The sequence below is a fragment of the Epinephelus lanceolatus genome, chromosome 21 (assembly GCF_041903045.1).
Source record: "Epinephelus lanceolatus isolate andai-2023 chromosome 21, ASM4190304v1, whole genome shotgun sequence".
In the NCBI taxonomy this organism is placed as follows: domain Eukaryota; kingdom Metazoa; phylum Chordata; class Actinopteri; order Perciformes; family Serranidae; genus Epinephelus; species Epinephelus lanceolatus.
The window spans coordinates 4,499,065-4,571,153 of NC_135754.1; the positions used below are offsets into that span (position 1 = coordinate 4,499,065).

A 72,089-nucleotide genomic window follows, 5' to 3' on the forward strand; every position below is an offset into this window, starting at 1 on the left:
TCAATCCACCCTTGTGTTTAACAGTTGGACAGGTTCTTTTTATGAAATTCTGCACCCTTTTTTCCTACCTTTGCTCATTGTGTCCAAAAACTTCTACTTATACTTAGACTATTTCCAAAAAGCATCAGGCTTATTTAAATGTTCCTGGTGAATTTTGTAGTGAGGACACAGGAAAGCTTTTCTTCTGATGACTCTTCCATGAAGGTCATATTTGTACAGGTGTCAATGCACAGTAGAACAGTGCACCACCACTCCAGAATCTTCCTGCAGGTCTTTTGCAGTCAAACAGGAGTTTTGATTTGCCTTTTTATCAATCCTATGAGCAGCTCTCTCAGAAAGTTTTCTTGGTCTTCCTGACTTCAGGTTGACCTCCACAGTTCCTGTTAACTGCCAGTTCCTGTTAACTGCCATTTCTTAATTACATTACAAACTGTGGAAACAGCTACCTGAAAACACTTTGGTATGTTCATATAACCTTCTCCTGCTTTGTGGGCATCAGTTATTTTAGTTTTCAGAGTGCTAGGCAGCTGTTTAGAGGAGCCCATGGCTGCTGATTGTTGAGACAAAGTTTCAGGAGTCAGAGTATTCATAAAGCTTTGAAATTTGCATAACCTGGCCTTACCTAACAATGAGAGTGAATAAGCCAGGGCCCTAACAAGCTAATTAAGGTCAGAGACCCTGTAAAGGTTCTCTGAGAGCTCAAACATCTCGGGGTGCCCAAATTTCACAGTGCTCCTTTCATTTTTTTCACTCAAAAATTGTACATTGTACTTCATGTCTTTTGAAAAAATCAGTTCATCTTCTACGTTCTTAAAGGAACTCTCACCTTTCTTGCATTTCACATAGCACTTAGAAAAAATTTGAACATCCACAACTCCCACCTCTCTCCAAAGTCCCATCCCTCTCCTCCTGCAACTCCACCTCCTTCCAACGGCCTACTTCCCCCTCCACCATTACGTCCTCATTACGTCTATGATAGACGTAGGCATTGGCAAGGTAACGTTAGATACATGGAAGAACAGGGCGAGTGTAACGTTACAAATGCAACCCTGGAATTTTAAAACTCAACCGGAGTCAGTGATGACTGATGAGTTTTAGAATGAGGTACAGTGCTAAGGTTAGTAGTGTTTCCGTTACTAGTAAGTGGAAATGCACAAGGAAGATAACACTAATGTTTCAGAGGTTACGCTACAGTAGGCTAACGTTAGCCATTAGCAACTGGATGCTGTGTTTTCATATATAAAGTTATGAACTGAACTAAACTTCTTTATCATTTTTATGTGCAGCACAAAAACTAAATGACATTTCACATACCCCAAGCAAAAAGAAACAAAACATTTAAAAACAATTTGTGCAACATATAAGAAAGAACATATAGTGCAATAGTAAGATGAAAAGGGTCGACATTTCACAGTGAAAAACTCCACATCCTGAGAGCAGAACTGGGAGATCCTCTTCACATTACAGCACCATGAATTGTTTGCGTATATTGCCGGAGCTTACCAGATGATGCAGCCTCCCTGTCTGCTCTATGTAGTGTTCGCCCTGTTAGCTCAACACCGGAGTCTGATATGTTACCATTCATCCATGTCTCAAGTGAACACAAGGATGCAGCAGTCCCATACTCCTCGGTGAGTGGATCACCACAGTCGGATGAAATCCAATTTCGTGTCCAGCGAGCGGATGTTCGCCAGAAGGACACTGAGAACAGCTGGTTTGATGGGCTTAGCCTAGAGCTAACCCCTCAGGGTTTTCCCCGCTCCCGCTTCCTGTCACAGCGCTGCCAGCGTCTCCCCGTCGGGACAGCTCCAGGCGAAACCACGGTCATCTCAGGGCTAGCTCAGCGTAGCAGGCCAAGCTTGCTAGACATCCTGAGCTCTCTCAGTTGTGGCATTAGATCTCTGCAGCGGTTTCTAATGTCTGTTAGAAACTCGCGACTGTATTGCACTGAAGAATTTACTTGTTGTTGCACCGTGTTTATAGTTTATATCCACAAGCTTCCCTGTTACTAGTTTATATCCACAAGCGTCCCTGTTACTAGCGTATTTGTTGTCTCACAAGCCCTTTTTAGATAGGAATTGTGCAAATTTGCAGGAAAGCCCAATCAGTCTTTTTTCAGCATTGACAGTATAAAAACAAAATCGGGGAGTGTGGCAAATTGCCGCCTACCTACTTTTGTTTATACAGAATGTGTCTTTTTTTAAACAGTGACATGGGGGGGCAGCTGCGGCTAGTCAGTCCTTCGGTGATTCTCTCATAAATCGGCCCGTTCTTCACCGTCCCCGTCATCTGCTGGTTAATGGCCTCTTCGTTTGCAAGGGCAAGGAGGGCACGCAATTCCTTGTCTCCCCAGTTGCTCATCTTTTGGTGGGGAGATGCTAAACAAGTGGTAACGTCAGTCGGAGGCTTCCACGTGGGGAAGACAGATCATTCAGACAGAATGCAATGATTGATCATTGCAATCAATCATTGCATTCTGTCCAAATGCAATGATTGGTCGGAGTTTTCTTAAAACCATATGAGAATGGTATAATTATGAGTTTTTTATTTCTGGTGGAATTCACTTACATTTTAGTGTGTCATCAGCTTATTAATAGCATTTTAACCTAAACAAAGAAAAGTGTAAAATTTCCAGAAAGGTAAGTGTCCCTTCAACTATTCACAGTAAACAAAATTTTGGCCAAACTTTTGCATGCCACTGTATCTATGCTATCTACAAAGTCAGACTCGATTAACAAAAACAGTAATTTTACCTCAGTGGACATGGCACCTGCTGTGTATCTCTGCCTTGACCAGTTAGCTCGTTTGTGCTATTTTGTGACTTTGGTGAATCCAAATCAACTCTTTCAAACATCAAAGATACTGTAAGAAATGAGAAGTGAAATATGTTACCAGTAAACATTTATCTTAACATTTATCTCACAATAGTTTATTATCAACAATTTAAAATGTAACAGATATGTTTGAGAATGTTGCAATGCATGTTGCACATTGGTAGAATATACACATCATTTCCAAGAGACAGGGTGGTCTTTTACTGATGTTTGCCTGTCTGCCATGGACATGTTTGTGTGTACTAGATAACTGCTTTTAGTTGTAAGCCTGCCTTGCCAGTGAGTACTGCACCTTTCAACTAGACCTGATTTGTCAGAATAACATTTATGACAGTGACATTCAAAATATTTCTAATGGAATCACAGGGGTCAGTGGGTTTACTGAATACTGAGTGTATCTCCATTCAGCAGTCATGGGAAGACAAGACAACTACATGATTGAGACAGCTGCACAAGTCTAAAAAAGAGAATGGGTTTTTAAATTTGTGCATGAAGACACAGAACCATCTTCTGGACTTGTTAAAGCATTTGGGGAACAGTACAGAGACTTTGGTGTTTGTTGAATAAAAGCATGAGTGTGTTTTAGGGTGTAATGTCTCTTTAATGTGTGTGTGTGTGTGTGTGTGTGTGTGTGTAGCAGCATGTCTACAGGAGCCCATTGAGATTATGTAACATTTGAACTTAAGTCCCTCCTCCACGGTCAAATAGAGTTCACCTCGCATCGCTGCCTAGGCCATAGCGACAAAACATCACTATTAGCCAGCACAACCCCCCCCCCCCCCCCCCCCCCCCCCCCCCCCCCTTTACTGTAGTCAGCAACATAAAAAAAGAGACTACTTGGAGTTATGCTCTCACAATGAGATAGTGTACAGTTATGAGAGGATTTTAAATCACATCCTTCGCATTTGATTACTCTGCTAAATAGTGGGTGGGCTCCACATACATCTCCCCCACTGTTAGATCGGGAGGACGACATTAGGGTTGCCACAAATTTTGGTTTTCCCGGAATTTTTACCCTCTTTTGAGCAGCTGCCCTGGAAAATGACCATTCTTTCCTGACACATAAATTGTCCCTGTTTTTTGTGAAAACATACTTCTAATTTAGAATGTCAGAGTACCAAATAAAGCTGTGTCTGTCTTAGATAGGTGATCTAGTCATTTCACATTATTTTGTACAGTTAGTAGGCTACTGTGTTCCACGCTGTGCTGTGCTGGCTTTACACTTCATAACTGACACATTGGAGTGCAGAGATTATTTTATTTTGAAAGACTCTGACTGGATGTTGCAGTTTGGCTACTCTTGTGTCTTGTTGTTGGGATGATTAAGATGTCTAAAGTCAATTCTGACAAATCACAGCATGCATCAAAAGCTTGGATCGCACTAAAATGACTTGACAGAACAGCTCATAGGTTTCTGTAAGTTTTTCATCTTAGGATCAGTGATCAGTTATTTTTCAGCCACTGATGTACTCTGTCTGTGTGTCTGTGTCCATGGCAACCAGTCTCTTTAACCCATTAGAAACTGAATGGAGATTATGCTCTTCTGTTTTTGTCATGGACATGGTATAAACCCAGCATATTCATGTTACCTGTACATTAACGAATTTGCTTATGACTACAGTAAATGGTCAGGTGTATTTAGTGAAGCGTATATCCATAAATGGTCAAAGAGGAGAGCAACAGGTGTATTTAGTGAAGCTTATTTCCATAAATGGTCAAAGAGGAGAGCAACAGCTGTATCTGACTGCTAAGCATTATCAGCTTGGCTGCATGAAAGGAACCCTTTGGAGGTTTTGAGCCTTATCTAACCTGGAAATCCAGACTCAAATCTAGAAAGATTTTAAGTCTGGCCCTCACCAATACACCCTTCCTACCCAAGGGGTGGCACTAACTGAGGCATTTCAAATGCCGCCACACGCAATTGGATAGCACAATGGCCAATAAGAGCAAAAAAAAGAATGACGTATTCAGAGTGTCACAGCTTTTCCCCTGGTAGACATGTCAGAGAACATTGAAAAGTTATAACATAACCATTGTGACAACATATTGATCCTCACAAAACAACTAGGCCCTATCAAACTATCCATCGACTTCATAATCAGAACTTGGGAACAACATGGGAGAGGACACTCCATTAATCATAGTCAATTGTGTGGGCTTCAGAAAACAAGGCAGGCTACAGCTAGATACAGTTGTCCTGTTACTTGTAGCTACATGTCAAATAGCTTACTATTTCATTAGAGTAAGTTGACTAGATGGCTGTTACCATTTATAAACGAGATGGACTTCATCTACAATCCCCAAGAGGTTGTCTTGGAGGGTCCAGCATTTCACGGTAAATCTTCTGGAGTAGCCAGGATTCAGGACTGCCGAAGACGAGTTGGCATTCACCTCTTCTTATTTTTCCTTCATCATGCACACCTATTTGTCCAGCAGAAATGCCTAATTTGGCAGCCTCTTTAATTTGGTCGTCCATGAGGGCAATTAGTGGTGATCAGAGGTGGGTAGAGTAGCCAAATATTGTACTCAAGTAAGAGTACTGATACTTTAGAACAATATTACTCAAGTAAAAGTAAAAAGTAGTCATCCAAATAATTACTTGAGTAAGAGTAAAAGAGTATTTGGTGAAAAAACTACTCAAGTACTGAGTAACTGTTGAGTAAGTCTGATTTATTTGTAAAATAAGAACATGAACGTAATCAATCAATCAAAAATAATAATCTGCAAATTCATGTATTTTAAACGATACCCCTTTAACTAAAACAAAAATAAATTTTACAAACATAACATAAATCAAGGCACAAGAAACAAATATATTCTTATATATACTGTATGTATATATATATATATATATATATATATATGTATGTAATTATGTACTCAGAGGTGGCTTAGCATTTCTTCCAAAGCTAAACTGAATGGATGGGGTCCTTCGGCAGCTGACATCTTGGCTGTTTCCTTTTCTACTCCTACGGCGCAGCGCTGTTGTCATCATGTTACGCCCTCCCAGAGCCCGCCTCTGTCAGACAGACTGATCTGATTGGTCCAATTTGCAATTCAAAGTGTTCTGCTCGTTGGGGCCAGATTCCCATGCAGTGCAAATTCGAATTTGCTAGGGGCAGGGCATCTGGATTTCCAGGTTAAGCCTTATCATCAAAGGCGCTTTTGTCATTAGACACAGTCATGTGCCAACAAAGGCAGTGAAGGAAAAGAATGTACGCTAGCAAACAGTGGATGTAAACAACGTAAGATTTGAAATATGTGTTTTTGTCAGCGTTGCAAATGCTGTATAAAGCCCAGTTCAGACCAGAGTTTGAAACAGGCCACTACTTGCAATGTGTCATATTGCAACGTTCTAAAAACCTGCCACTTCACACCAATGCAACTAGATAAGACAGTGTATCACAGAGATCTGCACAGGACAAAGTTTCATTGCTGGAGTCCTCCACGTTGGTGATGATAGGATAGTGATAGCGAATAGGGATGGGTACCAAAACACGGTATTAATTGAGCCCCGGGACTATATTTTCAAAGACCGTAGTATTGATAAGCTCCAATATTATCAGTTCTTTTATCTGTATGTTTTAATATTTTGGTTTAATTCATCATCATCCTACAACCTCTTACCTGCGGTCTGTGCTGGGGCTAAACTCCTCCACATACGGAGCAAAGAGGCTGTGGTTGAAGGAAAGTGAAGATAACTTGAAAATTTACTTGAGTTGACAGCAGCTATGCCTGTGACTGTAAGTGTAATTGACCGTGAGTAAAAAGCCAATATTTTATCAATGCAGATGTTTAGCAAGCATGAACATGCAAACGGCGATATTTAATTCTGCTCTGTCCACAGTCCCTCATCCACTGCTGCTAACATTGATTTACACAAGGAAAGCATGCTAGATCGGCTAATAGCAAACTGTTACAAATAGGCTGAAATGACAACTCTCTGTACACAGTTTAAGCGTTAAGCTTAGTTTGCCACATATCTTAAAATTAGGCAGATTCCTTAAATTAAGCTGCTGGCTGACACAAACAGCCCCTCCTCTCGCTACCAGTGCCAATGGGGGGGGGGGGGGGGGGGGGGGGGCATAAGCACATACACTAGTGAGCAGCAGCAGCAACCCCCCCATCCAACACCAGCACACCATGAGGATGGAAACAGAGGGCTCGGTGGGGTCAGAGCACCTGCTGCAGAAAGCCAACACGCCGCCTGCGGCCATTTTGACTTGACCAGCTGACTTCCCTACAAGCTGATTGGCTGTTGAAGCAGGTGGCGAGCTTTATGTTCTAAAACCAGCCGCCAGCGTTTTGTTCAGCTGAGCTGCAGGTAACACCATCAGCCAGTTTGAGTCAAGCTCAGATCAGCCAGTTCACACAGCTGCAACTTTTCTCTGCAACGTTCTAAAATGGTTTCATGTCATCATGAATCTTTGGTCTGTATTGGGCTTACAAGAGGAAGTGCATTCAACACATTCATCAGAGCTCAAGGATATATACAATTAGTTCTGGTGAGAAATACTGAATGTAAAGAAAACCTTGTTTGAGTCCACGAAAAAAGGTCACATCTGAGCTTCAGATGTTAAAGCTGACAAAACTTGGCCTTTAAGTATGAAACTCAGTTTTCAAGCTCACCTTAATTATTATTTAATATTCCATTATGATACCCAGTGTTTTACACTGGTAAATCTGATATATTGCAGACTCCCTGATCAACAAGCCTGAAATGATCTGAAAAGTTTTTTCTACTTTACCTTTGAAGTAACCTTGTACTCTTGGATTGAAATCTCATCCCACTGAGATATCATCTACACTGACACTCTTCCTCATTCTCTGTCTGACTGTCATACACATTTAAAACAAACTCATACCAAACCTTACAACACATGCACATGTTCTCAATTACAGATCCTCTGCCTCCCTGTCTCACACACACACGCAGCCACCCACACACACTCTGCCACACCTGTCCTTTCTGGCCTCACTGCCAGCTGGAGTCAGATCCCTGCAGAATGTTCCGGTAAAATGTTGTGAAGCGTGAAACCGGCAGTCTGCTCCATGGCTGCCAGCCCAGCACTGCAGGTGTTGAAGGGACTGTGGAAGATTATTTTTTAACCATGGATATGTTTAATACACACATGGGTGGGCCTGCAGTTTAATATTATTGTAGAATTCCTGTATGTAGTTCTGTCATCATATTGCATTTCATTTTGCAGCCAAATTTCTCACTACAGTTTATACAGAACTGAATGGGGCGGTTGGTTGGCACTTCCTTTACTTAAAGGCTCACTGAGCCAAATGCTTAAGTCTGTTCAATTCCATTGTAACATGTCTGTGATCGGCACAAATTTTCCTGCATTGTTCCCTCAAAATGATGCATGTAGAGTAAAAATTGTGGCAGTGGGAGCAAGTTTTAGAGAATTTTTAAAGATGATTTTACAGCTCCTTCCCACTCTAGCTGTGATGTCACTCACTATAGCTACTACATTCCATCCAATACACTCAGAAATGTCTGAAAATAATAAAACTTACACTGCGATTTTGTTAAAAACCATGTTAGCTATCAAAATGTCCATTTGGTCCAAGACAGCTCCAAGTCTTGCAAATCGTTAACTTTGAATAATTTTTCTACAGAAAATTTTGCAAGTTCAAATGGCAACAAAGAGTTTTAAGCTCTGTTCACATTGAAATCTTAATGATTTTCCATGAGTTTTTGCAAAACTTTTTTTGTGAGGAGAATTGCTAAGAAAAGTCACTGCATACCATTCCAGATCATAATGATGTATAGAGAGGCTCAAGAAAGCTTCTACCCTCAGGTCACTGCCTACAGGCCTAGAGACACCGAACCGACATCAAAGAACTAGAACCAACAAAGGCTGACTGTATGTAGCTTGTGTCTCGGTGAAAAAGTTGAACATGAACACACCGCAAAGACTACAGCCAATGGCCATCTAGCCCATATGTTCATTGCCTGCATGAGAGGAAATAACTCTTCATACCAACAGGCAGCGGTAGTCTGTATTTGTCAATCGAGAGACCAACAAGGTTTCAAGACACTAGTGAGCCATTTAGCACATTAACAACGCAACCCAATAGTGAAAGATATTTATTGTGTGCTAGTGAACAATAACACAACAATTACAAACCTTTTCTGCTAAAGAGGTCAATGGCTATAATCTTTCCGAATATAACAAGTTTGTTTTGGTCTCACTCCCTCTTGACTTTAGCTCTTTGTTTACTTTCCTCACTTTCTCTTCTGTTCCAACCACTCAAAGCACTTTAACACTACACCTTAGATTCACCCATTCACACACTGGTGACCGAGGCTACCGTACAAGGTGTCACCTACTACTCAGCTAAAACATTAACATGCAGTAACACCAATGACACAGCCGTTTGGGGTTCAGTATCTTATCCAAGAATACTTCAACATGCAAACAGAAGGAGCTGTGGATCAGACAGTTGATCCTTGCCGTCCTGCTCTGCCTCCTGAGCCACAGCCACCCCAAAAAGTTAATTTATGTCAAAACATCACACAAGGTCCATTCAGTAGCTGTCCTGGATCAATCACATCATGTCAATTTTTTTTGTAAGATTATTTTTTGAGCCTTTTTGCCTTTTTTGGACAGGACAGTGTGAAATGGGGGAGAGAGAGAGAGTGGGAGGATGACACACAGCAAAGGGCCTCAGGCTGGAGTCAAGCCTCTCGGCTGCCGCAGTGAGGCGGTGCCTCTGTACATTGTGTTAATTGTTCAGCCAGACTCTATTTTGTTTTCTGGGCAAATTTAAGATCAGTTCATTTCCATTGGCTGAGATCAATAATTTGATGCCAAAAATGGACACTGGGTCTGAAGAGCCCCAGTTCATAGTTATTCAACCTTTTTAAAAGTTATTCAACTATTTGGTGTGAGATTCACTGAACCATGTTAGTAACCTGAGCAAGCATTTCAAATGTTTACTGTCTACTACTACTAACATTCATAATGTTCTCTTTCTGAGGAACAGAAAGCTAATAATTTGATTGCATACATACAAAAATAAAAATAATAGATGAGTAAATAACTTCATCACTACAGCACATTAGGTATGAAATGTATAAAATATTGGGATGTGTTGCAAAAGTGTACATTCCACTGTGACAGGATGGATCACAGCTTTGTTAGTAGTCTGTGGTTCAGCTACACATACATATATCACACACATGCTCTCACCTGTACCACCCCCCCCACCCCTCTTCCCTCTCTCTCTCTCTCCCTCTCTCTCTCACACACACACACACACACACACGTACACATGCTAAGATGGGGGCCTTGTAGAAGTAGAGGGGGTCGTTCAGAGGACAGAAACACACAGGCAGTCTCTCGTCTGCCCTTCACTTAAACTCTCTCTCTCTCTCTCTCTCTCTCTCACACACACACACACACACACACACAAATACACACACACACACACCTCCTCTCCTCTTTTTCCCCTCTGCCCTCAACTTAAACCTTCACCCCAATTTTACCCCAGCCCTCTCCACATAGCCTTAACCCCCACCCAACATCCAACGCCCACTGCCTCATTACCCTGTTACCTCTCCTGCCCCCTCCTCTGCCAAATCACCCACCCACCACCACCACCACCACGTACACACACACACACACACTCAGAGCAAACCATTCCAAATGACTTCAGATCCTTGATTGGTAATATCTGCAGTAATCAGATGAAGATAACACATTCCCTTTCTCTGATTTTCCACAGTATGTTGCTATAGTATGACAAAGTGCAGAGATTAATATTGGTCTTTTATAGCATTAAACTCAATTTAATTTCATCTAGACATTCTAAAATAAACTTTATACATTTAGGGTTTGTTGGGGGAACTCCATGGTGGACTTCTGGAGAGTTCTCACAGTTAATCCCACCTAAATTACAGAAGCATGATCCACTAGCATCTCACATGCAGTCTCCTCAGACTCAGTGTCTAAAGCCCTTTTTAGATAGGAATTGTGCAAATTTGCAGGAAAGCCCAATCAGTGTTTTTTCACCATTGGCATATATATAAAATATACCATAAATATAAAAACAAAATCGGGGAGTGCTGCAAAATGCCGCCTACCTACTTTTGTTAATACACAATGCGTCTTTTTCAGGGCAACGGGGGGCGTGAGCAAGTAAGAAAACGTGTAGCTCAGCGTGTGATGCAAACAGTGACGTGGGTGGGAAGCCGCGGCTAGTCAGTCCTTCAGTGATTCTCTCTTGAGTCAGCCCGTTCTTCATCATCCCTGTCATCTGATGGTTAATGGCTTCTTTGTTTGCGAGGGCAAGGAGGGAGCGCAATTCCTTGTCTCCCCAGTTGGTCATCTTTACAGTGTCTGTCAGGTTTGCGTTTCCCTCTTGCTAATAGCTGCTTGCTAATTCCTGCTATTAGCTGTTTCCTGTTTATCCACTGCCAGTGGCTCACACGTGCTGCATCATCAACAGCTCCTCCCACAAGTCTTCAACAGTCCCTCCCGTTGTGGAAGGCCGCCTCAGTCTTTTTAAACTAAAAGGGTTCCGCCAATATGACTACCCTACGAGGCAGAAAATTGGGCACCTCGGATCAAGTCTCCATTCCGACTCTGTGTGTCTAAACGCTCACAGCTTGCCAGCAAAACGGCCCAACATTCGCGGAAAATCTGGCAGTGTAAAAGGGGCTTAAGTCTAAGCTGGATCCCAGTCCACCTAACCTGGTTACAGTTTTTCTCGATTGTTTACACACATTTTCTGAACGCATGCCTCATACTCTCAGAACTCTACACACAAATCAAAAAACACACACACAATGAGCAAAACCCCTCAATTCTCCTACAAAGTGAAACTTTACATTCAAAACAATGTTATTTCTTCTCAAAATGGTATTTTGTTTTCAAATGACACACACAAACCATCATATGAATAGACATTTATAAGAACCAGTTGAACCCTGATGTGCTCAATGTAAAACACTATGATGAATGGAAAACACTTCTTCTCCATTCATCATAATGACTTAGGCCTTTTTTTTGTTCAGTGTTACACTTACTACAGACAGTACATACATAAGTGTGTTGTAAAATATTTTAGAATATTGTTTTTATACTCAGAACACACAAATACACGGTAACAAATATATTTTATTTTTCCCACAAAAACAATGTACACAGTGTACATTCCAACCAACACAAAGTTGCACATACAGTAGTCTACATACAAAACAACAGAAGAATTTACTGTATACAGTTACAGTAAAAAAACAAAACAAAACTATGCTGCCACATGGTCAACCAAAGTGGCTTGGATCTCGTCAGAGAGTACGGTCCTTGGCCTTCCTCGTCCTCGTCCTCCCCGTCCTCCTCCTCTTACTCTCACTCCTCTGGCTCTGGCTCTGCCTCTGTTTCCAATGTTGGCATCCATTGCTCCAAAACAGAAAAGCTCACCTGTTGCCCTTTTATGCTAAAGCTCTGATTGCTAATTGTAAAACTGTGTGACAGGTGTTTGCCCATGTGATGAGTCAGTGTGCATAGTAGGGCAATTAACTTTAGAATTTTGAATGACAGTGTGTTCCTTGTGAAAACAAGAGATTTTCTTTATGAAAATTGTGCCAAATGCAGAGAATTGTGTGTAGTGTTTTGAAAAAAATGTGTTTTAGAACTGCAATTTGAGTGTAAAGCAGGAATTGTGCTTGTAGTTTAGCAGAATTGGTTCAGGGGGTTGGTGCATGAGTTACATGTTGTGGTCATTGTGTCTCAAGTACCAGTATTTGTGTGTAAACAACTGAGAAAAACTGTAACAAGCTGGGATCAGGAGCCAAAGGCTTTTACTTTGAGAGGCAGCAGAGAAGGACACCAACTGACTGACACAAACTTGGGGCCCTGCCTAATATTGGGTTACTTTAGCCTAAATCAAGATGGATAAATGTTTCTTTTCAGCTCACACTGTCAACTTGAACAAACTGAACAAAGCCTTTAAAGCAAAATTTACATGTTCTCACAAGATACAAGTATACACAAACAGGACATTAACTAAAAAAAATGAAACAGAAAATGTAAAAAATGAAACAGGTTTAAGTGAGGTTTGCCTGCATTCTTTGTTGGAAAATTACTGACACAAAATGCCACCAGTGGTTGTGATTCTGTAACTTCAGCAGTGAAATGTTATCTGCAGACTTCACCAGACCATCCACGGCATCAGTCAGACATTTTGCAATCACAATCAACCTAAAAGTCTCAGTATCCCATAGTGGCTATATACTGTATAAAATAATAGCTGTAGCCACCGTGATGTCATCCATTGGTCTTGAGTTTGACATTTTGGCTGTCACCATCTTGAATTTTTGGAGCCAGAAGTGCCTATGTTTGGAAAAGCTAGCTTTCCCTAGATGGTTAGCACAGTGTATATACAGCTATGATTAACTGTTAGAAAACTAATGCTAAATTTCGCTGGGGAAAAACAGGCTTCAATCCATTAAAACAAAATGTACTTTCTGGAAAACCTGAACATCCGACTCATAAGTGTCTTTTAGTACAACCAAACACTGAACAAGACAACCAAAACTTTAACTTTCATGAACTGAAAACACACTGAAATAGCTTTAGCTACACTTATACTCAGTGAATCTGGGGTTATGCCACAGTTAAACTACCTAACCAATGTTGTCGCCATGGTAGCAACTTGTAAGTAAGATAATAAATAAAATAAGGACTTAGAAATTAACAAGGTAAAAGCATGGAATAAGACAACCAACACGATGAGAAGAGGATGGTGGTTGGCTATAGACGGGCGAAAGCCTACCTGCACAGGTGAGTCTTCAGCTGCTGTTTTAAAAGCCCTCTGCGTTCAGTAGGGCTAGGGGGAGGGCATTCCAGAGCCTCGGGGCCACTACCCCAAAGGCTCGGTCCCCTTTGGTGGTCTGTGGGTAAATAGCATGACCTTGAAATGAATTATGAATTGGACTGGGAGCCAGTGCAGAGCAGCAAGGATGGGGGTGATGTGGCATGATTTCCTGGACCTGGTGAGCAATCTAACAGCGGTGTTCTGACAGATGATTGGTTGAGGCAGGTGAACAGAGAAATACAGTAATCAAGCCTTGATGAGACATTTCTAATTCGGAGTGGGATATGATGGACCGGAGTTTTGCAATATTTCTGAGGTGAAAGAAACAGGTGCGGTTGAGGGATTTGAAATGCTTGTCGAGATGCATAGATTGAAAAATATCAATGGAGGCCAGCACTCATAAATGTCCTTTTAAAGCTCTTTTAATCTAGGCAGCAGCCATAAGCCTTCATCAGTGTTGTGACCACAGGCGGCAATGACACATATATGTAATGGGGAAGGCTTTAGGACCCGGAAGAAGACTTTCAAGTTAACGTTGTAATGGGGAAGGCTTTAGGACCCGGGGGAAGATTTTAAAGGTAACACGGAAGTGGCACTCTCTCTCGTTCCCTTCCTAAGTCCAGTGAGCAGCTAACAGGTGTGCAGTGGGTGCAGACTCGAGGGACGCCAAACATTTGTACATGGTAGGCGATGTATTAACTTTTAAAACATTGTTTAGACCAGGTAACATAAGTGTATGAAATACGTGGTTAATGTAGTCAATGCATTTATTCTCTCAGAGCTCAGAAAGCAGCGGTTGAAAGACGGTTGGTTGCTGTATAGGCTGAGTACGCTGTTATGACAGTAACCACACTTCTACCTCTTGTAATATTATACAAAGTTAATCTCCACCTTTTGTGTTGTCAAATGCACAAATAATTTATTTGGTTTTTATTGGCATCTGCTAGCATTGTAGAAGCAAGGTGCGAACCTTGAGTGGCAATTGTTATTGTAAGTTGTGTATTTTGATATTGAACAAACTGTATGACTACAATGGCCAAACAGGGATTATTTAACTGTGTAATTTATTTTATTTCCTTTTTTAGTATTGTGCAGCACAACAGTAAGCACGCTGTTGGTCTGGGTGCAGTGGGAATTACTTAAAGGTAAGACCTGCTGAGTTAATATTTTGATGAAAAATGTTGTCTACAACCTGCCTGAATGAGGGGGGAGTCAGGCAGTGTTTTTTAGGAAGATGCTGATACTATACCAGAGCAGCGGTAAGAGGAGACCCACACGGAGAGGGGGGGTAGACGGCATCGCGCGCACCACCAAAGGACCGAGGAACCGTAGGACTCAAATGTAATTAACTTGTCCGAGAGACCTTTGACCCAACATGAAGTATCTCTTCTATCTAAAGGCTTATCATTTGTCCCTTCTAGGAAAGCTGAGTCATTTGTTTACATGACGTGACAGAGTTCCAAATTTAATTGATCCAGTGTGGACAGAGTGTGTCTGATGTGAGGCGATGTGGCACGATAGTCCGATGCTTGCATCCAGTTCAGATGTCCAATCAGATTACTTGGTTGGAAATATAAGTTGTAAAAGGGGCCATACACACGCCGCAGCTTTAACAACCTGGAAAGTGCAAAGTCCAGCGCTTGGTGCTACTCTTGTGCCTTTTTTGTGCCAGCTTTCAAGAGTGCGGCAGCAGGTTGCGTTGCTAAGCAACCTCAACAAGCACAAAACATTACACATCATTACACATACACCCTTATTGCAGAGCTGATCATCTTCCAGGTGTTGTTTACAAGTGTGAAGGCCTATAGACCTTTTTAGGGCTGACTTCACAATGCTGTCATTTTATTAGCTGGAGGCAAAACATGACTCGCCACCACAGACCCATAGGCTACATAGGAGTAAGTAAAATGTGGTCTAATTGTGTCACTGGGAGCCAGAACAGAAGGTGTCATGGCTCAAAACATAAAATTTATCGCATACCAGTCGCCACTGCTCATCAACAAAAGCAAAGACAATTATGGTTGAATGCAATAAGATAAAAGGACTGGACAGACGGAGGCGATCATCAAAAATGCTCGCATGTGCAGCGCACACTTCACATCAGGTCAAGGAAAAGTATTTACTGTTGTGAGGATAAATAAAGTTATGTGTCTTAAGGGTTATCATATCCACCTAATCAGAAATTGGGGAGGTATTATGAGGAATAGTGGATTTCTTCTAGCTAACGTTAGCTACGATAGCAGAACAAACTAGGAAACCATCCAAGTGACGTCCTCCTTTGTAAGGTTGGCATAGTAACCAGCCATAGAGCCGACCATCCCATCTTCAGCAATCCTGTAAAATCATCCATCCACTGAGTGAGAGCATATGGGTCAGCCAGTCTGGCCCTGTTGGTCAGTGTTTACTTTTTCAAGAACATTCGCAGTGCTGAAGAGTGAGTGACCTGACATGGTGCATTCGTGAATTCAGTCAGATGCTCTACACTAAAATGAGAGTCCTGTTGGTCAAAGAAACACAGCTTTATATTTCTATATAAATTAACAAACGATTAAGTTAACCACACAGTCAATCCGCTCAGTGCTCTGCTGCTTCGTCTCCCCAGACAGAGTGCTGAGAGTGTGCTCTGCCACTCCTAGAGTGCGGTGCTCCGGGTAATAAAACAATAGGCTACATTCCGACAGTCCTCTGAATTTACAAATGGTACAGTTTGTGCCAGAGTGCATAAAATGCATCACTTGCATCATCTTCCTCCATTGTTTAAAGCAAGCCACCAGAACTTGCTAGCAAGCTCTAGCTAATGTCTGTGGAGAATTGTTTTGCTTCTAGCTAAGCCCCACCTACCAAAAAATGTCATAGTGTTTACTAACCGTGAAAGGCTTTATTGTCTATGGGACAGATGTAAAGCTCTGGCAGCCCTGCATTAAAATGATGAACTTCTCCATATTTATCACTGACTGATATTTACAGATGAAGGGAAAGATGTCTGTCAGCTGTGATTGGTTGGTCCTTGTCACATAACATGCGGTGTGCACTGCTGCTGCGTTAAACTGTTGTGCCCTGAAAAATAGGTATTTGGGAACACATTCACCCACCAGCATACCTGCTGCGCATCTACAGTAGAAACTATCAATTTGAAGGGCCCACAAAAATGCAGCATGTGTACTGTACCTAAGCAGTCGTAAAATGTGAACAACTAAGTTATATAAAAAAATCACCCCTGTACAGTTGTCATGAATAGAGAAATATAGAAAGAAGCTATACAAACCCAAACTATTTATATCAGGCTTTAAACATATTTATTTCTGCTGTAAAGTTGGGCATTTTAACATGGGGGTCTATGGGGATTGAATTGCTCTTTGAGCAAGCCTCAAGTGGCCATTAGAGGAACTGCAGTTTTTGGCACTTGGTGTTGGCTTCATTTTTGAGCCGATGGAAAATACAACATTGGCAAGGTGCTGAGTTGGGTAATCATACTTGTACAAGTACACATTCTGTAACTCTACCCATTTACCTGGCGACTGTTGAGACAGGTGATAAAATGACACATTCTGTCTGTGAGTATTTTAAAGCTCAGGGCTGTGTTTTGGCACTGATAAGCTGTCATTCTCATGGATCTGTTACTTAAACCATAGTCCTTGTGTCATCTCACCGGAACCTGAAACAAGGCAAAACAGCTTCATTTATACAAATGTGTATGTGCACAGTGAATGAGACAGTTCAATTCAGTTGGCATCTTTGAGAAAAGGTTGCTGTTGATCAGATGACTCTCGGGCACATAAATACACCTTTGTGTGCTAGCTGTTGTACACAATCACGCAACAGCTTGCTGCAAATATTACAGTTTTTTAATGTATTTATTTTTTTGCTCCTCAGGTTTGAATTCCTGGCACCATGCTCATGAAAATAGCAGCACTGCTCACTAGCTGATGAGGTTCACATTTTAGAACCATGGTGCAGTTTGAGGTCATGTCCTCTGTTGAAATGTGAATTAATATGCTCTTCCTCACAGCTACAGGTGTACAGTTACTTTTCCACTGTGTTTCAGCCTCTCACTAATCCAGGTTTGCAGTTTCTTGCATGTTGTGTGTTGAAATGTTAAAATATGTGGAACAGACTGACAGGCAGCGGGAGTGTGAGGCCGGGGTCAGAGCTGGTGTGTCTGTTGGAGTGTGAGAAAGACAAGCACCTGTGCTTCACTTTTACTGGGAGCAAACCTCAGTCAGCCAAATGGAGATATGCAGCACACACACACAAACACACACACACAGAGGCAGCTGTTGTTAGTGAGCCATGAGCGAGTTCACGTTGGTGAAGACACAGCAAGAGCCTGTGACTTCCACACACAGTGATCTGATGGTGGCAGTAGGGAGGGAGGGCTTTGCACGTGTCTGATGTTGAACTCTACTGACTGCTTAAGATATTGCTTTCAAATAAACACAAGAAGTTTGTGCTCTAGAACAAACTTCTTCATTAAAGGGGCAGTCCGCCAATTTTACATGTCAAAGTTAATGTACTAGTAATGAGCAGTATTACTCATCCTGTGGCTTTAGAGGAGTGATGTGGTGATGGGTTATCTTAGCTTGGCTTGAAATAGATATAACCAAAAATGTGTGAAGTTTGAAAGATGTGGGCATTCATCAGATGAGGAGGCTCTGATTAAAAACACTATAAAGCTGTATTATGGAAGGTGATTCAGCATTTTGAGGAACCCCAGGCATCATGGTGTGGGAAATAAGGAAACTACCATAGTCTCAAACCTGGGATTAAATGATTTGATTTGCAATTAAATAAACACATAAGTTATTTCAGTCAGGACTACCTCAGTCAAAGAACTTTTTTCTTTTTAATCTATACATGCTTCCCCTTGGGGATGTCATCACGAGGCATGCCATCAACTTCCACAGTTACACAGATGATACACAGCTGTACATTGCCATGTCTCCTGATGACACAGGGCCAATTGATACTCTTTGATTGATGTATAAATTGATGTATAAATTATCTATTTTATACAGTCTATGATTGATACCCTTTTTAACTGTATTTTATATATCAAGTCATGGATGGCAGTGAATTTCCTACAGAGTCCACCCGTTTCTCTCTCAGGCTAACACAGAGGTGCTGATGCATGCTTTTATCTCTTGTCATTTAGATTATTGTAATGCCCTGCTCTCTGTTCTTCCCAAAAAGACAATCTCCAATCTCCAATTACTTCAAAACTCAGCTACACAAGTGCTGACGAAGACCAGAGGGCGGGGGCACATTACACCAATTTTACAATCGCTGCATTGGCTCCCCGTGTGTTTCAGGATTGATTTTAAGGTTCTTTTATTAGTTTTTAAATGTCTTAATGGTCTTGGGCCATCTTATTTATCTGACCTGTTTTTATCATATCAACTGTCGCAGATCCTGAGGTCCCCCTGCACCGGCCTTTTAATCATTCCAAGAGTTAGAACAAAAACCCACGGGGAGGCTGTATTCAGCCATTATGGCCCTCACTTATGGAACAGCCTACCAGAGAGCATCGAGATTGTTGATGTTTTTAAAAGGAGTCTCAAGACTCACCTTTTTAATGTGGCTTTTAACTGTTTTCTTTTACTCTTTTAATGATTCTATTATATGTTATTTTAATCTCTAATGCCTTTAAATGATTTATTTTTTAATCTTTATGCATTTTATTATTATAACATTTCTAAATCTCCATTTTTTAATCTTTAAATCTTTAATTTTTCTAAATCCTTAAATTTTTATGCAATTTTATTTGATCTGATACCTGTTTTATCCTATCCTATTGCTTTTTATTATTTTAGTTTTTAGCTCCAGTGTTTCCTCATGTGGGGCCTGGTCTGCCCGCGGGGATGTCGTCCTGGAGATCCCTCAGGCCCGGAGGACTGCGAGGCTCTGCACCATGTGTGGAGTCTACCCCAGTCTGTCTGGGCCGGGGTGGTCTCTGTGGCGGCACTCCCTGTGGCCATAGGCTGTGATGCCTCTCAGTGGGGCTGGGAGGGGCAGGTTTTCAATAGTTGTAGTATTTTTGTTGTATGTTTTTATTTTGTGGAGCACCGCGTGTTGCATTTTTAATGTATGAAAAGAGCTATATAAATAAAGTTTGATTTCATTTGATTTCCATAGGCAGTATTATATTTGGTGGTATGGGTAAGGGAAGGGAGCACACCTCTCTTCCTTTTGAGGCACCTGGAAAGCCTTAAGGCAGAGAGAGAGCACACCTCTCCGCCCTTCCACACACCTACATGGAAAGCCTTAAAGGGATAGTGCACCCAAAAATGAAAATTCAGCCATTATCTACTCACCCTCATACTGATGGAGGCTCTGGTGAAGTTTCAGAGTCCTCACATCCCTTGCGGAGATCGGCGGGGGGAGCGGCTAGCACACCTAATGGCTGACGGCGCCCCAGACTAACGTCCAAGAACACAAAATTGAAACCACAAAATATCTCCAACATGCCCATCCGTAGTGATGCAAGTGTCCTGAAACCCGGACATAAAAAGTTGTTCCGAAAAATGTAATTTGAACTCTGTTTTTAGCCTCACTGTAGCCTGTAGCTCTGACTGCTTCTCTGTGCTCCGTGCTCATGTGTGCGTGCTCAGGGTGATCGGTGATGCACGGTCTCTGAAGAGCAGCAGTCTCGTCAGTACTGATGTCCAGATTCTCAAGTGCAGGCATCGCCAATTCCCAGTCTGAGCAGCAAAGACTTTCCTCATCCGTTGGCATTGCTTTGCATTTGAAACAACTACACCACCAGGTTTCCAGTGCTCGACTCCGGTATTCTGTGGCTGGCTGAGGGTTAGGCTCACGAGCTGCGGCGGCTGCTTCGTCCAGTAGCCTGAGTTCCATCCATATACTCAGGCTCAAACAAATAGGGCTCAACAAAGAAATGCTGTTCCTCCTCAATTTCAAAGTCTTCAGACATGTTGGGCTGTCCTTTGCTAAAAGACCGTAGTGCAAATTATCTTTTAGCTACTGTGGTTACTGTTGTCTCTCCCTGCAGTGCACGTGTCACGTGATGTAAACACGGGTGAGCAAAGCTCATGCTTTCGCTGGTCTCGCACAAGCACGCACACGTGAGTGCGGAGCACAGAGAAGCAGTCAGAGCTACAGGCTACAGTGAGGCTAAAAACAGAGTTCATATGTCGTTTTTTCGAAATAGCTTTTTATGTCGGGGGCTTCAGGATCACTACGGATGAGCATGTTGGAGATACTTTGTGGATTCAATTTTGTGTTCTTGGACGTTAGTCTGGGGCGCCGTCAGCCATTAGGTGTGCTAGCTGCTCCCCCCGCCGATCTCCACAAGGGATGTGAGGACTCAAAAACTTCACCTGAGCCTCCGTTGGCATATGGGTGAGTAGATAATGGCTGAATTTTAATTTTTGGGTGCACTATCCCTTTAAGGCAGAGAGAGCGCATCTCTCTGCCCTTCCATGTACATACATGGAAAGCTAACGGCCTATTTCCACCAGATGCGTGTTGGTTGCGTCTCCGCTCCAGCACGGCAGCGGAGCCGATAGGATTCAATACTAGTCAATGTGTGTGTTTCCACCGGCTGCGGCTGTGCTGCGTTCTGGCTGTCACAGCTCCAGCAGTCCGGAGCCCTCCGCAACAGATACGCAGGACTTCTATTTTTGCCGGGCGCCGGAGAACAACGCAGCAATTGAGCACAGAGCAGATCGTGCGGGGCAGGAAGTCGTGCACAGAAACACGATAAAACATCCGGTTAATTTTCAAAACAAAATACACAGTGTTCACGTGGATCATATTTCCCTGCACTACACCTTGAAAACTACATAATGGGCAGAGGCAGGCTTGAAGTCAACAGGTCAGAGGTTTTCAGATGTCATGTCACCCCGTTAACACCATGGACGAGGAGATATTAATCATGGCAGTGCACTGAGATGTCTTCCAGTGGAGCTGCACCGCTCCGCACAGCAAACGCAGCAGGTGGGTATTGACGGACGGCGGAGCACGCAGCGGATAACCAGCGCTGCCGTTCCGCAACGGACACGCATCCAGTGGAAATCCGGCATAAGGCAGGGAGAGTAGCAGCAAAGACCCCACAGAAATGGAACAGAGCAAGCATCAATGGCAAACAGAAACGACACTGATAGAGAGACACAACATGAAAAGGAGGAGCTGGGGTGGAGGCAGGTTGCAAAGCAGCTTGCAGAGGAAGCAGCAACAGTGGGTGGGCCAAAGCAGTATAAATGCCCCGGGATGCCTTGAATGAGAGATTTGCCAATTGGTTGCATAGAAAGGAGTCATGTGATCTATCAGCTGATCCCTTCATCAGTCAGCTGCTCCATTAGTTGATTGGGCTGCTTGAGATCAGCAGATGTAGCTGGGATGTGAGCTGAGCTTGACATTGTGTCTTGCCTGATCTAACACTATGCTCAATTAGCGTTCAGGACATTAAGAAGGATATTGAGCGGTGGGCTGCCCCTCCACTGGATTTCGTTTCACGAATAGATACTATATAAATGAATACACTTCCAAGACTCCTCTACTTACTTCAGTCACTACCAATAGTTATCCCTGAGACACAATTTTGAGCCTAGGACAAAGTTATTTCAAGGTCATGGAATGGTCAAAGGCCAAGAGCAGCATTAATTTTGACAGGTATTTTAGATTAAGTCTTAGTCTTGAGATGAAAATGCTTATTAGATTTAGTCATAGTTTAGACATTTTTATCCTTCTTAGTTATAGTCAACAAAAATTCATGACATTTTAGTCAACTTTTAGTCTTTTTGTTTTCTATATGTTTTTTAATCTTTCAACTAATCCAGTTAGGCTAATTCATGTATCAGAAATTTCATTTAGACAATTTTTTCTACAACTACAAATTATTTCTACACACATACAAACTGCTATTTCTCAAGCAGTTTCTGACAGGTAGAAGTGGTGATTTATGAGCACACACTTACTGATCATCATTTGAAAAGCCCAGCGTCTCTTTTTTTATGCTCTCAAAACCTTCAACATCACAAAAAACCTATCTGAGACAATTAGGATTTGTATCCAGGTCCATTGTAAACTCTGACTTAACCATCTCACTGTTAAAAAGCAGAGAAATAACTTAATTAATGCCCGAATTATTTCTTAATCTACAACATGTTGACCCCTGTGACCCCATAAGTGGTTATGGAAATTGAATATATAAGTGAATGAAATAAAGCATACTGTAAATTTGGATGGAAAACGGAATCATTAGAACTGTAATTGGAGTTTACAATTCAAAGAAATAAAGAATAATATCTACACTATACCAACATCTATTAGAGAGAAGAGGATATACAACACTTTTTGTAAAGCTGAAATGGGAAAAGATCTAGGTGTGAATATATCAGAAGATGATTGGTTACATATTCGGAGAACAGTCTATGACATCTTCACGTACTTGGAAAGAGCACTGCTGAAAGAATGTAATTAGATTCTTTATTTCACCACAAATTAAGAAAAAAGAAAAGAAAAAGAAAAGATGGAAATCTACTGAAAATCTTGTTGCCTGTAGAAAGGCCATCATGAAGAGATGGTACAAAGCAGAACCACCAACACAAGATGAAAGGCTAAAAATAGTGAATGAAGGATAGGATAAGAGCTCAAGAGGAGCAATGTGGAGATAAATGGTCAACTCTCATCATGTCAGCGATAGAAACAAGGAGAGAGACTGAATCATTGAATATATCGCAGGGATGAACAGGTTTTGAGAGGCAGGACAATCAAGATCCTTTAATTGATTTTTGTTTGTTTTATTTTATTCTCTTTTTTTTTTTAAATTTCTACCCTTTCATAAAAACCAGAACTTCCTAGAAGAAGAGATCTTGTATCTCAATGGGACTGTCCTGGCTAAATAAAGGATAGATAAATTAAAATGAAATAAAATAAACAATGAAAATAAAGTGTTAAAAATGTTTCAGTGTGATAAGTGATTTTTTCTTTTGGCTGAATCAGTAGTTTGGTTATTTCCTGTGTCTAAGATAATATGTCCCCTGAGAGATGGTCAAATTTAACTGGTTCTGCAGTAAAGTGTCCCATCTGACAGACAAATGTATTATTATTATCATTATCATTATTATTATCATCAATAGTAATGCATCAGTGTTAGTGAAGTATTTTACTGTTGTAGTGTTCTGGTGGCACTAGTTTTAACCAAAGTTAGCTACTTAAGTCTATTGGTTCCTCAATGTAAGGGTCAGGCCCCTGCAAAGGGTCAGCATAAAAGTCATAGGGGTCATCAGAAGATTAATGGGAGAGAAAAAAAAAGAAAAAGGAAATTTCTGCCAGACAAATCTCTTTTTGAACATTGTTTGCATTTGTTGGGACATTTTCTGACTTCTTTTGCCACAAACAGTTAATTAAAATTATGTAGGCGTGGGCGTGGGCGTTGCTGTGCATCACTCATCAGGATGAGTGATGAGTGATGAGTGATGCACAGCAACACTCATCACTCATCAGGATGAGAGAATCAACTTACCAGTCTGTCAGCTCTCCTCCTGCTGACTTCTGCTAGCTGGCCATAGGTCAAGATTTTAAATGTAAACATCAGTAAGCATGAGAGGTAGAGTGGGTTGTCCACCAACTGGAAGATCAGCGGTTCAATCCCTGGCTCTTCCAGTCTGCATGTCGAAGTATCCTTGAGCAAGATCCTGACCCTTAAATTGCTACCCATGATGCTTCCATCGGTGTGTGAGTGTGTTAAAAACTGAGTAGCAGGTGGCACCTTGTATGGCTGCCTCGGCCACCAGTGTATGAATGTGTGTGTGAATGGGTGAATGTGACTCATAGTGTAAAATGCGCTTTGAGTGGTCGGATGACTAGAAAGGCGCTATACAAATGCAGGTCCATTTACCATTTACCATCAAGAAAAAGATGAAGCATCAGCCGAACTAGCATCAAGCCATCGTTCGGGTGTTAAGGCCTCCGCGCTGCATCAGTTTACAATGGGATATGAGGAACTAGCAGAGGACACTTGCGAGAGAAGGAGAAAAGTGTGTGCTTTATGATGAGTAAGGTGCGACAGTGTGAATGGGTGGTCTTGTCCCAGTCCTGCTCACCCTGCACCAAAAGTGGAATGAACACCCTGGATCACCACCTTTTGCCATTCAGGAGTGGCTGCAGAGTGGAGTCACTGACCACAATAGAGAATGCCCCCTCCCTTTGCTCTGCCCCTGATTGTCTTACCCTGACATTCTTGCCCTAACCTTAACCAATCCCACTCCTCTAACCTAACCAATCCAACCAACAAAGGCAACAAGTACTATCCATTCATAGGGAGAGTATGGCAGGTCATTTCTTCACCATCCTAGGATTCACAAATTTGCTTCAAGAACAGCATGTCAACATCACCAATGACACCAAAGAATTCAGTCAGGCTGTGGTGGATTGAATCTGTAAAACAACAGCAGCAACTTTACAAATGAATGACTCACTGATTAGATGATTAAAGAGGGATTTAAAACCTCTGAAAATCATGTTTTTAGTGACCTCCAGTAACTTCTCATCTTGCTGCAGTGATGCACAGGTGAACTCCAGGAGCCTGTGCAGCAGAGCACATTTCTGTAATGCCAGCCAGGGGCAGACTGGGATTCAAATTCAGCCTGAGACAATCAAGCGCACCAGCCCACACACCGGCCCGCACACTGGCCCACACGTTTCTACCTATAATCCTCTATATGCTTGTACACACTACACAATGGTACTGACTAATTATTATACAAAGACATCAGTAAAATCAATGCTAATATTCAGAGATCGAAACAACCAACTTCAAGGCATACAGGCTTATACCTTCTCAGAAACCCAAAACAAATAGAGGGTGTCCTAACTTACATCATCAGCAGGTGTAGCAGCTGGTCACTTGTCTCTGCGAACCGGTCAATCACTTCATCAGTGTCCAGAGCCATTAGAATCTCCTTCTCTGTGCATATGAGCATGAATGCCTCCAGATGCTCCTGGGTCAGGGTGCTCCTCAGTCGATTCTTCACATATTTTAGAGCTGAGAAGGTCCTCTCACAGGCAACTTGACTGAATGACAATGTTAGGGGGAACTTGTGACATCCGATGACATAATAGGCATCAGTCAGCAAGTTGTACTGTGACAAAATATGATACACACAAACAGGACCATTTTTACAGGAGTTGCAACTCTTGTTCTCTAGCTCCAGGTCGTCTCTCCCCCCCCCCCCCCGGTTCTCCTGACATTGTATGCATTTTAAGTCTTTTCCATTGGGTGGCTAGGCTTCACAGTTCAGCCTGCAGTCTTCCAGCAGTGGCTCTTTGATCATACTTCTGCAAGCATTTGCTCAGCTCTTGCAGTACTTTGGTTGGAAGGCCCTTTTCCTTTATGTTAGGAAAATTCCGAGGATCAAGACATGCAAAGTCTGCACAAAGTAGTCCATTTGCTGCAAAGCAACTCTGAGTGCTCTTTGTGACTGTGTCCAGAATGACACTGTGGACCTTGATCCTGTATTTTGCCTCAGCTTCGGATACAGTTCTAGCTAGCACTAACAGTCAAACTAGCCTGGTCTGCCATGAGTAATGACTGATGACTGCGGCTGAGCCAATCAGATTTCAAGAAAAACGAGGGCCTCTTTTGTATTGGAAGAGGCCGCTCTTATCTCCTCCTTCAAGCATCAAAACATAAGATTGACACAGACGTTCCCTCTGAACATCTTACAGCAAACAAACAACATGGGAGGGACACGCATTGCAGTACTGACAGCTAGCAACTAGCTTGACATTCACTAGCCTTTTTTTTTCTTTCTTTGACCACCGGGCCAGCCCCACCGGCCCACACCGTCCCACTTGGTGACCGGCCCAGTGGGATTTGTCCCGAACGTCCCGATGGCCAATCCACTCTTGATGCCAGTTGTAGTCAGAGGGAAAACAGGTGTGAGGTGTCAGGTGTGTTGCAGAGGACAGGACTCCTCTCAGCCTGCTGTTGTGTTACTTTTGAAATGATATCATGTAAGATGTTTGGAGGGAAAATGTATATGAATATTCTTGTTCTGTATTTGTCACATCTGCAATTACCCCACAGTGTGGTTTAAGCAGCTCCACTGCACCAGCAGGGGGTTAAAGGGATAGTGCACCCAAAAATGAAAATTCAGCCATTATCTACTCACCCATATGCTGAGGGAGGCTCAGGTGAAGTTTTAGAGTCCTCGCATCCCTTGCGGAGATCCCAGGGGAGAGACCGTGAGACATGCGTGTTCACATGCTTTTGCTGGTCTCGCACGCAAGCATGCACACGTGAGCGCAGTGCACAGAGAGGCAGTCAGAGCTACAGGCTACAATGAGGCTAAAATGAGTTCAAATGATGTTTTTCCAAACAACTTTTTATGTCAGGGCTTCAGGACACTTGGATCACTACGGACGAGCAGTATGGAGATATTTTGTGGTTTCAAGGATGTGTTTTTGGACGTTTGAATCCAGGGCGCCGTAAGCCTCCATTAGGTGGAGTTGTGTTGCTACCCCCTCTCCCCTGGGATCTCAGCAAGGGATGTGAGGACTCTAAAACTTCACCTGAGCCTCCCTCGGCATGAGGGTGAGTAGATAATGGCTGAATTTTCATTTTTGGGTGCACTATCCCTTTAAGCGCCTTGCTTAAAGGCACCTCAGGGGTGGAAATGAGGGAGGGGCATGTGCTATACTATTTTCTCCACCCAGACTTATTCTGCGGTTGTCCTCTATTCACAGGCCCTCAGCTCCACCCTTTGGAACAGCACTGCTCCCTAGTGGAGATGTCTCTCTGTGATCTGAGGTGCTGCCATGCTAGCTATCCTGCTGTGGTTGTAGTTACAGCAGCTTTTACTCTTATCAAAGTCACAATCCTGCAGCAGGTCGTGTGGTCTGAGTCTGTTTGCAGGTGCATGTGGGACTGTGTGCTGTATCGTCCTGGTTGTCACTATGGCTCTGCTCTCTGCAGGCTCAGACAGGGAGGAGCAGCTGGATGCTGCCTGCTGTCAACACACACGATTTATGACACCTTGTCTTACTTTGAAGAACAGCTTCTGTTTGTACACACTGACTGCTGCAACTAGCAACACACACACACACACACACACACACACACACACACACACACTGTATATAGACTAACAAACTAACAAGCAGTGCGTGTGTGTGTGGGTGGAGTTGCATTGTGAGTGACCTGTGGCTGAACCCTGAAGGCACTTCCTCTGGCTGTACTTTGACAGAGAGGGCATGCACACACACACACACACACACACACACACACACACACCTGAGTTGTTGTGGTTTGAAAACAAGCAGTCAGCAAATAATGAATTCTGTTAAAAAGCCATTAACACTGAGAGAGGTAGAAAGGTCAACAACAATAGAGACAGGTGAGACAGATAGAAAGAAAGAAAGAAAGAAAGAAAGAAAGAAAGAAAGAAAAAAAAATAGAGTTAAGAATGAAAAAAGTAAACTGAGTCAAGAAAGAAAGAAAGAAAGAAAGAAAGAAAGAAAGAAAGAAAGAAAGAAAAACAGAGTTAAGAAAGAAAAAAGTAAACTGAGTCAAGAAAGAAAGAAAGAAAAACAGAGTTAAGAATGAAAAAAGTAAACTGAGTCAAGAAAGAAAGAAAGAAAGAAAGAATGAAAGAAAGAAAGAGAAATTTACTAAGACAAAAAAAGAATGGGGGAAAAAAGAAAGACAACAAAGACTGAGAGGAGGAATTAGAGAAAGAGAGAGAGTGACCTCTGTCTGAACTCACTGGTGAACTTCTGCCTCAGTGTACTCCAGTTAACCTGTCTCACACACACACACACACACACACACACACATGCACACACACACACACACTCAAACACACACATGGCGACTCATGGAGCGCAGGAGGATAATATGTGTGTTTCCAGTTCAGCTTTGGAAGTATGAATGGGAGCTGATCCCAGCATTAGTCATGTCAGCATTGACTCCTGTCTCACACACGCACACACACACACACTTAGGCACACTCTGCCACTCTGCCTGCATATACACAACAGCACAAATGTTTTTCAAAGCAAACACATCACAGCAGAGAAAACATGAAATGAGGCAGAAAAACAGGCAGAGTCCCTCATTGTCTGCTAACTGATGTCATTCTATCTCAGTTCAGTCAGAGACAAATATCTGACTGAAAAGGGTTCAGGGTGAACCTGACAGTAGAGCTGCAAATGCATAACTCTCTCTCTCTGGTGCTGCTGTAGCTGACCGGCACACGGGGAACTAGCAGGTGGGTCGTCCAGCTCCGGTGTATTAATTTGCGCTCGTCATAGTGACTGACTCACATGCCATTCTGTTTGTTGTGCTAACCTCAATATTTGTTTATTGTGTTTCATATCACAGGCACAAAAATATTTACCTATATCTCATAATTATCAGACGCAAGCAAGTCCAGTTGCCTATGATATTAGCACTTACAATAATTATCAGACTTTGATCCTCTGCCTGAGGATTAGTTATTTATTTTAAATGGTCTAGGCTATTTAATTGCTCTGCATCATCAGGCGCTGTTGAGACAGCGGGTAATGTGGAGGTGAGATTTAGACAGAAGACAGAAGAGGGGACGGGAACGGAGAAGTATTGTATGGCTGTATGTGACCTGTGTTCAGAGACCGCACTAAATGTTATGAACAGAACCCAGTACGTTGTTGGACTCATTCATTCCTGCACACACACCCACGTCGCTTATAGTAGTGTAATAAGTAACTTTATTACTCTACACTGTGAGTAATACTGTAAAGTAACTGATTACTTTTAAATGATGGTAACTAGTAATATATGATAAATTACATTTTGAAAGTAACTTGCCCAACACTGTGTATACAATTATGCAAAGGAAAATTCCCACTATGGGATCTGAGACAGAAATGAGTGGGCCTCTGAGGCAAATCTGACTTCATTAGGTAATAACATGAAAGACCTTTTATAAAAGGTCACTTTTCGATATGTGCCAGTATCTACTCATATCAGTAGCTACTTGTTTGACTGATTTACAGTGGCATGCCAAAGTTTGAGCACCCCTGGTCAAAATTGTGTTTACTGTGAGTAGTTAAGTGAGTAGAGTATGAACTGATCTCCAAAATGCATGAATTTAAAGATGAAACATGTGCTTCAACATTTTAAGCAAGATCAGTGTAATATTTTTGTTTTGTACAATTTTAGAGTGAATAAAGGAAAGGAGCACCATGCAAAAGTTTGGGCACCCCAAGACATTTGAGCTCTCAGACAACTTTTATTAGGGTCTCACACCATAATTAGCTTGCTAGGACTCAATCATCAGGCCAGGTTATGCAAATTTCAAAGCTTTATGAATACTCTGACTCCTGAAACCTTCTCCCAACAATCATCAGCCATAGGCTCCTCTAAACAGCTGCCTAACACTCTGAAAACTAAAATATCTGATGCCCAAAGCAGGAGAAGGCTATAAGAAGATAACAAAGTGTTTTCAGGTAGCTGTTTCCTCAGTTTGTAATGTAATTCAGAAATGGCAGTGGACAGGAACTGTGGAGGTCAAGTTGAGGTCTGGAAGACCAAGAAAACTTTCCGAGAGAGCTGCTCATAGGACTGTTAGAAAGGCAAATCAAAACCCCTGTTTAACTGCAAAAGACCACTGGAGAGGTGGTGCACTGTTCTACTGTGCAGCAACAGCTGTACAAATATGATCTTCATGGAAGAGTCATCAGAAGAAAAGCTTTTCTGTGTCCTGACCACAAAATTAAGCATCAGACATTTAAAAAGGAACATCTAAACAAGCCTGATGCTTTTTGCAAAAGTCCTGTGGACTGATGAAGTCAAAATAGAACTTTTTGGATGCAATGAGCAAAGGTATGTGTGAGGAAAAAGGGTGTAGAGTTGCATGAAAAGAACACCTGTCCAACTGTTAACACAAGGGCGGATCGATCATGCTTTGGGCTTGTGTTGCAGTGGCACGGGGCACATTTCACATGTAGAGGGAAGAATGGATTCAGTTATAATTCCAGCAAATTCTTAAAGCAAACATCACAGCATCTGTAAAAAAGCTGAAGATGAAGAGAGGATGGCTTCTATAACAGGACAATGATCCTAAACACACCTCGAAATCCCCACAGGACTACCTCAAGAGGAGCAAGCTGAAGGTTTTTCCATGGCCCTCACAGTCCGCGGACCCCAACATCACAAAAAATCTGTGGCTAGACCTCAAAAGAGCAGTGCATGCAAGACAGCCGCAGAATGTCACAGAACTAGAAGCATTTAGCAGAAAGAATGGTTGAAAATCCTCCAAACAAGAATTGAAAGACTCTTAGCTGGCAACAGAAGCTGTGATACTTGCCAAAGAGGGCGCTACTAAGTACTGACCATGCAGGGTGACCAAACTTTTGCTTCAGGCCCTTTTCCTTTCTTGTTATTTTGAAACTGTAGAAGATTGAAATTAAAAAGTAACCCTGCTTAAAATATTAAGCTATCACTGAGGACTACAGCTTGTAGCCCAAATGATTCATCAGAATCAATACTATGTCTAATCCTGAGCAGTTGACTATATTTACAGTCTTCTTCATAGCTGCTAATTGCTAATTGCTTAGTTAAGGTAAAGGGTTTCTATCAGGTTCCTTTTTATATACTTCAGTGTGTGGAGATATTCCTTTTTATTTTTTACCAAAACATTCACAAAAGAAATACATTCCAGATTATAACACACTGTGAATTTTATGGATTCTTTTTATACATTTATGAAAGCATGGAACTCTTTCTTCTTAGGCATTACACTTCAAACTAAACATAATCATGTATATTCCTCTAATAACTTTTACTGAACTCGGAGTGGGGACTGTGGTTGTAAATAAAGTCAAACTCAAATTTCCCCATAAATCGTCTGGCATTATTCTGGTGGGCCCATAGCTGTGTGAGCCGAGTGCGTTGTGTCTTATTTTGAGCCATGAACTATTAAAATTCCAAAAGAGACATTAAAATGTTATTTTCTAAGATTTTTTACAGATTTGTTTTGTTTTTAAGACTGCTACTACCAGTTTCATTTTTTCAGTTATGAGCTGCTCCTCCATTTCATTTGTGCAATGCATTGTGCAGGAATAGTATTCATCAAGACCACACTTAAAAATGACTATATTTAGTACGTGTACTGTCTGCTTTGTGTATATTCTTTTATGTTACTTTCCACACAACACACCACAATCCTGTCTGGATTTGGGAGGTGATGGAAAACTTAACAAGAGGACACACTAAGAGGTGTCCTCCAAATCTAGGCAATCCATCACCAAACAAAATATGTCAAAGTTGATTTGTTAAGATTTAATTAAACTTTATTTGACAGATTTTCTCCTCTCTGTGTGTTCAAAAGTGTAAGGGGTCACAAAGCTTGGAGAAGGAGGGGTAACCTCATGGCAAACATGACTAACATGGAATAACTGCACCACCTGGTGGTAATGATCAGACACTGGAAATCATATGAACATATCCAATACACACCATGCAGAGATTCAGCTTGATTCCTGTTTTCTCCCATACTTTAAAATGTTTTAAAGATTGAGCGTTACTATATATTCATATTTTATTGTTATCAAATAGTTGATTCATGCATCAGTAATTCAACTCAACTCAACTCAACTCACAAGTTTATTATTACATCAAAGCTGTAGTTGGTAACTTTTATAAAAATAACTTTTTGTCATTTAAGTGTGACTACATCCACACAGTAGCACATGAGACAGATAATCTGTTAAAAAAAAATCTACCAGAATCCACAGCAGCTGAGCAAAAACAACCAATCAGAGCCGAGAAGTCTCTAACACAGCTGTTAATCAGTTCAATCACTGCTCCTGAACTGCGGTCAAACTGTCAAACTAGGCGGCGCTGATCAAATATGAATCAAGATTTTGTTACTGTGCTTGTGACCTGGCCAACATGTTGGATACAGTTGAGCCGAAACAAACTCCCCACCAGCTGGATCAAACATTCTCATTTTAAAGCCAAACAAGTGCACTAGAATATATTTCCGGAAAGACAAGAAAATGACAAGAAATAGGCAATATTCAAGTTGCTCTTCCAATAGGCAATCTTTTACACTTCCTCTTTAAGGTGTGGATTTCATGCTGTTATTCCACCTCACTGTTCTGTATGAAAGGTACAATCGTGGAATGGGGGGACAGGGTTGTCTCGCCTTTAAGCGGGCATCAAGAGTAGTAACAGCGCCGAAATGATGTCTGTATGGAGGGGACGGCTGGCAGGGTGGGATCATGGGCAACATGGGTGTGATGTTTTGATAAAGTGTTATGTGGAAGATCATAGACTGTCTATAAAGATGGGCAACATATCTCCACTTACCCCCGCTGTAAACCCCATACACCTGATCTATCACATGTAGCGCCACTGACTGCGAGCCCACTGTTTGGCTCACACAGTTGTCATAGCTTTAAATAACTAATTATAATCAAATTTGTCAGGAAAAAATAACACTTAAACATACAGCAGTGTGATTAAAAACTACCGTAGATGACAGAAACCATCTTTGGGAAAATGTATTTAATGTGTACTTTGAGTTTTGCCATCCACTAATGGAGAGGACAGGCTTTATGACCTATACAGCAGCCAGCCACCAGGGGGCAATCCAGATGTTTCGGCTTCACTGTTGGGGAGCTGTCATGTCGTCCATCTTAAATCTTTGTGTGCAAACCACTATGAGGGATTTAAAATGTAGCTGATAGCCGTTAGCAGCTAACTCATAGTAGAGGATCAGCGGCTGAAAATGTCCCCGAAGCAAAAGAATGAAGTCCAGGAGCTCCTTACCTTCAGAGCAGAGGACAAGATCAGCTGCTATATAACTGTGACGGAAAATGATTGTTATTGCCATGTTAATACCATTGTTATTCTTTAGAAAGAGCTGCCAACGTGTATGTCATCTGTCACACTAGAGGCCAATGCTGTTGTGTTATATGTCATGCCTCTTGCTTCTGTGATGCCGGCATGCTGTCTATAATCAGATACTGGGGCATCACGATACTACCGTTTGGTGCTGTGTAAAAAGGCAAAGGTGGCAGTAGTAAAGGACTTTGTATCGTCTATATAGAGGACACATGTACATCTGCAGACACATTTATTTTGTAGCATACATGACACACCCCTGAAAAACCGAGTTGCCCACTAGGACAAGACACACCCTCCATTGCGTTGGTTATTTGAACCATGCTACAACTCAACCCTGTAGTGAACAAATATGAGGCCAAATGTAGCAATAATCCACTTTATAATCCATTATCCTTAAAGACATGATTCACTTTATAAGTAATGAGATGTAACCTTCCCATTACCCTTACCTTGACCCTAACAGTATCAGTTTTTAAACCTGATACATCATAGCTAGCTTAATGCTAACTTTGCATTTTTGTTGGGACTTCAGCTTCTGGGCCAAGAGTGAAGGGGCCAACTCTAGTTTGACGTGTAAGTAAAGGTCAACGAGTCATGAAGCTAGTGAGCTGGTCACGTAGCTGCTCCAGCTGCGGTTATACCTACTTACTATGGCATGATCTCTGTGTAAAAAGGGCGATTGACATGACTGACAGCCACATTTCCATCAGACGTGGGACAAAAAAAAAAAACAAAGGTTACTGGTTAATAGAAAATATATTGTGCATTTAAATGAACTGAATTCCCTTTTGTTGTTGTAGTCTGAGGTAGCCTGAGTGTCAGACTGAAGCTCCCAGAACCTTCAGTCTGACATGGCTTCCATTGAAGGCGATTTACAAGAGGGAGGGAATTTGATTTTTTCCCTAACCAATCAGTAGAGATCAACGACTCACCCAGAATCTGACGTCATTAGTATCCATGCCTCGGGGGTGCCGAAAACAAGCGAGCATTGCCCGTTTAAAATGTCTCCGTCGTCGTGCACGCCCAGCTGCATCGCTGTTAAATCCAGTTTAGCAGCTCCCTTAATTTGGTCCTCGATTAACGCAAGTAGTGGCGAAATACCTCGATAGCATCGTCAATGTGGTCTGTAGGATCTGTAGCGGTCGCCATTGTTGCTATCCTCACCAGTTACCCACCGGCGTACAGCTTGACATCAGCGTGGCGCTGATTGGCTAATCGCTAGACCCCCGGCGTTCATTGGTCCATCCAGCGTTTGGACGAGATAAATCGCAAATTCATTGAAGTATGCCAGACCAGAGATGCAAGCCTACTCAGTTGAGTGGGCGGGGTCTATGGTCTGGAACCAGACTAAGTCTGAGGACTTTTCTGTGGCTGCACCCATGAGCTAAAAACTGATGAGTTAACTGTTGGTCATTTTTCAGTCTACTTTTATCATCAAATATACAAAATGAAAACAGCAAAGTCCACTACTCAAAAGAAATTACAGGAACACTTTATGGTCACAGTGTAACACCAACTCAGTTAAACTTCAGGTACAATGGAGAGGCAAAAGCAAGACACTCAAAAAAGGAATGGTTTTACATGTGGTGGCCACAGACAGCTGCTCTCTCCTTATCCTTCCTGACTGATTCTTCTCTAGTTTTGTGTTCTGCTAGTGTCCTTGTCACTACTGGTAGCATGAGGCGGTACCTGCAGGTTTGCCATGTCTCCCAGCACAGTCTCAAGAGCATTGAGGAGACACCAGGAGACCCGCAATTACACGAGTAGAGCAGGACAGGGCTGTAGAATGGCATCAACCCAGCAGCAGGACCAGTATCTGCTCCTTTGTGTGAGGAGGAACAGGAGGAGCACTGCCAGAGCCCTACAAAGTTACCTCCAGCAGACTACTGGTGTGCATGTTTCTGATCAAACTGTCAGAAATAGAGTCCATGAAGGTGGCATGAGGGCCTGGCGTCCTCTTGTGGGACCTGTGCTCACAGCCCAGCACCATGCTGCTCGATTGGCATTCGCCAGAGAACCCCAGAATTAGCAGGTCCGCCATTAGCACCCCGTTGTCTTCAGAGAAGAGAGCAGGTTCACACTGAGCACATGTGACAGGTGTGAAAGACTCTGGAGATGCTGTGGTAAATGTTCTGCTGCCTGTAACATTATCTAGCATGACCTGTTTGGTGGTGGGTCAGTGATGGTCTGGGGAGGCATATCCTCAGGGGGTCTCACAGACATCCATGTCATAGCCAACAGTACCCTGACTGCTGTTAGATACTGGGATGAAATCCTCAGAGCGATTTGACAGACCTGGTGCAGTGGGCTCTGGGTTCCTCCTGGTTCAGGAGGATTGATCACCTATGAGACGTTATCAGTGCATCTGTCGCCGCCAAGTACCGCCACAGACTGTGCAGGAGGTCACTGATGCCCTGATCCAGTTCTGGGAGGAGATCCCCCAAGACACCACCTCATAAGGAGCAAACCCAGACATTGTTGGGAGTGCATACAGGCATGCAGGGGTCACACACACTACTGAGTCACATTATGAGTTGCCCTTAGTGGGTTGATGATTTTGGTTTCCATTGGCTGTTATTACAACATTTTGTTCACAACAAATTACAATTATACAATGTGCATCAGTAAAAATCTTCAACTTCAAATGCGTTTATCAAGATCTCATGTGTAATTTAAGTGTTCCCTTGATTTTTTGAGCAGTGTATTTGTAAACCCAAGGTAAGAACCAGTGGGAATTCAACCTGAGCCCCAGCAGCAAAAACACAACATCAAATGTTTGATAAATCCATTTTAATGGAAAATGTAAAACCCTTTTGAACTTCAATGTACAAAGCATGTAACACTTGCACTTTAAAATTTGAAATTGAAGCAAGCCATGTTTTAAAAAAATACCTCAGTGAATGTATATATGTATATATTTACACATTATAGTAAACGTTTTCATTATTTTAATCTTTTTAACTTCAAAAGTTCACCATAGTAAATCTTAACTCAACAAAAAACAAGACATGTCATTCTTTTCTTAAATAAATTACATCTTTTTTGTAAATGTCTCAATTTTACAGCAAATACTTTTTTTTCATAAAATGCTGAAGTGTATAAGCCATTTTGTTCTTTCTTTACATAATACAACTTTACACAGTCTTTACAATAGTTTGGCAGTTCATTTTCAAAAAAATGTATTTATGGCATGAGGACTGTAGAGCATCAACATTTCCCAAAGGTACAGGCATTAGCAGGTGTGTGTGTGTGTGTGTGTGTGTGTGTGTGTGTGTGTGTGTGTGTGTCCTCCATCACAGTAGAGCCGTATTACAACTGAAAACCACATACTAAAAGAAAAAAAGAAACTGTACAAGTCACATTTACATTAATGCATTTTTTTGTCTCAATAACATCGCATATCATACAGCTATAAAATAAATACATCTTCACAGAGGAAAAAAAACAATGTATGAAAAAGAAAATAAGGAACAAAACAGCAACAGACGACAGAACTGGAAAAAAAAGGACGAGAACAGACAAATTACAGAAGGAACAACGAACGAGGGAGCAGCAGAGCTCACTGCCTGCTGACTCAAACATCTGAGATTTCGGTTTTGCATTTTTCCCCCCCCTCAGATCTTTTTTGTTTTTAATTTTTTAAACAGCAGAGATGACATTTTGGGTCCTGATGCTGCTTTGCTGCTGGTGATAGTGTCATGATCAGCGAAATCTTCGGTCCAAGACGTGTTGGCTGCTGCTACAGACAGGGATTAAACCTTCTGGCCTTTATAATCCACAGCAAATTAGAATGGGAGAGCAGTAGGGGGCTCAGTGTCTCCATCACTGCTGCTGCTCTCAGGACAGTCTGAGTCTCCATGGAAACGCACCATCTGTCACACTAAAGAGTTCTGTTTCAATGGAGGCTTGTAGTGCCGTTTCACTCCAGCGTAGTTGCTTTTATTTGTCCTCAATTTCCAAGAATTCCTCCCAGTGTTCTGAGTCCATGAAACACAAAGAGGTGTGTGTGGTGGTCGAGGTTTAATCCCTGTCAATGCAGCCGCCACTCTCATCTTGTGTTTGTCTCTTCTTGGCACTAAAGGTTTGGGGGTGGGCGTGCCTCTCACTGGATGTGTGATGCAGGTGCGCTTCACACCGTGAGGTCCCCTGGATCAAATGACCAGCTCTGTCCCAACTGCCTCTTGTGGTCACATGACACAGTCCTGCACGCGAGGAGCGGGATGTGGGGAGAGCGAGGTGCTGATGGGAGTGGTGTCCTTCTCTGAAGGTGTGGACGAGGCCGAGGGGGTGTCATGAGTTCTCTTCCTCGTCATCTTCCTCAGAGCTGCCCCTCTTCAGGGAGCTCACCGCCTCCTTCACACAGTGGTACAGGATGTTCTTCACCTGAGGAGGAGGAGGAGGAGGAGGAGGAGAAGGAGGAGAAAGAGTTGTCACAGCTGCACTAATCAACAACCAGAGTAAAATATATCTGCAACACTATCTCTCGGGGGAGTGGTGGTGTCTAGACAGAGGTCATCTTCAGGAAATGACAGTATGACTGCGTGTGGAAAACCTCTAACATGGAGCCAGTTCTAAATTTATAAGAACCAGGGATTCATTATGAAACAATTATTTTTCATTCCTCTTATTGATTCCAAAAGTGAAGTGATGTCCAACTGCAGTTACACATCTGTCAGTGCTCATGTATATTGTTTATAATATGGTGGGCCAGATGCATAACACTATGTGGAAATTCACAAATAAAACTATGTATGTACTAAGACAGAAATGTGCATACACATCTTTTTCATCACATGTATAAAGCTGAGTGTACACCTGATTCTGTTTTACAAATCTCAGTCATTGTGGAGCTGGGTGCATACCCACAGTTCACCATAAATGGATGTAGAAATACCCTTAAACATGCATTGGCATCAATACAATGGTGCCAGAGCAGCGTGCATTACACACAGTTGTGGATATTTGTAGTGTCCATACCACTAATTTATCAAATTTCTCCAAAACATAATTGCAATAAAATTTTAATCATTATGATTATTCAATGTCAAAGGATCAATGATTTATTCATATAGTGCTTATGTTGAAACTGACTTTACAAAGTACACCACAGTTCAGGATCAAATTAAAGGATCATTGACAGAGAGATGATGACTCAAATGTAAATCAAAAGAATGATATTTCCTAAATAATTTAAAATTAAGTTTAGAAATGAGCCTTTGATTGACATTTTTACAGAACAATGTGCAGCCTGCAAAAATAATAACATATCAGTGAAACTTCCAAACAAAAATGTTTTGTTATAAGGTTACATCTCTCACCTTATATTTAACGTTGGCCCCTGGTGTCTACTCGTGTAGCCAAGCCTCAAAAAGGCAATAGTGATACATCACAATGTAAATCACTGGAAAATGATTTCACGCAAACCTACAATTTATAGGTAGATATGTTCAGACATTACTGGATTTGATGTCTTTGTGGGGGAAAAAATAATAATGACAGCTGTATACTACTAACCCTTATCCATGCCAAAAGCCAAATAAAAATTGAAAAAACAACTATTATATTTTATATATATCATATTTACTGATCAGCCACAATATTAAAACCACCAACACATGAAGTCAATGAAATTGATTATCTTGTTACAATGAAAGGTTCTGCTGGGGAACCTTTGGTCCTGGCATTCATGTGGATGCCACTTGCAGCGCTCCACTTGTGCGTCATTAGTGGCAGATCCTTTGAGTCCTGTGGGTTGTGAGGTAGGGTACCAGCACAGCCTACGGATGCTCAGTCATATTGGAATCTGGGGAATTTGGAGGTCAGGGTGATGCCTTAAGCTCTTTGTCACATTCCTCAAGCCATTCCTGAGGAGTTTTTGTGGTGTTGCATGGTACATGGGGCACTGCCCTTAGAGACCCCAAGTTTCCCAGCAGAACATTGAATTGTAATTAAATGTGTTAAATGTATTTCAAGTGTTATTCACTTACATGTCAGTGGTTTTAGTGTTGTGGTTGATCAGTACATATCCATGGATTGCTCAGTACGCCCTGGGCATGCACCTTACAATACTGTCCAAGAGTGCACAGGATAATCTACACATTATTTATCATATCCTACTCATTATTTCGCTTGCTGCCTAAACAGCACAGATCTACTGATACTAGGACAGGGTGAATGTCATTTATTCAGTTTCGCATGGCCTCTGGGATCAGCACTGTTATGCAGTCAGTGACACATTCACTGATTTGTTAACAGACTCAACCCAATGCATCATGGAATAGTCTCTAAAAAACACTGCTGTTCCATGCTAGAGTACAACGCTTCTGGAAGGGATACAATGGCACTGGTGATGAAGCACACACAGGCCATTTAAAGTAAGCCTCTAGAGATATTCTATGCATCGTAAACAGAGTACTTTGATATTTTATACACTATTGAGAACCTCTTATAATGTTTATTATTACATTACGTTTATTATGTTTTAGGCGCGTAGACATGCATACGCGCCGAAACCTGATCCAGCATTTTAGGCAGCACTGGAGGCATTTCAGATACGGGTTTCGGTATCAGAAAAGGATTTATTATTAGTGCAAATCTAGATGGACAGTCCTGAGGTAAATACATTCGGTGTAGGCATACTTTAAATCATCAGAATGATCCTCCACTGATCAGCTGCTCATCATGTCTTGAAGAGTAGAACCAAACAGACCTGATCTCTAGCTTTTTCCTACCCAGCAGCCTGTCAGCATGAACACGGCCACAGACAGACAGACAGACAGACAGACGGAAGATGGATGGTGACTCACATCTCATTTCCAATCATGTCAATGGGAGAAAGAGTGTGTGTCGAGTGTGTTCAGAGCAGAGGGACTCAATGTCCAGAGAACATCACTGATGATGACTCACTCTGCCATTCTGTCTGTCCTTATTTTATACTCACACACACAAACACACACAAACACACACACACACACACACACACACACACACACAAGAATGTTCTCTAAAGAAAAGGCAGGCTGCTACAGTGAGTGAGACGGGAGGAAGGAGAGGGCTTACTCTGAATCAGTGGCAGATGACAGATGTTGCCTTCAGCTGCACAGCTAATACACTGCTGCACTGCCAATGTAGCACTAATAATGTCAATGTGAGGGGGAACCAATATATATAATCTCATAAAAACTCTCCTTCATCCTAAATGAGGAAAGGCTTTCAACAACGTAGTGTTAAATAACAGCTGATTGAGTTGCAGTCCATTACCTGTAGTTTATCCTCGTAGTTGACCTCCTCTTTGTTGGGCCGCAGCTCCTGGGTCAGGTGGAAGGAGTTGGCCACGTGCTCTGGAGACACAAAGTCATTGATGACCTGGACACAGCTGTGGAGGTTCTGGACCTGACAGATGGAACGGAGAGAGGACGAGGTGAGGACACTGAGCTCAGATCATATCTGGACACTATAAAAAAGGTTTACGTCATCTTGTATATGGAAAAGTTATGAAAGCATGAATTACAGCAATGAGGTTGTACAGGAAACATCAATTTATCATGAAAATTAAAAGAAAAATACACATTCATTATGAACTACAGTAAATATGTGATTTGTGACATCTCATAGTGCAAAAATATGCTTTTAATTTATGGACTAAAGACTAAAAAGGCTGTGAAGATGCATGGCAGGTATTCAATTCATCTCAACCACAAATAATCTAAAGAATAAGGCAGATGGTATTCTATATTTTTTTCATGTTCAATAAATCCAACAATGTGGTAATCCATCTCTCAGTGCTTTCCTACTCTGTCTGTGACACTCAACTCTAAGCCAATTGGGTCCAACTGAAGATGTAAATCTTTAAAAACACCCGGCTGCTTCATTTTAAAAAAGGTTCAGGAATTTCCTAAAACAGGTGCTCACTGTAGTTTTTAACAAACATTACTCTAACTAGGCTAGATGTTATGAGAACTGATACTTTGGTACCAAGTCGATGCCAAAATTCTGACATGAATCAACGTGACGGTACTTGTTTTTCTCCAGTACCGTGGGTACCGGGGATGCAATTCTTCTGGACCTTACAGGGCAGCATTAAGACCTACAAGTGTTCTAGTCTGCCATTAATTGCCAAAGGAAGACGAAGAAAGCCTCCCAGCATGGAAGAAGAAGAACAGCAAGTGGATGACAGCGACAAGTGCAGCTGCAGCGACAGGTCCACCCAAACTTCCCCAGAAGAACAGTGTTTTTTTTCCTAGGGCCAGTGTATTTTTTGCATTCTCTGCAGTGGTAGCACTGTGTATTTACACTATGCTACGAACACCAGCAGAGTGGCAACCCGCTGAGTGTCTGTTCTGGCTAAGCACTGCATGTTTGGCTTTTTTTTTTGTGGTTGCCGGGAGTTGCAAAATGTTCAACTTTTGGTAAAATGCAGTGCACAACCCTCCAATCACAGAGGAGGAGGGGCGGGACAAATATAATAATAATAATAATAATAATAAATATAATATCACAAAGACCAACAATCACATCTAAGTGTTGAACAACAACAACAGTGGAGGAGAAACATGTTAATATACTGTAGGGTACATATTAATATATGTTTCCTCCCCCACAAAATCTCATGAAGCCACACAGACTAGTACTTAAGTTCAAGACGGCTCTTCAGGAATTAACTGTAAAATTATATTTAAAATCAATTAAATTGCATTTACATGTTTTAATAAAGGAGACAACAATTTCCAAAGATTGAATTTGGCACAAGATATGCAGGTCTGATTTTCAGCAATGAATCATTATTTCATGGTTTTGGCCATCGTACCTATCAGTATAATAAGTAGGATATGGGGTTGCAGGGGCTCTGCTCAACGTAGCTTTATGATGGAGTGTATGAGCCATCAACACTAAACTAAACTGCTGATACAAATGAAAATGAAGCTGAATGAACCTGAAAACTCCCTTTAAAATAAAGTACCAGTGTATGCCACATCTCAGCCAGATCAAATATTTTCATTATCTGACCAGTGAGATCATCTGTGTGTGTGTGTGTGTGTGTGTGTGTGTGTGTGTGTGAATAGTCTATATACCTGGTGCATGGCCCCTGCTGGTATCAGTACAGAGTCTCCCAAGAATTGAACTACAGTCCAGCCCTGGACTCCATGTTCGTCCAGTAGCCGCTGACGCTGCTTCCTGCTCAGGTACAAGCCCTGCTCTCTGATTGGGTCCTGGTCCAGTGAAATGTCTAATCCCTGCTCCTGACAGTGCAGAGGTGGTGGGTGGTGAGCACAGGAAGAGAGAGGTATTAGTAAAGTTAATATTTGTGCTGAAGTTCACAATATTTCCATTTGAAACTGCTGCAGTTACTAAGGATCTTCATCAGAGTGCTGACCTTGTGCAGGAACTCTCGGATTTTGTCCATGTCTTTGTTGAGGTAGATGTGCCACAGCGCCCCCGGTGTCTCACTGGAGTCTTTGAGCCTCCTTCGAACCCCCTCATCTAGATCTTCCTCCTCCAGACGCTTCAACACTCCTACACACAGACACACACTCTTGTTTCTAAGGCTGAACTGAGGTTTTTTTTCCAAATAATTAAAATTCTCTTTTTAGTTTTTCATGCTGTGTTAATATGGATTGAGACAGCAAAAAAGATAGAATTTTAGTGGATGAGAGCAGGACAGAAGAACTGTGTGAAGCCAACAGAATACTGGCGATAGTTGACGGTAGATGGCGCTGCAATGCCAAGCGAAAATATTTTAACTTTTTGTCGTCCTCTGCCAGAGAATTTAAAACTGGATGTTAAAAGCTAAGAACTTGAAATTACATAAAATCACAGACACACAATAATTTTATTTAATATATTTTATTCCATTCTTTCCAAACAATAAAGCCTCACCATCGCAACATATCGCTATGTGTGTTTTGTGTTACCATCCTGCCATTCTGTTGGACTGTTTGTTTGTTTTCCCTGTGCTGTCCAGAAGGTGTTTGTCTGCTGTCTGCCTGATTCCATGTGAACGAAGCATGAGTCAGTCAAAAACTCATCCATCCAGCACCCACACTATTGCTCCTGATACTGTTGTCTAACGAGGTGTGGCTGATAAAAAGGAGAACACCAGAGGAAACTAATAAGTGGCTGCAATTTCAATAATCCTGTGTTTTTGTGTTTCATCTTCTCATTTATCTTCCGTTAAGGACCACTGTGGATGCAACTGTGGTTCTTTGAGCATCCATTTTTGTATTTCCAAGATCAATGAATTAAACTGAAGAGAATAAAACAGAAATGCACAAGATACATAAATCCGGAGAGGATTTACTTTTCATCACTCTAAAATGCAGACCCATACTTCTTAAATCCAGACAATATGTGAGTCAACATATTTTATATACTCATGAAACAAGAAAAATAAAAGTTCCCGTGTACACCAAGATCTTGATTCATTCGGATTATCTTACAACAGCTGGCACCCAGAGCAGAGGCGCAGCTGTGCACAGTGTTTCTCCATTATTAAAAATAATATATTTTAAATACTACTTGCTTCATATGTGGGCCCCTATTCTCAACCTTAAAGGAGCAATAAGCGAAATTCATCATTTCTAGATTGAAGGAATTAAAAAATTGCTATGTGAAGAACTAGAGGTGTAATTTCATCTGGAGTATAACATGACCTCACACAACCTCTCTCTGTGTTGATTTCCAGCCCCTTGTTTACAACCCGGTCCGGCTGCGCATTCATGTACGTTCATGTGAACCCCCCCCTCTCGGAGCCCTTGGCCCTCCCTCCCTATAAGAGGCTACAGCCAGTGAGCAATGGCAGCGCGTATTTTCGAAGTGAAATGGCAGAGAGTGGAACAAAACGTCCACCTGAAGACGACCAGGATCCGACATTACCTTGTAAGAAACAACGGTTGTTAGCAAAGAAATTGTAAGATAAAGAAAGGGACAGAACTCGGATTAACATTGGCCTTGCATTTCCAAGGTGGAGAGCACTGCGAGAACTAAAAGGGCTACAATCTGACTCAGAGCTAGCTCTTCTTCTCCTGGACAGGTACAACATGAAGTCAAATGTCTGTTTTAATTAGTGTTACAGTAACATTAGGCACATGTCGCTATGTCGATTCAATTAAATTTAATGTTACAATTGTAGCATGGGTTAATGTCCGGAGCTTGAGTAATTAGCGGCTCGGTCCCAGCAATGGGTCAGGCGTTTTGGTTGTGTTAGGTGAGTAGCCCTGCTAACATTTGCAATTAGCATTGTAAAATGTAGCCCGGTGGGCTGTGCCGGAGCGCTCACGGGCTCACAGAGAATAGTAGGAACGTTAGCGTGGCAGCCGACTAGTGCTAATGCTAACAGGAAAGCAAGTGAGTGAAAGAAACTAAGTTGGCTGTTTAAGTTTTATTTCCTCGCCCCTGTGGCGAGTGAATCTGCCTGTAGTGAAACCGGGGCTAACCGGTGCTTCGTCCTCAGGCTCCACTTCACTCAGCTGCCAGCACAGCCAGTTAGCCTCCGCTAGCTTCCCAGCTAACGTTAGCGCCGGCTCTCCATTTGGATCCAACCGGAGCACCGAGCCCTGGTTTGTTATTCAGGTTAATGTGGGAAGATGCAGCGGGTATATATCGGGCAGCTGAGTGAAGTGGAGCCTGCGGAAGAAACACCGGGACCGTCTGGATGTAATAGTCCATGGAGATGCTGTGGTGCTCGGCTGCACAGACGAGGCGAGTTGGGGGGGGGGGTGTTGGAGAGCAGAGGTAGAGGGAGGAGTGGCTCATGACACACTTTGTTTTGCTCTACAGGCAGTGCACAACAGCAAACCTAGCAGTGAAACGATTTCGCTTTTTGCCCCTTTAAGGTAGCTTTTCAGGGTGCCCTATTTTACATCTGCATTATGTCTCATGAATTGTACTTTTTTTTTCTGTTTTTGCAAATAAACTGAACTGAACATAAATGCTAAGGTTGGGCGATATCAAAATCCCCCTGATACTGCTCTCAGAAAAATGATATACAAAATTATTGTCCAAAGGAAAATGAGGAGAGACATGTACATAGATATAAATTAGGGATGCACGATAACTTTTCTTTTAAACCGTTACCGATAACCGATAACTTTCAGCTCCTAAAGGCCGATACCGATACCTGATAACCGATAACACACACACATATACAGTATATACCTAAGATCATGACATCAATACTATGAACAAAACCAAAACAGTTTTGACTCTTTAAATGAAGAGATACTTATTTTTTCCAATGAAAAACTATTGGCAAGCATCTCAAACATTTTCAAAAAGATATAAAACAAAAAAACTATTTGATATCTCAAATGAACATCAATTTAAATAAGGTGCATTACTTAATGATATAAAAATAAAGGCCCCTTGAACTGATGCAAATACATGCATCGGGATTACAAACTGAAAAAGTTCATTCCAGAAGTTAAAAAAAATAAATATATATAGAAAATGATTGCACTGAACAACTTAGACTTGTCTATGTAAACAAACTGAAAAAGTGCATTCCATAGTAACAAAAAAAAAAAGTTTAAAGAATTTTGGCTCATGGTTCCATTCAAATGAATACCTTTTCACTAAGGTAAATGAGGTTCAGTAGTTCTTTTATCTCATATTAGAAGAGAGAGATAGATAGAGAGAGAGAGCGAGAGAGAGAGAGAGAGAGAGAGAGAGAGAGAGAGTGCATCTGTGTGTGTGTGAGATAGTGTTGTCACGGTACCAAAATTGGGACCCATGGTACGATACCAATGAAAGTATCACAGTTCTGAGTAGTATCACAATACCACAGCAAAAATGAGGCAGATGTGCCTTTTGTCATTTATAAAAAGATAAATCACTTTTCAAAGGAATAAATTATTGACTCATTCATACTTCAAAAACAGCATCAATAAGTGATTAACATAGGGGGGATCAAAATAAAATAAAAATCAACCAGCCACCCTCCTCCCCTGATGGTCCCTTCATAAGTAAAGAACAGTCCCTAAGTGCGGTGAGGTTTGTGGGCCGTTACTGACTAGGGCTGTCAAAATTGCTCAAAAATGACATTCGAATATTCCTTCTAAAAATAACTCATAGGTTCGAACCATTCGAATATTTTTTTTTCCCCATTATGTCCACAAGAGGGCAAACTAATACAAGGAAACATACTTGTATATGTATTAATACAAGGAAACATAACTACTTGTAGGTATTTTTATTTCAACATAAACGTCTTTGAAAACATTTATATACCTACACATTAAAACACATAAAACAATTATCTATAACTTTACGTTATAAACGACCGCAGACCTCTCGCCCCCATCGGGCGATCGGCCCGTTTCTCCTCTGACACGCCACATACCTGTGTGCTGCTGCGGCTCAGCTGTTCAGGTACTTCTGAGCAGTCATTATGCCAACAAGAGGACATTATTGGACCTGGAGCCGGGCTTATCTGTCACCGGTAAGCCGTTATGTTGCGCCGCAGAGCACTATGGCTGCCGTATTTGACAGGAATATGTATTCCTGTCTGTGTCTGTGACCCCCGTTCAACCCACAACTGGCAGGATTCGCCGTTATTGGACAGCGCGCGCCGTTATTGGATGGCGCATGGACACTCACCCTCTTGCGACTGGACTTTGAACTTATCCCACAGCAGTGGTACCTGAGGTAACGTAGTACTACGGTACTCCAACATTATGGTATGATATGTACTGTGGAGTTTTAGTGCCGCGGTCTACCGTTGGTACCAGTATACCGCGCAAAGTGTGAGAGAGAGTGTGCGCGTCTGTGTGTGTGTGAAAGAGAGCGTGCGCGTCTGTGTGTGTGTGTGTGTGTGTGAGTGAGTGAGTGAGTGAGTGAGTGAGTGAGTGAGTGAGTGAGAGAGAGAGAGAGAGAGAGAGAGAGAGAGAGAGAGAATGCCTCTGTGTGAAATTATGACCGAGTTAAAGAGTTGTTTTCCAACATGAGGGAGTATTCTTGAATTTTCCCAGTCAGAAAGACGTCACTTGAACGCAGCATTCACTGCAGGCCATTCAGGTCTCGTAGTGGGAGCGGGGCACTGCCGTGCTGACAAAATTATATATGTTATCGAGGCTATATATATATATATGTAGCGTATATATAGTGAATATTAGAGGTGCAACGGTACAGGTAGCCGTTGGTACGTGTTTTGTGTGTAAAGAGAATTTTTTTTCCCCCCAAGATTGTCTCTTTATTTTGCTTGTCAGCAAGAACTGCATTTCGCAGTAAACAAATTCCAGTATCGCTAGTGTACTCAATAACACTTTTCCAAATGTAAACATACTGTAATTCTTTTAAGTTAACAGCCTCTTAACCTTGACAACTCAGTACAGTATACACTATGGGGCACTTGACGTGCTGCTGTGTTGTGCTACGTGCTGGAATTTGTTATTTACGTGACAAGGCCAGAACGCAACACAGGCTCCGCTCCATAGACTGTGTACTAAGTGTTGTGCTGCGAGTTCTGGCCGGGCTCAGTTATAATTGTCGGTCAGGTAAATGCGGCCTGGGCCGTGTATGTGTCTGTGTGTACGTGTCTGTGTATGTTTGTGCGCATCGGGGCCGAACTCCGCCGTGAGCGATACAGAGAGCAGAGGAGAATTGTAAACGTGCGACCATGTAGAGACAGAAATGACATGCCGTTGTGTAAATAAGATAAATAACATAAGGCTATTTGTTTAATAAAAGGACAAGGTATAGACCTGTTCTATAAGAAAGGTAACCTTAAATGACTTCTGTTGGGATCAATGCAAAATTAATTGCAAAACCGAAAACCCACCGTCCATAAGGGCATATTGATCCGAGGAGGACCGAACGGTTCAATATTTTACAGAGGACTGTTGCATCCCTAGTGAATATAGCACTAAATTCTGCATGGCATGATTGAATATTTTTCTGTTATCTTGGCAAATCAATAGCATGTCAAACAGTAATCTTATCATATCAGTTAAGCCTCATACAAACCTAGAGCAGCAGTGTGACACAGTTTATATAAAAATTATAGTATTTCGGTCAAGTCAACTTTTTGGAGAGAGGTACTTCAACAAATATGGGGGACAAGGAGAGGACAACAGCGCTGAGACTACTGGCAACACTAAAAAAAGGTCAGTGTCAACCTTTAATAGTCAGGTACAAAGGTTGTAGAATGTAGCTGTCATTCTAGTGTTCACTTTACAGGATTCAGCAGTCCCAATAAGTGGTGACAGCAGTACATAGCTGCATTGTTAAAGCCACCTATGTATTTTCCTCACCGCATTACATAGGACCTCAGTGCCTTTGGATACAGTAATTTAGATTAAGTAGGGGGATGCAGTCTTACACTTTTCTGTCAACCAGGTCACCTCCCTTTATTCCTTCCTCATTTCTATTCATTGTTTAGCATTTATCCTGCATATGGAATACTTTCACATTATTTAAACTGACTCTAGAAAGCCTTACCAGTTTTGGAAAGGACTCCATTGCCTTTGGCTACTCCTACATAGACCAGAACAGAGACGACATCTGAGACTTCCACATGGAGGTTGGCAGTCCCAAAGTCCTGGTCCTGAGATGCAGCCACACCTACAGGGAGACACGCAAATGATTCATAAGAAGAAGGGCAGAGAGGGATTCTGTCTGTGTAGGATTTAAATAGACATATATGTATGGAAGCATAAAAACTTCAGACTGCAACATGGTGTGATGGTGATCAGACAATTATCAAATCAGTCTTAACTATATACATGTATTTGAGGTGAACAATTATTAAAAGGTTAAAAAGCCAATATCCAGATGTTTGGCAGATGTATGTATTAGTAAAGCCAGATGTGTTACCTCTGGGACAACGCTGCAAGTACTTCCTACTTGGTAAACTACATGTTCAAAGTCTGAAGCTAACGTGTCTCTTGTTTCCTCACTCTTTGTTTTAGTATTATTTTGCTGCTGTTAATTTCAAACCTACCGTAGGCACAGCATAGTCTTGGCCCCAGATCTGGCCTGACAAAGAAAGATGGCAGGTGGGAGGCCAGGTTGAGGTTGCCCTCTGGGTCTGAGTATTCTGGCAGGGGCAGGTTCTTCATTAAGTCATCATATCTGCAAAAACAATCACCTCTTTTAGATGGGCTCACAATCATTTTTGGATCTTGTGCATTTTTTGCATCTTAAGGCCTTTGCTCATTAAATGTTTTATTATAATTAGCATTTTTATCAAAATTAGAGGTTTGCATTTTTGTTCTTTGTTGTAAAGCTTGAAATCCAATGACATGGGGGGTACCAGAGTGAAAAAGAGGTTAAGCGTGTATGCCTACCTTGAGGGCATGAGTGCCATAAACTCCTCTCCAGATGGCCAGTCCTTCAGTCTGTACACCATTGGTTCTCCATCCTTGGACTTGGGCCGCTCTAAAGAGGTAAAATGATTTAAGTTAGACTGAATCAATAATCTTTTATCACCGTTTTCTGATTCACATCGGTGATGAATGTAACAGCTACAGTATCTTATCAATCAAACAGTGAAACTGAGAAGAGATGAACTCACTGGTGATGTCTTCAAATCCATCCCAGAACTCCTTGATCCCGGAGTTGGACACCACCTGGTCTTTACAGTTGAGGAGGTCTCCCTGATGGTCTGCAAACTCTTGGTTGAAGGAGTCGGCTTTCCACAGGCCGCCATTCAGCCGCTTATGGATCCCTGACACCAACACAGGCTGGACAAATACAAAGCAATTTATATGGTTGTCCTTATCACTAATGACTTAACTAACTGCTATTAATACAGGACTGTTACTATGACTACTACAGCTGAAAACATTGTTGAGACTGATGTGTACCTGTCCTTGTTTCCAGCACTCTCTGAACAGCTTCCAGTTGTTCTGGTTGCGGTGATCTTTGAGCCACAGCAACCGTCTATTGTTTAACCAGCAGTGGGGAATATCTGGATACTGACTGGTTGAATCTTCTGGCACTGCTGCAGTAACATGCGCTGACTTCTTCCTGTCTGGTTTGGCATCTTCAGTAATAGCAGGGGTAGGGTTGTTGTTTCCTGGGTTGACAGGCTCTTGCTTGATTGACAGTTTGGTGGTGATGTTCTGGCGGCTGGCGGGGATTTTATTCTCAACTACTGAAGCAATGATGTCATCGAGGATATTGGGCATGGTCCTCCCACCTTTTCCGGTCTATAGACGGAGAGAAGAGAGGAAAAAATGATATTTCAGTATTTTGAAACAGGGTTCTTTCTAAATTTGACAAACTAAAGCTCAGCTCTGCGGTGTGTATTGACAAGTGGTACAAAAGATGTAAAGCTGCTGAAGGCTGATGGATGGATACAGAATACTGAGGTGGGATATACTCCACCTGTGCAGTAAAGCACATGAAACAATGACAATCCTTGACTATATCAGAAACATACCTGTGACGCAGTAGAGTAGACTGGTGCAAAGGCAATCCCTGCATCAGTAGAGCCCAGTTTCAGCTTCCCTGCTGTGGTGGTGAGCAGATCTCGGAGTGTGGAGCCCTGCTCTGTACTGTTGGCCACCAGTGAGGTGGTCTTACACTGCTGCAGGACCTCCAGGCTGTCCCCCTCCTTGTCTTCCTTCACTGATTTACCCAGCAGCACTGACTTGTTTTCTGTCAGAGAAAGAGGAGGAGGGAGGCAGCGTGGAAATAAGAAAGAGCTTACTAACAACATAATATGTGGAGGTGAAATATAGAAAATGACTTGAGAGAACAGGGTTATGAATCATTAAGAATACTGAATGATAACATGTACTGACTACACATCAATCCAAAATCTCTCCCTTCCCCTCACCTTTCTTCTCCTCCCTGGATTTCTGCTCTGCCAGGTCAGCCAGGAAGTGCAGAGGTGACTGGGACTCGGGTGGTGTTACAGGAGCACTTCCTGCATCGCTGCCTGGACTGCTGCCTCCACCACCACCTCCATTAGTCTCTGCCTTGGTTCCTGCTTGGTCAGAGTTCTGCTGGGACCCCGGCTCAGCTTTCACCAGAGACAGTTTGTTACTGTGGTTCAGGACGTTCTGCAGAACCTGACACAGAAAGGTGAGGGTTAACAGAAGACTGACAAGCTCGGCTCGTTATACAAAATGATAATAGCTCCTTTGTAAAAGAGAGTCAGAAGGCAGAAAGTCACTCTAAACAGTCATCAACTTCATTAGCAGTGCACTTTTCACCGCTGAACATTTGTTTGGTTGTTTGTTCAACAAGATGAGGTGAAGGACAAGATGTGTGCTCATGATTGTAAGTTAGCTAGATGAAGAGGAGACTCTGGCAGGAAAGCTGATATGGGTTGTTGTTGTTCAGTTTGTGGCTCTCTCATTGTCTATCAGGCTGCTGATATATGGAAACAGTTGAGATTTTGACTTTATGCCTGCTCCTGACCAGGTATAACATTTACATCCAGTCTTGGTGAAAAGAAGGCTTAAGCCTAGATGGTGCAACCGGCGTAACTATTAGGTCGGACTTAGAACGTCAATGTACAACCAACTTTGCGTGAGACCAGGAGTGACTGTTGGTGCAATCGGCCCGAGATCATTTGCATTTTAATTCTAAGGGACAGTAGCTGTTGTGTGCACTAACCACCAAGTACAGTACCATCTGTAAAGCTGCATTTACATCCAACCATATGCTGGTGCAAAATGCCAGTCCTCCCATTTGATGGATATTTTTGAATGTGGGTAGTACATCTAGGCGGTGGTGACGCCGCAGGACATTTTGAAAACACAGTGGCCTCCAGTGAAAAGTTGAAACAAAATCAACTTTTGAAGAAATGCAACTCGATGTCATGCTGTGGTGGCCAATCACGTAACCTGCGATCAGTCAAATGCTGCCTGCAGTCCACGGGGACAAGTAATACAGTCTCTTTCTGTTGTTAAGTGTTATAGAGAGTAAAAGAAATAGCAAGGTGAAGGTGTGTATTAATAGCTTGTGTGTACTATCCTAGAAAAGGAAAGCACTGACTTCCTTTGTGTGTGCATATATGTATGTCTTTTGTGGCTGTAAAGAAACAGCAGTTATGATAATCAGAGGGAATTCTAAAGATCTTTTAAGGCAACATAAACTATCTTCACAAAGATAAATACTTAATCACTGAGATCAGGAGAGTCACTTTCTATAGTTGGTCACTCCCCCACAAATAGGACACTACCACACTACTGTGCAGTCACTTTTGCAATTCGGCGTGAATGCAAGCCATGCGGGCCAATACAACAGTTTTGGGATTCCACTCTTACAATTATACTATGAGGGCACTTATTATGAATCTTAAGAGCACACAAACAAATATGTTGCAGATGGCACAAAGTATAAAATATTTCCTTTAACAAGACAAAACTAAAGTTAATTATAAAAAGTTATTCCTAATGTATTTTAAGTTACTCTTGTTTGACTTGTTTTGCCCTGCTGGTTGAATATAAGAGTTAAACTGAGTTAACTTGCCATTCGTTGTACTGAAGAGTTAATGTCATAAATAATAAAATGTTGTGGCCCTCCAGAAATCATGTTAGATGTCTATAAGCATCATTTACAAGAAATTCCGAACAACATATTAGGTAACCATAAAAATACAACATAACCTCCAGGAGCTGGGACAAACAGTATTACCTGTGAGACGCCATTGGTGGCTGGTAGTTTGCTGAGGAGGTTCTGCTTGTTGGTGCAGGGACAGTGACATTTGATGTTGTATTTTTCTCTCAGAGAGTGCATGGCAGTCACCAACTCTGTCAGCACTGAAACATCAGAGAGATGCAGCAGAATTTAAACATTTCAGGAAAAAAATATTGAAGGGGGAAAAAAGCTTGACCTTTATTAAAATGAAACAAGATCCTGTGAGTGGGCACGTGATAGGTATTGCATTACTGTAATAACATAATGCCTGCTACAGGGGTGGCTTATCACCCACAGTAAACAACAGTAGTCCAAATCCCTATCAACCTTTAACCCAACAGCCACAATATTAGTCTACTGTATGTGTGCTAAGGATATAGCAAGACCAAGCAGCAGAAAGATAAAGAGGATCATGAAAATAGAAATTAAGACGTGGCGTAAACAGAAAGATAATGAGGGGAGTGTGTACTGTACCTGTGCCAGGTATTATCTGTGTTGGCATCAGGTGTTTGTGATCATGGGGTTGGCCTTTCACACACTTCAGCCAGCCGTAGAGTTCTTTGTCTGATCACAGAAAGAGAGACACAAGTCAATTAGTGTAATAATACCATAATGACCACACATTGTGTGAGGCTGCAGCACACTGAGAAGTTCAATGAAGTCAGTGCTGTTCTCTTACTTTAAGAATTTGTTCGAATCTTTTGAAGTGAGGTTGTATGAGATATTTATACGTAGTTTGTGTAGTACATACAGTAGATGTCAGTCAGCATACCCCCAGTTTGGAAAAACAGGCTGGAGTCCAACACAAAAGCTAAGATATGTACTGCAGTGGATGGGGGCAGCAACAAAATGTACAGTGGTGGAAAAAAGTTTTCGGACACCCCATGCATTTGTGAAATATTGCATTAAGAATCACTCTTAGGTCTTCAAGTGCAATTTCTTTTAGTACAGTCACAGCCAAAATACTAAATAAATCCTAAAAAAGCCATTAAAAACTTAAAATTGATTGGTTCCATAAAAATACATAAGAAATTTTGAGTATTGGGTCATTTTGGTACCAGTGATGAAGGTCGTTCTTTTTATTAAAAGACACAATTTTTGTTGCCAAGCTTCGTGTCTACATAAAGCCAGCACATTTGAAAGTTCTTCAGACACAAAAATGGCTAAAACAAGGAACCTAACGCAGGAAACACGCCTGAAGATAAAGATTCTCAGCCAGGAAGGGTACAGGTGCTGCCAGATAGCCAGGAAGTGCAGATGCAGTCCTTCAGCAGTTGGATACACTCTGCAGAAATACAGACGAACCAACAGCTTGGAAGACAAACCAAGATCTGGGCCTCCAAGGGTTTCTTCAGCAAGAAATGACCGCATCCTGATCCGCATGTGCAGGCAAAACCGCCGAATGACATCACAGGAGCTTCAGCAGCAGTGGTCAAACCAAACTGGTGTCCAGTGTTCCACCCGCACTGTACGTGGCCGACTTTTAGATCATGGCTTAAGGTCCTACAAGGCTATCAAGAAGCCCCTGATCAATGAGAGACAGAGGTTAGCCCGGCGTCGTTGGGCCCAGGCACACAAGAACTGGAAAGCCAGGAATTGGAAGAAGATTTTGTGGTCAGATGAGTCCAGTTTCCAGCTTTATCTTCCTCCTACTAATGTGAGGGTACGCAGAAGGCCAGGCGAAGCATTATCTCCAGCATGTACAGTACCTACTGTCAAGCATGGTGGAGGCAGTATCATGGTTTGGGGATGCATGAATGCTGCTGGTGTTGGTCATCTCACTGACTCACATTGAACTCTACCAAGTATTGTACCATTCTCGAAACCCACATGCTCCCTTCTGCGCGTGCACTGTTCCGTCAAGGTAAAAACTGGATGTTTCAACAAGATAATGCCCCTTGCCACACATCCAAGGCCAGTAGAACTTGGCTGCAGGAGCACAGTATCCAGGTCTTAGAGTGGTCAGCTCAATCCCCAGACATGAGCCCCATTGAAAATCTGTGGTGGATTATCAAAAGGTCTGTTTCAAAGCATAAACCAAAGAATTTAGAAGAATTAAAAGCAGTAATTCAAGAAGAATGGGACAAGATTACCCTTCAACAGTGTGAAAGGCTCGTGGGGAACATGCCAGCCAGGATTAGAGCTCTACTACGTGCTAATGGCAGGACTACTAAATATTAATTTGATGATGTGATGGTTTATTTATTTTTTGTTCAGTTTTGAACACATTCTCTGTTATTTGTTGACTTTGATACCGACAATGTTGAGAACTGACATATTGAAACTGTCAAGAATTTAGTTTTGTTAGTTTTTCTTGTAAACAATAAACAAAAAAATATAATTTGTATTTGTTTGTATCTGTCTAATGCAGCCACACCTTTTGAAACACAAAAAAGATTTTTCCATAAATATTTCATGATAATATTTGAGATTGTGTAAAATTTTAAGGGTGTCTGAAAACTTTTTTCCACCACTGTATTTAAGCTACCTAAAAGAAGTCTTACCTACAAAAATCAATATCAGTGAAAGTGAACTCTATATTGAGAGTATTTTCACCACTTTAGCTCTCCGTCAGACAGTAATTTCCCACGCGAAACTGAAGCCTTTAAATCGCTCCTCTCAAAGCCAGACTCCGTTTCGAAAAAAGTGATTTATCATCAATGGACAGAGGAGCAGCCTGTCTACTGCTGCCTCAATTGTGTTATTGTGGGATTTTGGTGTTTAAAGTAGGGATGCAAGATTTGGAGAAAGGTTATGCAGGAAATTGGACTTGTTTATCTTCTCTGTAAGAGTCTGGTTACTGTAAATCCAAGACTGCATGCTGTAAACAAGTGAGTAAAAGAAATTCGGATCATCAGCTCCCATTTGGTTTTGATGTCGGAAGTATTTTTCAGACAAAAGTGGAAAAACAACACGCACATCTTACCCCGTATGAGGGTGGGTGCTGGACCAAAAAAGTTAACATGTAAAATCAAGTAAAGTCCGCACACCAAAAAAGCTCCAATCAAGTGTGATTTATTATAAATCACACTTGATTGCTTTTTTGGTGTGCGGACTTTACTTGTTTTTACATGGAAGTATTTTTCAGGTCATGTTCAGGTTCCCAATTTTTGTTACATATAAACTGGTTTGGGGGCCTGATGCGTCAATGCCATGTGTTGCCAGGACCAAAAACCATGGAACCCAAGGCAAGCCAGAGCATTTTTAAGAAGAAAGGTACAGTACAAATAGTATGTTCTAAAGAAGTAAGTACAACTTGACATTTAAGACACGCTGTATGACCTTTGAGGGTACCTTTAAAGTAGGGTTTTGTTCGCTCGATTGGTAGAAGTCAGTTGACTGGTTTTCTGTGATATAAGTGCGTGCAAGAATCCCAGTGCAGCCTGCTCTATAGCTGCTAACTGTCCAAACATGCACACAACTGACCTTTGGAGCTCCTTCTCTCCTTGGCCTTGTAGCAGTCCAAGCAGACAACAAAGCCACATTTCTGACAGACCCAGTGGATGTTGAAGAGTGTTGCCTCACAAGCGTCACACATCTCCCTCACCCCCCTCACTGCTCGCTTCCACGCCAGCTTGGCTGAAACACACACACACACACACACACACACACACACACACACACACACACACAAAAACACACACACACTAGGATCAATTTAAAGACACAGTTAGGGAGATTTCATCAATGTCAGCCTTTTTTAAAGATATCTTACCATCCTTCTTGACCCAGGTGGCTGCAGTATTCTCAGTCAAAACCATCTGACAAAACTTGTCTCCTATGAAGCTGAGGATGTACTTGGCTGTGGTTTGGTCCAAATGGCTCTCCTCCATCAGCCCAGGGACCCACAGGGCCAGGGCTTCATCATCAAACTGGTCTGGAGTGGAGAAGCCATCCATCCGGATGACTCCATTTTTACTGTAGGACAGCCTGGATTGGAGGAAACGGATCACTAGCACCCAGTCCAGGAAAGAACAAATATGAAAAACACCCTTCATAACCACTGGGCACACTCAGATAATAAAAGTATTATCTTGGACTCATACAGCATGATGGAAACGACCACAGGCTCCTTCTGCACACTGTGCACCACATAACATGCTGTTAAAATTGCATTTAAAAGCACTTGCAGTGTCACACACCATATTAAAAATCCAGCTGACGCCAAGCAGAGCTATAGCTGCTTTTGCTACACAGAAAATAGGAAAGGCAAAGCAACATTATGCTGTCAGAAAGGGAGATTTAGATACATCAACAGCAAAAAGCTGGTAAATTGTGGGTGTAGCGCCTGAGTTTATCTTCTCACATCACCACTCTTAAGTTGTCAGATACAGATAATAATACTGTGTGTGACAGGGGAAATTCCTTGTATAACAGTAGATATGAGGGGCATTTTGTAGCCATTTGAAGCCAAAAAGAGAAAAAAAAAACAGTCCCCAAATCCTTTCTTCTGCTGCTTCAGAGGGTGCAGTGAAGATGGCAGATAATACAATATTAATTATATTACTGCAGTACTTCTATCTATCTATCTATCTATCTATCTATCTAATACTTTTTATCCATCTGTCTAACATTCCATCCATCCATCCATTCATCTATATATATTAGTAATCCTCATTCCTCATCCTCAGTTGTCAAGTATATAACACCCCTGTGTCAAAAGTAGGGCATATGCAATTATTTACTGGCAAGAGTGACAGAATGAGAGGGTGGTTTTCTTGATGAGACATTGCTCCGTACACCCACCCACTTCATGGTGTCCTTAAACAACCCAGTCATCTCAGGTGAATGTCTATGAAATCCCAGTCTACTGCGTCAGACAGGGAGGAGGTGAGATGGGGTGGGAGAGACAGAATTAGAAGTAGAGATGCAGAGAAGGGGAGGGGGAGACAGAGAGATTGCAGCAGCAGCAGTTCTGCAGTGAGGAAAAGATTATAGAGCAGAAAATCCTCTTTGGCAGATTTACCCTGTTAGACCCCAGACTGCAGCTGCTGCGTATCCAACTCAAGTGTGTGTGTGTGTGTGTGTGCGCAATCACAGTAAATGTTCCAGTCTGAGAGAGAAACACAGACACAGTACATACTGCAAAAGTCATATGATTAATAATGTATGTGTTGTAGCTAGGGCAGGATTTTTGATGAGAACTCTCTCCTCTTCTCTCCATCTGTATTATTCTATCCTGACAAGCAGCCTTTTAAAAACAAAAGCTCTAAGGCTTGCTCTCTTTACAGAAAACTGTAGTGAAGGTACATGGAGCGATACTTTGTCCTTGAAGGGCAAGAAAGGAGCAGAGCAACCATAGACATGAGGAAGCCATCTGCATTAAGACAAATGGCAGATAAATAATAGAAAAAAAATGAAGTTTTACCGTCTGAAGTAGTAGAAGCGACAGAAGACGGGGGAATGTGCTGGCTCCTCTCCCTTCTTGCTACGGACCACCCTGCACTCTCGACACTTCTGCAGGTTGGGTCCAATTTCTGCGCATGAGTCATCCTGCAGGAAAGATTCCCCTGTCTGCTTCAGCTTCTTCACCTTCCTCCAATCCTTCAGGACAGAGCGGGGGATCCCATCTGAGGAGAGTTCCCATTATTGAATTAGTGACATTACCTACATTTTATTATGATTAATTAAAAGTTGCTCATGAACTTGGAGTCAAAGACATCAAAATATCACAACACAGACAAGAAAAAAAAACACCAAAGGAGAGAAGATGAGTCTTTTTTTGCACTACAGGAACATTATGCCTTCAAATAGCTAAGAGGCTTTGCATTAACACATACATGTAAAAAACAAACGTCTACCAAATCCACCAAATTTAGACTTCTCTGCCAGTGAAAAAATGTCCCAAACAACCAGCTGGTTGACCAGCTGTTTTAGAAAATTACTGAGATTAAAAAAAATATATAAAACAATGATGGTGTTTTTAAAGGGTCTATATCTGAGATTTCCAACATGAAAAAAGCAGCACACCACTCTGTGCAATGTTAAGATATCGTGGAGTAATGGTGTCCAGAGCAGAGAATGAAGTCGCGCTCGAGTAGTCATAATAGGTAACTAGCTGTTACCAATTTTATTAATTTGTTCTGTAAATTTAAAAATTGCTAGTTTGCTTCCTGTAAAATATCACTGCCATTCAATGGATTTTACAATGCTAGTATGGGCTATTGGTTGTGGCTGGATTTTTATGTGTTGCATAACCAACCTTTTTGGTTGTCAATGAACATGGTTCACTTTGCATTACTAATTTGGCAAGCCTCGTCATAGCCTCTCATTCCAATATCCCTTTCTATGTTCTAACTGTATTCTCAGTGCTAATCTCTAGCCAGCAGCAAGTCAACTAACATGTGCTTCCTGGATAGCACTGCAATGCAGTCTGTGGCATACTACAGATTGGGTCAAAACCAAGTAGCAACCTCTGGGGCTGAAAAATTTCAGAAGTGCCAAAAACTGCAGTTCCTCTCATGGCCACTTGAGGCTGTCTCAAAAAAGGAGTTAATCCCTATAGAGCCCCATGTTAAAATGCCAACTTTACAGCAGTAATAAACATGTTTGTAGCCTGGTACTAAACACAGCTGTGGTCTAGCTGTATAGACCTACAGACCCTTTAGCTAATTTTTCCTGTTCTGACAACTATATAGGGGTGACTTTTTATTTAACTCACCCATTTCAGTGTTACTAAAGCTTAAAGTTTTGCATGATTAAAGGCTTAACCACTTTGAGTGACAGGTGGGTGCCGTCAGTTGATCAGTCGCTACCATGGCAACATTGGTAAGGTAATGTCACCATGGCATGACCCCTGGTTGGCCCAAACAGTTGCTATTTCAGTGTTTTCAGTTCGTGAAAGTTAACAGTAACATTTTGATTGTCTAGTTAAGTCTTGTTTAGTGTTTGGTTGTACTAAAAGACCCTCTATGGAGGAAGATATTCAGTTTTTGTGGTATGCACATTTTGTTTTTATCATTTTAAGCCTGTTTTTTGCTGGCGAAAATTTGCATTAGCATTATCACAATTAACCATAGCTATAAATGCACCATGCTATGCTAACAGTTATGGTTTCGTCTTTCTCTACCCTCTCATCCAAATATGGCCATTTCTAGCTCCAAAAATCCAAGATGGGGACGGCCATAATGCCAAACTTGAGGCTTCAAAACGTGATAACAAGAAGGGAGCGCCTAGCCGTTCGGCTATCTCTACCCTCTCGTCCAAATATGGTCACCTCTGGCGAAGACCAAAATACCAAACTTGAGGTTTCAAAATCGGAGCCCCAAACCAATGGGTGATATTGTGGTGGCTATGTCCATAATTTTATACAGTCTATGGTCAAAAGCTTTCGAAATAGCACAGCTGAATAGGCCTTACCTAAAAAGTAGCTAAGCATAGCTAGTAAAAAGCATTACAGCTCAAACAAAAGAGCAGAAAATGGTAAGTAGAGGCAACGACACGAGCTGAGTGTTTTTTTTACTTGATGTCCACATGCTGTCACTAAGTTATAGCAGAAAATGGTAGTAGTATGAAAAATTTCCAATTTGTTTCTATAGTACAGGCCATGCCAAATATGGAGCTAGACGAGAGAGCCACTTTCGACACCTTGCTGAGAACACAAAGATAGGGAGGGGGGAGGAGTAGCCACACACCCATTTGTTTGAGTCAGAGATGGTGGTACTTAGTGGTTCTGAACGTCTTATCTAGAACCTTCACAGATATATGTATTTAGTAGGAACCAATTGGCTTGGGAACAAGTAGGAAAACAACTAATTAACACACCATTGGAATCTTTCAACAACATTTGTTAACAGTAACAAAAGTACAGAGTATTGCAAGGCTGTGTTCAATCTTGCTTCCTGGGAAACTGTTTAGAGAAGACTGCCAGACTGTTTATAATAAGACTTACTGCTGCTGGCTAGCTTGAGTTTGGTCTTCTCTCGAGCTGATCTGAAGATGCCATTCGGCTTCAAGTCATCCTCCTCCTTTTCGTTGTCTCCTTTCTTCTTGGCCATATCATTCTGTTTCTTCTTGTAGGTTGGTTTAGGTTGACGCTTGGCTCGGCCCTCTATTTTGCTCTCACTGGCATCAGAGTCGTCTCCTCCACTCTCTGAACCGGACTCGTATGTCCGTTTGTTCCCTCGCCTTGATGAAGGAGCTGCTTTCCTCTCCTCCCCTCCTCCTCCTGCTGCTGCCGCCCCTCCCACCTTCTCCTCCAGCTGCCTCTCTCTCTCGACTTTGCCTCCACTGTCTTTGCTCATCTCCACGTCACTGGAGGTGGAGGCGCTGAGGTTGACTGTACAGGGCTTGATCATTTCTGACATGGCTGTGGCATTACTTGTGCTGGTGGTGGTGCTAGGCAGTTTCTCTGGTTTAGTACTGGTGGAGCTTACAGTAGCTGTTGTGTTCCTGTCCTCCTCTGAGTGTCGGGTTAACCAGGCTTTTTTCAGCTTGTGGTAGTTATTGGGCTGCCCACTGCTTGTCGAGGCGGATCCAGAAGTTTGGCCGTTAGGCAGGGGACTGGACTTGCCTGTTGTTGTGCTCCCACTTGCTGAGTTGCTGCTACTGCTATCAACCGAAGATGATGAGGCTTGGCTAGAGGAGGGTGGAGGTGGCGAGTTGTGAATGGGATTTTTCTCAACTGGATCCACAGGCAGGGAGCAGTTTCCAGTTGTAACGGGTGTGGGAGCAGGGGAGAAGTTGCTCCTGGACTGGGCTGCAGCCAAGGCAGCTTTGTGCTTCTTAAGGTGGACGAAGGAGGAGGAGTAAGGCTGATTGGAGCCAGAAATGGAGCTTGGTGTTGGGGTGAGACTTGGACTGGACTGGGGTGTCCCTGCTGGACTAGGGGATGACAGAGACCCCCCTGGAGATGAGGTGCGTGAGCCCAAGCCCTCCTGGTACTCTCCTGGTCCCGAGTGGCTCAACACCCGGCCACAAATGCCAGTTTTGTGGGCTGACATCTCTCCTCGAGCTGAGCCTGAGTAGCCCTGTTCAGGGAGAGCTGTCCCACTGATACTCTGTATGCCAAAAGCTGATGTGGCAGTCCTGCACACAGAGTTTGTGATACTGGCTCCCATAGTTCCCTGCATGCCACGCTTTTTATACTGGACACACATGTCATCCAGGTTGGAGTTAGGTTGGATAACCCTGCCAGCGACAGCTTCTCTAACACTCTCCCCTAGTCTAGGACATTCCCCCTGAAACGTGGATTGGTAGAACCTTCCCTGGGGGAGTTCCTTAAGGATCATAGCACCAGATTTGTTAGCACCAACAGGACTGTCGTACTTAATAGATGTCGATGGACGCACAATGACTGATGCCATTGCGGCTTGGGGCTTGCCCCTTAACACTCCTTTCTCTCCAGAGAATGAGCCTCCTCTTTCCCGAATCATCTCACCACCTCTCCACCCATCTGTAGATGAAGTCATAATCTCCCCACTGATGGCTGAGGCCACAGAAGTGACAGTGGCAGCATTTCCATGACCTTTGACATCCCTGAGCTCTGGAAGCAGCGTGGGAGGCTTCTGCTGCTCCGCTGATGTTTTGCTACCAGCTGCTGCTAAGCTAACTGGCTGGATGGGTGTGAGGGTTGGTGGAGACAGACGTCCACCGTAACCTGCTCTCTCCCTCTCTCGTTCCCTTTCCTTCTCCCGCTCCCTCTCTCTTTCTGCAGCCTCTTTGCGTTCCAACGCATGCTGTGTTGGCGGATGGAAGACAGGCGCTCGGTGGAGAGATGGCATTGCCCTGAGCTGGTGTTGCTGCTGCTGCTGTTGGTGGTGGTGGTGGTGGTGATGGTGGTGGTGGTTGGGTGCTGAGGAGGAAGAGGAAGATGTAGAGCAGGATGGAGAAATGGCAGGGCTGCGGCGTTCTATCCTGTCCATACCTGTGTGGTGCTGATGTTGCTGCTGAACTAGTGTCACCTGCTGGCTTAGCTGCTCTGTGATTTTCCCCGCTAAACCCTCTCCCCCCTCTGGCTGGTGCTTAATGAGAGGTGGGGGCTTAGAGAGGGAGGCTTTGGAGCTATAGCTACCCAGGGGCAGAGCTCCCTGACTTGGCACAGCCGCCCCGACACTGGCCACAACCCCTGGACCTCCGCCAGACACTTTCTCATAGTAAGAGCTGAGCTCCTTGGAGGGGTATAGTCTTGGAGGCTCATTCACAACACTGTTGGACAGTGTGGTGAAGTAGTTGCTCTTCTCTGATGGGATGACGTGGGGATGGATGTGGCTGGCCTTGGGGCTTGGGGAGGCGAGAGCTGGTATCCGGACAGGAAAGGCTGGATCTCTGCTTCTTTCTCTGTCCCTGTCCATCCCGGGGTCGCTGGAGCGCTGGATCTTAGCGGTGAAGGGAGCGACCTCAATGCTCTCTTTCAAGATTTGCCGATTCTCCTCTTTGTATTTACTGGCTCGATCTGCTGCCTGAACTGCATCCTGTGAAAAAAAAATGCAAACACTGTTTCCTCATTTTGAGACACACATTCCAACATTCCTGTTACACTTTTGAGGTCATTTAATTTACATGTAGACTAACATATGAGGCCGATGTGATGTCCATCTTCAATTTAAAGAGAGAGTTCACTGTCACCCAGGACAGGTTTGACTGAAAATGTTAAAAAGAAATAATATAATATATAAGATCCTTTGGCAATCAGCAAGCAATTTTAAACCATACTCCACCTACTGACAGATACAATAATGCCAATAAAAAGACATCCTACATTGCAGCGCAACATTTGATACATGTGTTTTTTGCAAATATATCACTCCTTTTGATTTTACCTACTTCAAGTAGGTGTGATTATTTTTATCCATTTTAATAATCATTTTTAACATCTGACCAGCATTTTGATTACTTTCATTACAGCAATAATTGATTTAACTTTACTCCGTACTTTATTTTGCTTTATTATAATAGTACTTTATAATAACAATACTTTATCTTTATTAAAACAATATTTAACTTTATTATAACAATACTTTATGTATGGGTATATGCAAATGTATTACTATTTTTGACTGTATAGAGTACGTGTGATTTTATCTATTTAATTTTTTGTTTTAGCATTTGATTGACACCTTTGATTTACTGATTATAATAATTAAATAATAAATAAATATAATTAAATAATTTATTTATCCTTATTTAAACAGTACTTTATTTAACTTTATTATAACAATACCTTATTTAACTTATTTTTGACAGTATATAAACTTTATTATAACACTACTTTAATTTTATCACTTATCATAACTTTATTATAATAGTGCTTTTTCGAACTAAATTATAATGGCACTTTCCTATACTTTATTGTGATAGCAGTTTATTTAGTAGTTTAGTATTTTAGTAGACTACGGTAGTTTAGAGGTGGTTTAAAATATCAAAATATACATTGTGTATTGCAATAAGGCCTAAAATAATCAGGCTATTATTTTAAGGCCATATAGCCCAGCCCTATAATTATGCAGCTGAAGATGTTAATACTACTATTAGTGACAGTTTTTCTAATAACAATAAAGATTCTGATAACAATATCTTTGTGGAGTAATTTACCTGTGTATTTGCCAGGCGAGCCTTGCTGTGGGGGTCTAGGTAGAGGCGATGTAGGTGGACGTCTTTTCCTGTGGGGGTTCGACTCCTGTCTGTCTGCTCCTGCTTCAGTTGGGCCAATGTCAACGTCCTGATCGGGTCCACAAAGCCTTTCTTCTCCACATCTCTGCACACAGACAAGTCAACATGTAATAAGTCATTACATTTCACAGGGCTTTGTCGTATATTTCAAAAAACGAAAACAGGAAGTAGCAGCTAAGATGTGAGTGATTTTTGTGGATGTATTAAAGTCATATTATACATAAGTAACAGACAAGTTTAGGCCATCTGCAGAGTATCTTGGTATTATTGGCTGTTCAGATGTTTTTAATGACCATGTCATAACTAGGCTAATGAGAGAGACAAGTGACGTGTGATGTTTTCTCTGTGATGCTGTGTTTGTGTGTGGGGGTATTCAGTGGTGTCTTAACTAATGGCCTAATGGCCGGTGGTTACATGAGGAAAGCACAGGCTGCTGAATGAACAGCATTCTGTCTGAACTGCTTTAATACTGGATTAGTGCCACTTCACTTCATCTGGCTGACCTGGCGCTGCCGGTCTCAGGGCTAACTTAGCTCTCTCGCTGCTCTGCTTGGGCTCTCTAAACACATCTAGCTTTAAAAGGAAAGGGTGTGCTGCTCCAGTGTACAAGACAAAAGGAATGCCTCATGCTCCCTCTGACTCTGGGATTTTTCTGAGACTGTCCCCACACTGGAGTGCTTTGCTGACTAGCTTCTATTGCAGCTGGGCTGAACATCAACTAATGCTAGGAATGTGTAAAAATAGTTTTAGCTGTACACATGTTAAACAATCGACTTTTAAACTTCCTTTGACCTCTCCAGGGAATTTTCCTCATTTACCATATACTCTCTATCTGGAGAATTCTATTCTAAGGCAATCCAGATCAGATCGTATATGGAGTAAACTAGTCAATGCAATTTCTAAAGAAATTTTGGGTGTGAATGCTGCATTTTGAAAAGCTGGCCCCACACTGCAATGCTGGCTTTCAATGTTGATACCATTAATGTATGAATGGTGGGGAATATTTTAAGATTTCTGGTCTCAATTTACATTGACTTCAATGGCATCAGCTAGTGGAGTTGGTTTCACTTCCAGGCTCACTGTGCCAAATGTGTAAGTCTATCTGCTTCCATAGCAACATTGTTTGACTAAAAATTATGTATGAAGAGTGACAATTGTGGGCGTGACAGCGAGTTAAAGAGTTAAAATGTTCAAGAAGCTCTCTGCACTCTGACAGTTGAGTCCCACAAACTAGCTGTGAACATTGTAATACAACATCAAGTAAAAGCCAGAAAAGGACATTTGACCATACTCCTAACAAGTCTAAATATTTCAAAAAGTTTAAATGAGATTTAAAAATTGAATACAAATAAACAAATAGAAATTCAGTTCTGAACAGACCATCAAAATGTAAGGAAGCACTGGCTTAATCTTGACAGGAGTTTAATTAAGCATTTAAATATCCTAATATCAAATGTACATTTTAAAGGTCCATTAGTCGTGTTTGGTTGCTGTTAGACTGGTACATTCTTAGTTCAAGCCAATCCAGTATATTACAGAACTTTACATATTACTGGTCTGTCTACTTACTCTTTATGAGCATTCACGCTGGCCTTTGACAGTGGAGGGCTTGTGTGTGTGTTGATCTTGACAGGGGGGCGGTGGGCGTCAGCGCTGGCTGGCCGAACGGGAACGTGGCTCAATAAACCCAGACCATCACCAGCACTACCAGCAGCTTGGTGCAACCACGGACTGGCTGTGTTCTGCACACATAGCATGCGCGCACACACACACACACACACACACACACACACACACACACACAGATATTTAATCGATAAAATAATACACTAAAATGTAAATTCCACAGAAAATGTGATCAGACATGTCATGATACAATAACAATGTTGTCTTACACCATGGACACTCAGCTGTAATTGGCCAGAGGGTGAGTGGATTATTTTCGGGTAAAGACAGAAGCACCCTCATCAGCGCTCCAATGCTTACATCTGTGAGGTAACTAGTTTCAGCTTGCTGGAGTAGTTAAATAAAAGTGAGAAGTCTCATTTTAAAAGTGTTACAATGTTTAAGCTTTGATTACTCTCAAGTAGAAATGGTATAAGAAGGATAATCCACTTCGGCCTGTACACCTCAAACCTGTTTCTTAAGTGCTTATACTCTACACCCCAATCAATGAAGGGACAGAGCCTAATGAGTGTACAGTCCAATTTAAATGAAAGAATTTGAACCACTTTCTTTGTGCAGAACCAAACTGTACTGATGATGCCACCTAAGGACAAATCCTGGATGTCCTCCAGAGACAATGAATAATGGAACAACTCCTGGGACACTATGGCAGCAGCCACAATGACTTTGACAATGACTCTGGCCATGGCTGTTGCTGGTGCAAAGGCATAAAATTAAAAGTAAACACTATTTCTTATCACAAAAAGCTTTCATGTCAAAAATCATCTGAAGAACATTATATTGATTCATTTTAAGTTGGACTATTCCTTTAAAAGCCTGGCAGCTACATCTGATTTGGTCTCAAGAGGTTTTTCCTCTCTCCTCCATATCTGCCAAAATCGCCTCTCTCCATCACACCCTTCCACCCCTCTTTCCCTCCATTCATCCATCCTCAGCTGTTCTCTTTGTTTCAAGACAAACACACAACAAACTATCAAATAAAGAGACACAGTGTCTTTGCACCATTCCTTCAAAACACACATATACAAGCCAGTATCTCTACACCTACCCTCCTGAGAGAGGCATCAGAATTCACAGCGACAGGATTGTCAGGGTGGACCCACTTGGCTGTGGGGGGCAGGTTGAGCCCTGGGGGGTAGGAGGTTGGTGTTCCATTGGGGTACTGCCAGAGGATGGGGTAAAGACCCAGGCCTGCTGCCCCACTGTGAGCCTGGGCTAGAAGAGGGGGTGGATGGGGGCCCTGACCCTGAAAACAAAGACACATGTTTTTAGTTTATTATCTTTTGGAGAGACTGGTGTAAGTAATGTTCAATTTCAAACATTCTACAACATTACTCTTTCTCTGGTCCCCATCTGCCCTCCCCCAACCTCTGCCCCAAGAGATGGATTGTACGGAAGAGTCTTTTCTAGTGTGGCTCAAAATGTATATATCTGGAGTCAGACCTGTAGGAACTGCTGCTGGTGTGCAGCTGCTGGGTGAGGCAGAGCAAGGTGGCCCAACCCACTGGGGGAGTCGAGCCGAGGGTGGCCCCCAAGGAGAGATGCTGCAGGAGGAGGCATGGCTGGGAGCACCCCGGGGGGTAACAGGTGTGGGTGAGGTAGGGCAGAGCTGTGAGGAGGGGCGAGAAGATGGGAGGCGGCATGGGGGTGGGATGTGGAGGTGAGGCAGGGGGAGTGAGGGGAGGGGGAGTGAAGGGTGTGCAGGTGGGGATGGAGATAGGCCGCCACGTGGTTCGAGGAGACGGTGGCAGAGACGGAGTTCTCTGTGTCTGAGCGGACCAGTGCTGGGTCCCTGTAAACAGTGAAGGTCTCATTCTTATCGATGATCAGAGGGCTCTTGGTGCTGCTGCTGCTTGTACTGACTCCACCTGACTCTGACCGCGCCGGCACTGGCTTAAAACCAGACCGTGGAGGTTCTGCTGTTTCTACTTTAGCCGACAAACGGCTTATGGGAGGTGGAGAGGTATCAGGGTACCTCTGTATTTTATGTTTGGAGACCTCTGGTGAGGTGTTGGGTTTAGGTTTGGAGATGTCCAGCAGGCCTGGGTGGGGCTTAGCCTTGAGAAGGTCAGCTGGGTTTGTGTTGGGGTAGGGGTGGCTCTGAGAGTTGTTGGGGTGCTGGGGTTTCTGTTTCAAGGAGTCGAGCTGAGCTGGGTTGGGGTTTATTTTAGATTTGGCTAAGTCAGGGGGGAGGACTGTGTTCATCTTGTGGGGGGGCGGTTGTTGCTGTGGGTGTTTTCTCGTCTCCTCAGACAGAGACGGGCTCTTAATGCTGGGGTGGATAGATGTGTAGTGTTGCTGTTGTTGTGTGTGCTGCGGATGATGCTGCTGTTGATGATGATGAAGATGATGAGGAAGGACAGTCTTCTCCTTCTCCACCAGCACCACAGTTTCAACCATTGATGTAACAGGCCTAAAAAAAAGCACAGAGAAAAGAAGCATTTCACATATGTACAAAATCATCTATATTTTCTACGTCAAATATGGAAAGATGATGTTATTTAACCTCTATCACGGCCTCTTTCATAGGGGAAAAATAAATGTATTCAAATCACTATCATGAATACTTTCCTCACAACTTTCTGTTATGCTTAAAACAAAGTGGCCACTTATTAGCTGCTTCTGAGGAAGGGCCTTGTGCCCGAAACGTCACCCATCCATGAAGTGATTTAATTAAATTTTATTTGCATTGGAGCTTTTTTGGTGTGCGGACTTCTTTTCCTTTATCTTACACTTATTAGCTGTGACCATGTAATGCTTGTTATTTTTATTCATCTGATGCATAATTACAAGCATGCTACATGCTAGAATGTAAAGTTGGGTTTAACGTTTAAACCGTAAATCATGATATGCACGTTAGCCTTTCTATGTATTTGTTTTAACAAAACTGGTACAAAAAATGAGAAACCATCATAATCTCTATATTAAGACAAACAAATAATTCATTGGTTGCTTCAGTATACTGGCAGCGACGGCAGCCTTTTTGGCTGATCCCAGATCCAGGCTCATAAGGACCGGGCTTTTGCTATCAAAGTTTCTATTATAGGACTTGTCCAGAAAACCAGGGTTCTGACTACTTCAATGTTTTTTTTTTAAAGATTTCCATTTAAAATGTGATTTGATGCAAAAGCTTCTTTAAATTTGACTTCAATTCATAATGTTTCACACCCCTAAAGGGTAACTACGGTTTTCAACTTGATCCCTATTTTACGATGTTTCATGGAGGTGAAATCTGGGCCAAGAGTTTAGAGAAACCTGATTTCACCTGACGACAGATGATCTCTTAGCCATGTGAACTCGTAAATGGGTTTGTAATCATTGGATGGGACTGTAGCGGAAATAATAATATCTACACCTGGCACTCATCCATCAGAACATTAAAAAGGCAGGAGTTGTTAACATTCACACCTGACTTTAACTAATACACTTAAACACCATTTGAAGCCTACTGTTCTTACCTGATGACCTCGGAGGGAGCAAACTCTATCTTGTTGCCTAAGCTCCTGGCTGCTGTCATGCCACTTCCCATAATGCCCTGCTGCTGCTGCATGGGAGGCTCAATATCCGTCCTGCGGCCTCCTTCTGATGGCGAAGGAGACGGAGGGACGGGAGGCGAGGAGACAGGAGAGGGGTTGAGGGGGAGGTAAGGTGAGAGGGCCGTGGACTCGGCCTTCTGTGAGGCGAGCAGTGCCGACACTGCCTCTGAACTCTCTTGGTGCACCGTGGCCTGAGCATCATCTGTGATGTCAATCACACCACCACCATGGAGGTGGGACAACGATGGCGTCTGGGATCGAGACGACGCTAAAAAATAAAAATATTATAATATGAGAATACTGACCATACTAATGATTATCATACCAGGTACTATTCAGCTGACTGTACCTTTCACAGTGTTTTTGTTGCCCTCCATACTGCCACTTTGGACGCTGTCAGACATCAGAGGCGTCTGTTGCCTTGGAGACTGGGTGATCTGTGTTACCGCAACCAGTTCCTCCTCCTCCTTCGTTGTTATCTTGCCCGTTTCTTTAGCCACACCCTTCTTGCTGTCATCTGCTGCCTGAAGCTCCGCCCATGGGGACAGGCGGCCAATGAGAGACGAGGAATCATTCATTTTGGTGCCCTGTATCAGTGGCTTCTCCTCTTCCTCCTTTTTGGAAACACTGCTTTGTTTCACATCGCTGCTGCGAGTCTTTAACTCGTTCTCAGAGTTGGGCTCTGAGGAGGAGGAAGAGGAGGACGAGGATGAGGACGAAGACGAGGAGGAGGAAGAGGAGCATGAGGAGTGGGCGGTCCTCTTGTGTGGGTTTTCTGAGTCACTGCTCTCTGACAGGTCAGAGGTCATGTCAGTCTTCAGCCTCTTTAGACCTGCCTTCTTCTCATCTTCCTCACCCTTTCTGCGCTTGTTCACAGCCTGCTTGGCCTTTGACTTGGAGTCTGGACAAATGAAAGGAAAAGCAAAGAAGTGACATTCTACATCTCAATTCAATCACTAAAATGTCTTCCTGCATTTCCTCGCCTTCTCTTGGAAATAACAGAGATTATTACTTTGTGGAGACTTTCACTTCTTCCTGCAGTAACTGACAATTAGCAATGTGCAATGCAATACTGCACTGATATGAAAACACTCAACTCCACATGATATACATGTAGAGACACAACGATATAATGAAGATAGAGATGCACTGATTTATTGGTCAAACATCAGTACTGGTGGATCGTCTCCTTGTTGACCGCCAACGATCTTTTTGCAAATAACATGACATCCGCTGATGGCAGTGGCCAATGTCTTTCTGTTGTGTTACATCAATTTTGCACAGGCTAAAAAGCAGGGCTCTAGACTAACAGCACCCCATCACCCAAGGGACAATAAAAGATGTGTTTGAGCTGAACAAAGATCTTCCCTGGGATGCCATCTGGACAAGAGAAAACAGTAAATTTACTATCAATGTGTCAGAGGACGTGCCCTATTGTTTACTTGATAATGCTACAATACTATCAGGCTCCTCTTCTGTGGAACCATCTTCCTGTTTTGGTCCAGGAGGCAGACACCATCTCCCTATTAAAGACTAGACTGAAGACTTTCCTTTTTGATAAAGCTTATAGTTAGGGCCGGCTCAGGTTTGTTTTGGACCTAGTTAGGCTGACATAGGCCTAGTCAGCCGGGGGACCTCCTGTAATACACCGTCATTGTCATAACTGTCTGCCCTGCATCTTTCTCTGGATCTGTCTCTCTTGGTCTCTCTCTGTCTCAATTTATCTCTCTGTCTCTGTCTGTCTTCATGTATCATTTTGTCGTATGGATTAGTGCAAATTTATTATGTTGATCTGTTCTGTACGACATCTATTGCACGTCTGTCCGTCCTGGAAGAGGGATCCCTCCTCAGTTGCTAAGAGTTTTTCCTTATCCACTGTGAGGGTCCAAAGGACAGAGGGATGTCATATACTATAAAGCCCTCTGAGGCAAATTGTGATTTTTATATTGGGCTTTATAAATACAATTGATTGATTGATTGATTGATTGATTGACTTGATTGATTGATTGACTGATTGTGGACTACGTGTTCAAATCGGCAGGAGGAGCCGAGGAACTAGTTAACATTAACTGTTAGCAGCTGGTGGCTGTAATTAACAACTAACAAAGGTTGCTGTGAGTTACATTATGATGCGTTTAAGCTCTA

General features: G+C 42.4%; 1 protein-coding gene and 1 long non-coding RNA gene across 4 annotated transcripts in view; one reads left to right on the plus strand and one right to left on the minus strand.

Moving 5' to 3' along the window:
* The first annotated feature begins 14,279 nt into the window (after nucleotides 1-14,279).
* On the plus strand, nucleotides 14,280-32,075 carry LOC144459355 (uncharacterized). Its single transcript, XR_013488326.1, has 3 exons — nucleotides 14,280-14,350; nucleotides 14,753-14,812; nucleotides 32,003-32,075. It is a non-coding gene; the product is annotated as an uncharacterized LOC144459355 (long non-coding RNA).
* Nucleotides 32,076-37,603: 5,528 nt separating this feature from the next.
* jmjd1cb (jumonji domain containing 1Cb) overlaps nucleotides 37,604-72,089 on the minus strand; it is a 192,800-nt gene continuing 158,314 nt past the window's right edge. For all 3 annotated transcript variants that reach the window (XM_033611862.2, XM_033611861.2, XM_033611863.2), the window contains 23 exons: nucleotides 70,294-70,845; nucleotides 69,867-70,212; nucleotides 67,852-68,821; nucleotides 67,457-67,654; nucleotides 66,292-66,464; nucleotides 64,645-64,807; nucleotides 61,004-63,524; nucleotides 58,481-58,682; nucleotides 56,828-57,042; nucleotides 56,539-56,691; nucleotides 53,587-53,676; nucleotides 53,110-53,234; nucleotides 51,302-51,536; nucleotides 50,903-51,120; nucleotides 50,325-50,669; nucleotides 50,033-50,201; nucleotides 49,806-49,896; nucleotides 49,460-49,590; nucleotides 48,958-49,080; nucleotides 42,899-43,038; nucleotides 42,597-42,764; nucleotides 40,786-40,917; nucleotides 37,604-37,908 (listed from right to left, as the gene is read on the minus strand). In XM_033611862.2, coding sequence (XP_033467753.2) covers nucleotides 37,816-37,908; nucleotides 40,786-40,917; nucleotides 42,597-42,764; nucleotides 42,899-43,038; nucleotides 48,958-49,080; nucleotides 49,460-49,590; nucleotides 49,806-49,896; nucleotides 50,033-50,201; nucleotides 50,325-50,669; nucleotides 50,903-51,120; nucleotides 51,302-51,536; nucleotides 53,110-53,234; nucleotides 53,587-53,676; nucleotides 56,539-56,691; nucleotides 56,828-57,042; nucleotides 58,481-58,682; nucleotides 61,004-63,524; nucleotides 64,645-64,807; nucleotides 66,292-66,464; nucleotides 67,457-67,654; nucleotides 67,852-68,821; nucleotides 69,867-70,212; nucleotides 70,294-70,845 — 7,553 coding nt within the window. In that variant the 3' untranslated portion in view covers nucleotides 37,604-37,815. The remainder of the gene's footprint in view (nucleotides 37,909-40,785; nucleotides 40,918-42,596; nucleotides 42,765-42,898; nucleotides 43,039-48,957; nucleotides 49,081-49,459; nucleotides 49,591-49,805; nucleotides 49,897-50,032; nucleotides 50,202-50,324; nucleotides 50,670-50,902; nucleotides 51,121-51,301; nucleotides 51,537-53,109; nucleotides 53,235-53,586; nucleotides 53,677-56,538; nucleotides 56,692-56,827; nucleotides 57,043-58,480; nucleotides 58,683-61,003; nucleotides 63,525-64,644; nucleotides 64,808-66,291; nucleotides 66,465-67,456; nucleotides 67,655-67,851; nucleotides 68,822-69,866; nucleotides 70,213-70,293; nucleotides 70,846-72,089) is intronic.